General features: G+C 49.5%; 1 protein-coding gene across 1 annotated transcript; it reads right to left on the reverse strand.

Moving 5' to 3' along the window:
* Window positions 1–22117: 22117 nt before the first annotated feature.
* LOC143663430 (uncharacterized) lies at window positions 22118–51459 on the reverse strand. The gene is given in 12 exon segments (XM_077137097.1): window positions 22118–22531; window positions 23899–24010; window positions 26262–26355; window positions 28412–28556; window positions 32320–32610; window positions 35646–35799; window positions 35907–35970; window positions 36658–36839; window positions 38069–38127; window positions 42258–42318; window positions 42526–42589; window positions 51427–51459. Coding segments are annotated over 12 exon segments (1404 nt in total). The 3' UTR covers window positions 22118–22386.
* Window positions 51460–72089: the final 20630 nt, after the last annotated feature.

Raw genomic sequence — 72089 nt, forward strand, 5'->3', positions numbered from 1 at the left:
TCCCAACTCTTATGAAAGACCTAAAATTACAGATCCAAGAAGTGCAGCGCACCCCAAAGAGATTAGACCCAAATAGGCATTCTCCAAGACACTTACTAGTTAGAATGTCAGAGGTCAAAGAGAAAGAGAGGATCTTGAAAGCAGCAAGAGAAAAACAATCCATCACATACAAGGGAAACCCAATAAGACTATGTGTAGATTTCTCAGGAGAAACCATGGAAGCTAGAAGACAGTGGGATGATATATTTAAATTACTAAAAGTGAAAAACTGCCAACCAAGACTCCTATATCCAGCAAAATTGTCCTTCAAAAATGAGGGAGAAATTAAAACATTCTCAGAAAAAATTCACTGAGAGTATTTGTGACCAAGAGACCAGCTCTGCAAGAAATACTAAAGGGAGCACTAGTGTCAGATACGAAAAGACAGAAGAGAGAGGTATGGAGAAGAGTGTAGAAAGAAGGAAAGTCAGATATGATATATATAATACAAAAGGCAAAATGGTAGAGGAAAATATTATCCAAACAGTAATAACACTAAATGTTAATGGACTGAATTCCCCAATCAAAAGACATAGACTGGCAGAATGGATTGAAAAACAAGATCCTTCTATATGCTGTCTACAGGAAACACATCTTAGACCCAAAGATAAACATAGGTTGAAAGTGAAAGGTTGGGAAAAGATATTTCATGCAAATAACAACCAGAAAAGAGCAGGAGTGGCTATACTAATATCCAACAAATTAGACTTCAAATGTAAAACAGTTAAAAGAGACAAAGAAGGACACTATATACTAATAAAAGGAACAATTAAACAAGAAGACATAACAATCATAAATATTTACGCACCGAACCAGAATGCCCCAAAATACGTGAGGAATACACTGCAAACACTGAAAAGGGAAATAGACACATATACCATAATAGTTGGAGACTTCAAATCACCACTCTCATCAATGGACAGAACATCTAGACAGAGGATCAATAAAGAAATAGAGAATCTGAATATTATTATAAATGAGCTAGACTTAACAGACATTTATAGAACATTACATCCCAGAACAGCAGGATACACCTTTTTCTCAAGTGCTCATGGATCATTCTCAAAGATAGACCATATGCTGGGTCACAAAGAAAGTCTTAACAAATTTAAAAAGATTGAAATCATACACAACACTTTCTCGGATCATAAAGGAATGAAGTTGGAAATCAATAATAGGCGGAGTGCCAGAAAATTCACAAATACGTGGAGGCTCAACAACACACTCTTAAACAACAAGTGGGTCAAAGAAGAAATTGCAAGAGAAATTAGTAAAAACCTCGAGGTGAATGAAAATGAAAACACAACATATCAAAACTTATGGGACACAGCAAAGGCAGTGCTAGAGGGAAATTTATTGCCCTAAATGCCTATATCAGAAAAGAAGAAAAGGCAAAAATGCAGGAATTAACTGTCCCCTTGGAAGAACTGGAGAAAGAACAGCAAACTAATCCCAAAGCAAGAAAAGGAAAGAAATAACAAAGATTAGAGCAGAAATAAATGAAATTGAAAACATGAAAACAATAGAGAAAATCAATAAGACCAGAAGTTGGTTCTATGAGAAAATCAATAAGATTGATGGGCCCTTAGCAAGATTGACAAAAAGAAGAAGAGAGAGGATGCAAATAAATAAGCTCAGAAATGGAAGAGGAGACATAACTACTGACCTCACAGAAATAAAGGAGGTAATAACAGGATACTATGAACAACTTTACGCTAATAAATACAACAATTTAGATGAAATGGACGGGTTCCTGGAAAGACATGAACAACCAACTTTGACTCAAGAAGAAATAGATGACCTCGACAAACCAATCACAAGTAAAGAAATTGAATTAGTCATTCAAAAGCTTCCTAAAAAGAAAAGTCCAGGACCAGACGGCTTCACATGTGAATTCTATCAAACATTCCAGAAAGAATTAGTACCAACTCTGCTCAAACTCTTCAAAAAAATCGAAGTGGAGGGAAAACTACCTAATTCATTCTATGAAGCCAACATCACCCTCATACCAAAACCAGGCAAAGATATTACAAAAAAAGAAAACTACAGACCAATCTCTCTAATGACTATAGATGCAAAATTCCTCAATAAAATTCTAGCAAATCATATCCAACAACACATTAAAAGAATTATACATCATGAACAGGTAGGATTCATCCCAGGTATGCAAGGATGGTTCAACATAAGAAAATCAATTAATGCAATACACCATATCAACAAATCAAAGCAGAAAAATCACATGATCATCTCAATTGATGCAGAGAAGGCATTTGACAAGATTCAACATCCTTTCCTGTTGAAAACACTTCAAAAGATAGGAATACAAGGGAACTTCCTTAAAATGATAGAGGGAATATATGAAAAACCCACAGCTAATATCATCCTCAATGGGGAAAAATTGAAAACTTTCCCCCTAAGATCAGGAACAAGAAAAGGATGTCCACTATCACCACTATTATTCAACATTGTTTTGGAGGCTCTAGCCAGAGCAAATAGACAAGAAAAAGAAATACAAAGCATCAAAATTGGAAAGGAAGAAGTAAAACTATCACTGTTTGCAGACGATATGATACTATACGTCGAAAACCCGGAAAAATCCACAACAAAACTACTAGAGCTAATAAATGAGTACAGCAAAGTAGCAGGTTACAAGATCAACATTCAAAAATCTGTAGCATTTCTATACACTAGTAATGAACAAGTTGAGGGGGAAATCAAGAAATGAATTCCATTTACAATTGCAACTAAAAGAATAAAATACCTAGGAATAAATTTAACTAAAGAGACAAAAAACCTATATAAAGCAAACTACAAAAAACTGTTAAAAGAAATCACAGAAGACCTAAATAGATGGAAGGGCATACCGTGTTCATGGATTGGAAGACTAAATATAGTTAAGATGTCAATCCTACCTAAATTGATTTACAGATTAAATGCAATACCAATCAAAATCCCAACAACTTATTTTTCAGAAATAGAAAAACCAATAAGCAAATTTATCTGGAAGGGCAGGGTGCCCCCAATTGCTAAAAACATCTTGAGGAAAAAAAAACGAAGCTGGAGGTCTCACGCTGCCTGACTTTAAGGCATATTATGAAGCCACAGTGGTCAAAACAGCATGGTATTGGCATAAAGATAGACATATCGACCAATGGAATCGAATAGAGTGCTCAGATATAGACCCTCTTATCTATGGACATTTGATCTTTGATAAGGCAGTAAAGCCAACTCACCTGGGACAGAACAGTCTCTTCAATAAATGGTGCCTAGAGAACTGGATATCCATATGTAAAAGAATGAAAGAAGACCCATATCTCACACCCTATACAAAAGTTAACTCAAAATGGATCAAAGATCTAAACATTAGGTCTAAGACCATAAAACAGTTAGAGGAAAATGTAAGGAGATATCTTATGAATCTTACAATTGGAGGCGGTTTTATGGACCTTAAACCTAAAGCAAGAGCACTGAAGAAGGAAATAAATAAATGGGAGCTCCTCAAAATTAAACACTTTTGTGCATCAAAGAACTTCATCAAGAAAGTAGAAAGACAGCCTACACAATGGGAATCAATATTTGGAAACGACATATCAGATAAAGGTCTAGTATCCAGAATTTATAATGAGATTGTTCAACTCAACAACAAAAAGACAGCCAACCAATTACAAAATGGGGAAAAGACTTGAACAGACACCTATCAGAAGAGGAAATACAAATGGCCAAAAGGCACATGAAGAGATGCTCAATGTCCCTGGCCATTAGAGAAATGCAAATCAAAACCACAATGAGATATCATCTCACACCCACCAGAATGGCCATTATCAACAAAACAGAAAATGACAAGTGCTGGAGAGGATGCAGAGAAACAGGCACACTTATCCACTGTTGGTGGGAATGTCAAATGGTGCAACCACTGTGGAAGGCAGTTTGGCAGTTCCTCAAAAAGCTGAATATAGAATTGCCATACGACCCAGCAATACCATTGCTGGGTATCTACTGAAAGGACTTAAGGGCAAAGACACAAATGGACATTTGCACACCAATGTTTATAGCAGCGTTATTTACAATTGCAAAGAGATGGAAACAGCCAAAATGTCCATCAACAGAAGAGTGGCTAAACAAACTGTCGTATATACATATGATGGAATATTATGCAGCTTTAAGACAGGATAAATTTATGAAGCATGTAATAACATGGATGAACCTAGAGAACATTATGCTGAGTGAGTCTAGCCAAAAACTAAAGGACAAATACTGTATGGTCCCACTGATGTGAACCGACATTCGAGAATAAACTTGGAATATGTCATTGGTTACAGAGTCCAGCAGGAGTTAGAAACAGGGTAAGATAATGGGTAATTGGAGCTGAAGGGATACAGACTGTGCAACAGGACTAGATACAAAATCTCAAAAATGGACAGCACAATAATACCTAATTGTAAAGTAATCATGTTAAAACACTGAATGAAGCTGCATCTGAGCTATAGGTTTTTTTTCTCTTTTTTTTGCTATTATTATTACTTTTATTTTTTCTCTATATTAACATTCTATATCTTTTTCTGTTGTGTTGCTAGTTCTTCTAAACTGATGCAAATGTACTAAGAAACGATGATCATGCATCTATGTGATGATGTTAAGAATTACTGATTGCATATGTAGAATGGTATGATTTCTAAATGTTGGGTTAATTTCTTTTTTTCCGTTAATTATAAAAAAATATTTTTATTGACAATCTTCACACACATATAGTCCATACATGGTGTACATCAGTGACTCACAATATCATCACATAGCTGTGTATTTATCAGCATGATCATTTTTAGAACACTTGCATCACACCAGAAAAAGATATAAAAAAGAAAAAACACATATATCCCATACTCCTAACCCTTTTCTCTTTATTTATCACTAGTATTTCAATTTACCCAATTTATTTTACCCCTTATCCCCACTCATTTATTTATTTTTATTCATGTTTTTTTACTCATCTGTCCAAACCCTGGATAGAAGGAGCATCAGGGAATAGTTTTTCACAATCACACAGTCATATTGTAAAAGCTCAATCATTATGGGTGGGCCACGGTGGCTCAGCCAGCAGAGTTCTCACCTGCCATGCTGGAGATGTGGGTTCAATTCCCGGTGCCTGCCCATGCAAAAAAAGAAAAAAAGTTTAAATCATTATGTAATCATGTTCAAGAATCAAGGCTCCTGGAACACAGCTCACTAGTTTCAGGTACTTCACTCTAGCCAGTACAATACACCATAAACTAAAATGGAATATCTGTATAGTGCAAAAGATTTACCTCCAAGATAACATCTTGCCTCTGTTTGAACTCTCTCCATCACTGAAGATTTATTTTGTCTCATTTCTCTCTTATTGCTTTTGATCAAGAAGGCTTTCTCAATCCTGTGATGAATCCAGAGAATACAGTAGTTCTGTCCCATGTTGCCAGGGATATTTACACCTCTGGGAGTCATGTCCCACTTAAGGTGGAAGGTAGTGAGTTCACATTTTGAGTTGGCTTAGAGAAAAAGGCCACATCTTAGCAACTAAAGAGGATCTCTGGGGTGCCTGGCATAATTTTAAGTAGGCTTAGCCTATTCTTTGCAGGAAAAATTTCATAGGGGTAAGCTGCAGGATTGAGGGCTCAGCCTACTGATTTGCTTGTCCCAATGCTTGTGAGAATATCAGAAATTTTCCAAATGTGGAGGTTGAGTATTTCCTCCTTTTTCCTCAGTCCCACAAGGGGACTTTGCAAATACTTCTTTATTCACTGCCCAAATTCTCTGAGATTTATGGGGGCATCACCCTAACATAGGCAAACCACCAAGCTCTCACACCCTATTTAAGTTTCCATGTACTTATGGTATTCAACTAAACTGACCATACAAGTTAAATTAGGAAATGCACTACTCAAAATATAAATTTTGCACCAAATAAATATCACTTTGGTCTTACAGAATTTGAAGTTTTAAAATATTGATGATATCATCCTTTTTCCTATATTCTGATTTACCCTAGTCGTATCCACATCAGCTTCATTCATGTCTCTGGTAAAAGTCTGATCCCCTTTTCAGCTTTTTAAGCAGTTCTTGTGTGGGGTAATGCTGACATTCATAGCTTCAGAGCTCTAACTCTTCTGGAAATGACCAGGTTATATAAAAACAGCTCAGTGTCTCAGAATCTAGAAATAATAGTCACAACTCCTGAATATATGTGACTGCTGTAAGAGCTTATAGTCTAGGGCCCTTTAGAGTAGACCCCAAACTGACAACCCATGTTCAGGAATTCAGTTCACCACGTTTTTATATTATAGTTAGTCCATGTGAGTGAGGCATGATAGTATTTGGCTTTTTGTTTCTGACATTTCATACAATTTACAGTCTTTAAGGTTCATTCACCTAGTTGCATGCCTCACAACTTCATTCCTTCTTGTGGCCACTCAGTATTCTGTTGTTTGTGTACAGCATAGTTCCACCTTCTGTTCCTCAGTCCTTATACCTTTAGGCCACCTCGATCCTTTATGAATCAGGAACACTGCTGCCATCAACACCAGTGTGCAAATGTCCATTCATGTCCCTGCATTCAGTTCCTCCAGGAATATACTGAGCACCAGGGTTGCAGGATCATATGGCAACTCTGCATCTAGTCTCCTGTGGAAACACTGCACTGCCCTCAAAAGGGCCTCACTTCTCAGTTTCTCTACCAACAGTGAATAGGTACATCTCTTTCTCTGCACTTGTTTCTCTCTGTTCATTTTTAAACAATCTTATTCGCACAACGTATAGTCCAACCTAAGTAAACAGACATGCATTGGCCACCATAATCTAAATGAAGACATTTCATTTTCTTCAGCATAGAATCCATACTCCTGACATTTAGTTTTGGTATAATTCTTTTGTTACATTCAATGGAAGCATATTACAATGTTATTGTTGACTATAGACTCTAGTTTGCATTGATTGTACTTTTTCTGTATAGCATTCATTTTCAACACCTTGCAACATTAACGTTCATTTATTCTTCCTCATGCAAAAATGTTTTTTTATTTGTACATTTAATCACCAGTATTGTTCACTCTCAGTATTCCTGAGTTACTCTGTCTCAGTCCTTATCCTCTTTATTTTTCCTTCTGGTTTTATTTGTGTCCCCAGCACTTCTCCCTCAATCATAGTCACTTTTAGCCTCATTCAATGTAGTATATTAGTGTGCTACAATCAGAAAGTATTGTGTTATACATTTTTGAACATTTTGAATCAGTCCTATTACACAATCAGTATTCTTTCAGCACCAAATGCCTAATCTCTACCATATTTCTATCTTCTGATAATCTGTGTTCTTAATGTCAACATTCAAAGTTAACTCCTTAATATTAGATCATATTAATGAGACCATACAGTATTTGTCCTTTTGTTTCTGACTATTTCAGCACAATGTCCTCAAGCTTTATCCATGTTGTTATATGCTTCATAACTTTATTCTGTCTTACAGCTCTGTAATATCCCATTGAGTGTATATATTACAGCTTATTTAGCCACTTCTCTGTTGATGAACATTTGGGCTGTTTCCATCTCTTGGCAGCCATATATAATGCTGCAACAAATGTCAGTGTGTAAATGGCCATTTGTGTCCTTGTCTTCAGTTCCTCTGAATATGTACACCTAGTAATGGTTATATATACCCATTTTATACCAGCTGGATCATATGCCAATTCTATATTTAGCTTCCTGAGGAACCACCAAACTCCCTTCCAGAACAGTGTACCATTTTACTTTTTCACCAACAGCGGATAAGTATTCTAGTTTTCTAGCTACTGGAATGCAATATACCAGAAATGGGATGGCTTTTACGAAGGGGAATTTATTAAGTTGAAAATTTACAGTTCCAAGGCCATGAAAATGTCCCAATTAAAGCAAGCTTATAAAATGTCAAAATTAAGGCACCAACAAGAGGTTACCTTCACTCAAGAAAGGTCAATGAAGTTCAGAGTTTCTCTCTCAACTAGAAAGGTACATGGTAAAATGGTGACATCTCCTAGCTTTCTCTCCAGGCTTCTTGTTTCATGACGGTCCTCCAAGGATGTTTTCCTTCTTCATCTTCAAAGGTCTCTGGATGTGTGGGCCCTTGTGGTTCTTCTGGCTCTCTCATGGCTTTGTCATTCTCTCCAAAATGTTCCCTCTTTTAAAGGATTCTAGTAAACCAATAAAGACCCACCTGGAATGGGTAGAGTCATGTCTCCCTTTAATCTAAGGTTAATACCCAAAGTTGGGTGAGTCACGGCTCCATGGAGATAATTGAATCAAAAGATTCCAACCTACATTATTAAATATAGATTGAAAGAAATGTTTGCTTCCACAAGGTTGGATCAGGATCAAAACATGGATGTTCTAGGGCACATAATCCCTTCAAACAGCTCAATAAGTGTGTCCTTTCTCCACATCTTCTCCAGTATTTTTCTTCTTGATGATTCATTCAGTCTCTTTATATATATTTGGTTTGTGGATGTCATCTATTCCTCTTGAGTCTGTTGATTGTTCATGCCTCTCTGGGAGGTGTTTCATTTCATTTATGATGTCTAGTTTATTAACATATAGTAGCTCGTAGTGTGCTCTTATTACCTCCTTTATTTCTGTGGGGTCAGTGGTTATGTCTCCTCTTCCATTTCTGATTTTATTTATTTGCATCTTCTCCCTCTTTTTTTAGTCAAACTAGCTAAGGGTCTATCGATTTTATTGAATTTCTCAAAGAACCAACTTCTGGTTTTGTTGATTTTCTTGATTTTTCTATGCTCAGTTTCATTTTTCTGTTTGCTTTGGGGTTAGTTTGCTGTTCTTTCTCTAGTAATTCTAAGTGAACAGTTAATTCCATTATTTTTCCTCTTTCTTCTTTAATAAAGTCATTTAGGCAGTAAATTTCCCTCTCAGCCCTCCCTTTGCTACATCCCATTAATTCTAATATGTTCTGTCTTCATTTTCACTTGCTTTGAGATATTTACTGATTTCTTTTGTAATTTCTTCCTTGACTCATTGGTTGTTTAAGAGTGTGTTGTTTCACCTCCATATATTTGTGAATTTTCTGTCCCTCTGCCTGTTATTGATTTCCAACTTCATTGCATTATGATCTGAGAAAGTATTTTGTATAATTTCAATCTTTTTAAATTTATTGAGACTTGACTGTGACACGACAAGTATGATCCATGAGCACTTGAGAAAAATGCTGTTGTGAGGTGTAATGTTCTGTAGATATCTGTTAAGCTTAGTTCATTTATTGTAATATTCAAAATCTCTATTTCTGTATTGATCCTCTGCCTAATTATTCTATCCACTGATGAGAGCAGGAAATTGAAGTCTCCAACTATTATGGTAGAGGTGTCTTCTACTCCCTTCAGTGTTGTGTTTGCCTCATATATTTTGGAGCACTCTGGCTTGGTGGATAAATATTTATGATTGTTATGTCTTCTTGTTGAATTATTCCTTTTATTAATATGTAGTATCCTTCTTTGTCTCTTAAATTGTTTTACATTTGAAGTCCTATTCTTTTCTGATTCTTGTTTGCATGGAATATCTTTTCCCAACTTTTCACTTGCAACCTATGTTGTTGTTGTGTCTAAAATGAGTCTCTTTAGGGTGCATATAGATGGGTCCTGGTTTTTAATTCATTCTGTCAATGTGTATCTTTCAATTGAGGAGTTTAATCCATTAACACATAATGTTATTACTTTAAAGTCAGTACTTTCTTCCACCATTTTCTCTTTTTGATTTTATATGTCATTTCTAATTTTTTTAACTTTTTACCTTTACTGATAGTCTTCAGTTCTACACTTTTCCAGACTTCTCTCCTGCCTTTTCCTATGTGCTTGTAGTGTTCCCTTTACTATTTATTGTAGAGCTGGTCTCTTAGTAACAAATTCTCTCAGTGATGTTTGTCTGAAAATATCTTAATTTCCCCCTCATTTCTTTTTTTTTGGGGGGGTGGAAGGGGTACCCTCTGGGAACAAACTCAGGTCTCCCACATGGAAGGCAAGCATTCTACCACTGACCCACCTATGCACCCACTCCCTCATTTTTGAGGGACAGTTTTGTTGGGAATAGAATTATTGCTTGACAGTTTTTCTCTTTTAGAATTTTAAATATTTCGTACCACTGCCCTCTTGCTTCCATGGTTTCTGCTGAGAAATCCACACATAGTCTTATTTTGCTGTCCTTGTGAGTTATGGATTGCTTTTCTCTTGCTGCTTTCAGAATTCCCTCTTTGTCTTTGACATTTGGCAATCTTATTAGTAAATTCTTGGAGTATGTCTCTTTTGATCTATTCTGTTTGGGGTATTGAGATGATCATGAGTTAGCCTGCTATATATATTTTATAATAATTTTGTTTGAAGGGGTTTCTGAGAAGTAGCATTATGCAAAACCAAGCTTATATCTCTATTAAATACTATTTGTAATTTTAACTTAATTATGGGAATGGATTGAAAAATGTTAACTTCAGTAATTTTGAAAATACATATGATTTCCTATCATTGCTATTGCTAACCCATAGTTTTAGTGCCTGAATTTGGCTTGTATCATTCTATTTTGTTTGGATTGGTCAACTTAGTGAAAACTTTTCTTTATCATACAACTAAGAAAGTCTCTTTTATACAGATTCATTGGTATGGAAAGTAGCAAAAGTATATTAAATTCAAAGAATATCACAAGTAAGAAAATGATTTGGATTTATGAACCCCTCAATTTTCTTCCCCTACCAAGGGTCTCTAAATTTTATCCATACTTTCAATTTCTCTTCATATAATTATGAAGATTACATATCCCCATGCTTATTATCCTATCCCATCTGCTTTGTCACACCTTTTATTATTTTTCCTTTATATGCTTATTTTCTTCCTTTTATTGCTTTTTTCAGTTATGCTCATAGAGGGGCTTTTTACAATTAATAACTTTGAAACTTTGCTTTTTAAAATTTTCACTTGACGTAGTTTTAAAGATGTCTTAATGTAGAGTTTAAATGCATTTTTGCTTCAAGAAGAATATGGGGCTACTGAATTTCAATAATAGTAAATCTGTTTCTTTATTTCTACAGATGTGACTCGGAAAATTGCTATGTTGGTAATTCACTTAGAGGACTATGTTATTGTAAGTATTTGAATATTTTTCATAGAAGTCATTTCTATGATTAGTTTCAGATGATTGCTGTAGATATAGTAAAATTCACATTGAATAACTGATATTGCCTTTAATGCTACAATTTCCATTTTTTAAATCTTATAGTAGAATTCTGTCTATATAGCTACCTAAGGCATTGTCGTTTTTTAGTTATATTTGCTTACTTGTACTTGGTGATTTTCTATTTGAAAAGTAAAATTGTGATATAGCTTATTTTGACATGGAGACATATAGAACTTGAGTAAATTCAGCTGTATTTAAATGTACTCTTTTTCATTATGATCAATTGTTAAACAAATGCAATTTTGTAAATTATAGATTTGTTGCAGACACAATTTTGACCACTGGTAAAAAGTTGCTTTGATTTTTATAGATGAGTGCTTTCATTGGGTAGTAACCACAGGTTAGGTATATTTAACTTCTTAAGAAACAGCTAAACTGTTGGTACAATTTTACATTCCCACAAGAAGTGTATGAGAGTTTCAGTTCCTCCACATCTTCTCAATTCTTCATTTGATTAGTTCTTTTTATTTTAGCATTCTGATAGGTGCATAATGATATCTCATTGTCATTTCAATTTACATTTCTCTAGTGTCTAATAGTGTTGGACATCTTTTTATATAATTATTTGCCAACTGTATATCTTATTTTTTGACGTTTCTGTTGAAGTCCATTGTTCATTTCTTTTATTGGATTGTTTGTTTTCTTATTATTGAGTTTTTAGGGTATTTTATATATTTAGAATACAAATCCTTTATAATACGCATGACATACCAATATTTTCTTCTAGTGTGTGGCCTTGTCTTTTCATTCTATTAACAAGTTTTTTCTAAAGAGCAGAATTTTTACGTTATGATGAAGTTCTTTTATGGATCATGATTTTAGTATCATATATTAAAAATCTTAGCCAGACCCAATGGTCATGAAGATTTTAACCTTTATTTTATTTATAAGATTTTATTTTATAATTTTAGGTCTCACATTTAAGTATATGGTACATTTTTGGATTAGTATTTGAATGTGCTGTGAAGTATGGAGCAAAGTTATTTTTATGCATATGGGTATCCAAATGGTCTTGCAAAATTAGTTAAAAGACTGTCCTTCACCAATGAATTGTATTTGTATCTTTGTGAAAATTCAGTGGTCTATATATGTCTGGGCTTATTTCTGCACTCTCCATTTGGTTCCATTAATCTGTTTGTTTATTTTTATGTCAATAAAGCATTGCCACAATTACTGTAGCTCTATGATAAATCTCAAAACTACATATTATTTTTCCTCCACTTTTTTCTTTTTCAAAATTATTTTGGCTATTATAATTTCTTTACATTTCCATATAAATTTTAAAATCTGTTTATTGGTTTTCACAAAAACTCCTGCAAATATGTGGATGGGGATTGAATTTGTAGATTTGGGGGGAAATGACCTCTTAACTATAGCAAGACTCATGAACACTGCATATCTTTTCATTTTTTTCTTACATTTGCTTTAATTTTTCTCAGCAATATATTACTCGTTTTCATTGTTTAAGACTTTCACAATATTTGTCAAATTAATTCCTACATATTTTATATTTTTGGTGCTTTTTAAAAAGAAATCTTTTATGTTTCATTTCTGATTGCTCCTAGTATATTCAGCTACAGTTTTATTTTATTATTATTATTTTTTACATTGGCAGGCACCGGAAATCAAACCCAGGTCTCAGGCATGGCAGGCAAGAACTCTGCCTGCTGAGCCACCATGGCCCATCCTGCAGTTGGTTTTTATATTGATTTTGGATTCTGCATCCTTGTTAATCTTACTTATTCTTTCTAATCCTTTTTAGTTAATTCTTTCACAATTTCTACATAGAGAATAATGTAATTTACAAATAATCTCAGTTTGATTTCTTTATTTCCTTTCTGTATATTTTTTCTTTCTTTTTGTATTGACTAGTATCTACAATGCCATGTTGAATAGACATGGTGCATATGTACATTCTTGTCTTTTTCCTTAGCTTAGAGGGAAAGCATTCAATCTTTCACCATTATGTATTGTGTGGGGTTTTTCCTACCTACATTTAGCATGTTGGGAAAATTTCCTATTATTATTACTTTGCAGAAACTTTTCTTCATCTGGAATGGGTACTTATTTGTGTCAAGTACTTTTGCATAAATTGAGATGATCAGAAGATATTTATATTTTATTTTGTTAATATAATGACTTACAATAATTGATTTTTGACTGTTAAACCAATTTTGCATTCCTCCAATAAATTCCATTTGGTAATAGTTCACTATTCCTTTTATATATTGTTGGATTAGATTTGCTAAAATTTTGTTTAGAATCTTTCATCTATTTCCATGATATATAATGGTCTTTAATTTTCTTCTTTTTGTTGTACTGTAATGTTTTTGTCTGGTTCTGATTTCATGATAATGCCGGCCTCATAGAATGAGTTTGAAAGTATTCAGGGCTTATCTGGACCAGGGACCCATCTGGAGGTTGTAGGTTTCTGGAAAGTTACTCTAGTGCATGGAACTCTTGTGGAATCTTTTTTTATTAAAAAAAAATTTTTTTTACTGTGTAACATATATGCAAAGGAAAGAAATAAAACAGCAATAGTTTTCAAAGCATTCTTCAAAAAGTGGTTACAGGATAGATCCCAGAGTTTGCCATGGGCTACCATATGAGCCTCTCATATTTTTCCTTCTAACTGCTCCAGAATATAGGAGGTTAAAGGGCTTAAATACTTTTTTATCATCACATTATTTTTCCTTCTTTTGTTGTGAACAATAACAAATATATACAAAAAAAGCTAAAAATTTCAAAGCACAGCACTGCAATTAGTTGTAGAACATATTTCAGAGTTTGACATGGGTTACAATTTCACAATTTTGAGTTTTTACTTCTGGCTGCTCTAAAATACTAGAGACTAAAAGAGATATCAATTTAATGATTCAGCATTCATATTCATTTTTAAAATTCTATCTTCTATGTATAATTCCACCATCACCTTTAATCTTTCCATTCCTCTCTTTGAGGTTATTTGGGCTACAGCAATTCTAAGTTTTTGATATTGGAAGGTTCTGTCACTAATATGAGGTAGGGAAATGGAATTATCTGATGTTCTGGAGAGGCTGGGCTAGGTTTCAGAACTTATTTGGATCAGGGACCCATCTGGAGGTTGGAGGTATCTGGCACGTTACTCTAGTGCCTGGAACCCTTGTGGACTCTTATATATTGCCTAGGTATTCATTAAGATTGACTGGAATGGTCCTGGTTGGGGGTTGGCAGGTTATGATAGGTACCAAGGTCTATCTGAAGTGGGCATAAGAGCAACCTCCAGAGTAGCCTCTTGACTCTATTTGAACTCTCTCTGCCACTGGTACTTTATGAATTACACTTCTTTTTCCTCTTTTAGTCAGGATGTAATTGTTGATTCAACAGTGCCAAGTCTGGATTCATCCCTGGGAGTCCTCTCTCACATTGGCAGGGAGACTTTCACCCCTGGATGTCATGTCCCACATAGAGGGGAGGGCAATGATTTCATGTTAGGCTTAGAGAGACTGAGGCCACATCTGAGCAACAACAGAGGTCCTCTAGAAGTAACTCTTAGGCATATCTATAGGTAGTCTAAGCTTCTCCACTACCTACCTAAGCTTCACAAGAGTAAGCCTCAGGATGCAGGGCATAGCCTATTGATTTGTGTGTTCCTAAAGTTTGACACAGTATCAGGGGATTCCCTGATGGTAACATTTAATAGTTCCATGTTCTTTCTCCCCTTCCTCAGGGGACTTTGCCAATACTTTTTGATTATCTTAATATACTCTAGGATGTTTCCAGGCATTATAATAATCTATACAGGATTAAAGGACCTCTTTCTTATTCTGTGCTTCCTGTGTTTCAATTGTTCAAATGAGCTATACAGATACATTGAATTAGATTATGCACTACAGAAAATTTCAGTTCCAGATCAAATAAACCATTCTTCCATTGGTCTCAAAGAGTATGTGTGTTCTAAAATATAGGCACTGTCTTCCTTACCCACCCCTATGTTCTGAATTACTTTAACCCCAACCTGTTCGGCTTCATTCTTCTCTCTAAAATCAGGTTATATATGTAAAACAGCCTCTCAAAATCCAGAAATAATAATCACCAATCCAGACTTAATATGTCTGCTATAAAATATTACATTCTAGGCCCCTGTTTTCTTATAATCATTTTCTAAATGTGACCATACCATTGTTGTTTTTTTGAGGGTCCTTGTACACAGTAGGATGGTGCTCCCAGGGGTTGCTATGCTTGGGATTATAGGAGGTCGGTTAAGAAATGCAGATGCTGGCTTCTGCCCCGAGTCATTTGGGCTTCATCTGCCAGGGGTGCAGCTGAACGTCAGCATTTCACAAAGTTCTGGGGGTTTCTGAAATGGGAACCACTGCAAACGGGGCTCCAGAAAGGTCTGGAAAGGCCTGGAAGGGCTCAAGCCAGCTTTGCCTTGCATGTCCAGCAGGGGGCAGTGTCACCTTGTCTGTGACTCCCATCCTGGGGAAGGGAGGCCACCACGGACAGAGTGGACACTGGGGCTCTGGGCACCAACCCTAGGGGGCAAGTGCCGTCTCTAGATGTCTTCAGAGGTCTGGCCAGGGGCTTCGGGGCAGTCCTGTGGAGGGGCTGGGTTCTGCTTCAGCCTCATCCCTGGTCAGAGCAGGACTCCTCCCTCGGAGGGGCTGGGGGGTCTGTGTGTGGCAGGGGGCTAACTAGGGTACTCGGCCCCTCCCACTTCCCTCTGCCTTCTCTCAGACCATCTCTGTAGGGCGTGACGCCACTTGAGCACAGGTGGAAAACGGCCTGTGCAGTCCAACTGTGAGGTCACTGGACGTGAGGGCTCCTCTCTGGGGACAGGAAGAAAGGTCCATGGGCCGAAGGCTGGCCTCTTACATCTGGCTCCACGCTGGCCCAGTGGGAGTGAGGCTGGGACCCCTGGGCTACCCTGGGGGTCTGTACGCCTCAACAATGACCCTGCAACCCCCCCACCCCAGGTTGCTCAGGCTTTCCCCACTCGGAGGACTCCCAAGAGACCAAGTGGACCTCACCCCACCCCCTCATTCTCTCTATTCTCTCAGAGAATAGAAAACGCACAGTTTCCCATGCGTGTTTTTCCCGTTGCTGGAGCCCCAGCACCCTTCATGGAGGCTGGGGTGCAGCAGCTGCTCACATCCCATCCAAACAAAAGCCCCCTTCTCCCTGCCGAGTCCTGAGCACTGCCCACACCCTCTCCTCTCCAGGTCCAAGCCTGTGGCCGGTGATAAACTATATCTTCTGGTGATAAACTCGTCAGACCCAGCATCTCTCTCCAAAGGGATGGCCTGGGGCAGGGGTCGCTATAACAACCAGAGGCAGCAGAAAGGCCTGAGGCCAGATTGCCAGGCAGTGCCCAGGAGCAGCCTGGGTGTTCTGCTGGGCTGTGGGGTAGGTGGGGGGACTCAGGGGACACCAAATGGGCTCACAGCAGCAAGTCCCCACCCTGCCTGGATTCAGCTGACCTCTCAGCTCCACCTTCCCCGAGGACGCCCTGACATTTCCTCCAAGCATCCTACCCCAAACAGCTCCCCAGAGGATGGACCGAGAACACCCAAGAATGCTTGGTGCCCTCAGGGCTAGGGAGGGAGAGGCCCACACTGGGACCTCAGTTGCCTGCCTGCTCTGGGCCAGGCCACCCCTGACCTGTCAGAAGAGGGACAGCCCACCCAACCCCAGCTTCTGGCCCTCCACACTGCTCCAGTTGGGATGAAGAGCCCATGCCCTGCACCGGGGGCGCGGGGGGCTGTGGAAGGTCCTCTCTGGCCTGGCCTGCCCTGAGAGGCCCCTGCCCCTGAGTCCCCACTTTCAGTGGGGACCCCACCTTGGTGCCCACTGAAGTGCACACCCATCACTTCTTCCCTTGCATTCCCCACCAGGCCTCTGGTGCAGAGTGTGTCCACTCACAGGCAGAGATGACCATGGATGCCACACCCAGTGCTGGGGATGGCCCTGGATGAGCAGGACAGCCCACCTGCAGGGGGAAGGGGTGGGAGGCAGGATGGCTTTTGAGTCAAGGATGCCTGCCCTCGGCACAGAATGCGTGTGGCTAGAGCCTGTGGGAGGATGGCAGCTCGATGTGTGCCCCTCGGTCCCTGCCACACCCACCGCTTGGTCTTCATGGCACCCAGCCCGAGCTCCCAGCAGTGTCCGCCACACCTGTGCGCGGACAGCAGGTGAGGAAGATCAGGGCCGAGGGTTCCGAGGCCGCACTGCCAGGGGCTCAGGGAAGGCCCCCTCCTCAGGGAGCAGCACCCTTCAACCTCTAGGCCCTGGGGCTGTCCCCCTTCCATAACAAGAAGGGGCCATGCAACACGGAGCAGGATTTTATTACAGACTAGAATAAGCTGATCCAGCGAGGTCAGGTGGCAGTAGTGGGCTGACAGCTACAGAGATGCAGTGATCTCACCTCCCTGTCGCCCCGGAGACCCCCGAGCCTTATGCTTCCTGTGGGCTTGGGGACAGAGCGCAGGCTGGGTCCTGGTGGAGGACACCTACCCAGGGAGGACAGGCCCCTCGGGGGTCAGCAATGGGGGCTGCCAGCAGCTTTTAAACAGGGAAATTATCTCTGCTTCTGCGGTATCCTCTGCACCCACTACATTCAGTCGAGGTTGGAGGTCTTGGGTTTCAGGGGTCCCCACGGCACCCCTGGGGTGATGGGAGAACGCCGGTGTGGGTGTCCTGCCTCCAGGGGTTGGCCTTTCTTCCCTACCACTCATCTGTCCATCTCTCCCTGGTGGTGCAGGCGTGAGGGGTAACTTCAGAAAAGGCCTTGGGATGATTCGCCCTGAAAGGGTCACACCCTGGGGTCACTGTCTCCCACTGCAGAAGCGTCCAGAGCCGCACTCACTCTCCGCAGCAATGCCTCTGCCCACCCGTGAGGCAGGACGCTCAAGGCCATGCTACTAACTTCAGGGTGCACTGGTGCCCCTGGTGAGAGTGGCTAGTAATGCAGAAGTGCACGAAGCATTCAGGGGACCATGAGTGCAGCTCAGCATCCAGACAGCATGGAAGTGCCAGGCAAGGCCAGCCAGCAATAGGGCAGATGGTGGCAGGAAGTGGCCACCAGCAACCACAGACCCCACTTACCTGGCCACCCCGGCTGCAGGTCTCCCCCTCCCAGACCCACATGGGCATGGGGCCCCGCAGGCAGCAACACGCAGCAAGTGCCCGCTCCCCTGATGACCCGTACACCTTAAGAGGGGCCCACACCCTCAGGCCACCCAGGGAGCAGGGAAGAGACAGAGGGTGGGCGGGGAGTTCAGGAAGCCTGAAGCCTGGGGTCTCCACAGACCAGTTGGGTGGCACCTGAGACCTTCTCTGGGCAGGTCCCTACCTGGGGCCTGGGTGGCCGGGCTGACCAGCAGGCGGCCCTCCCGCTGCACGCAGGGGCGGCTCCCACAAGCCCCCACACTCGCCGACTCCCAAACCGGAACAGGAAGACCCTGACATGGAACGAATGAGAATTGAATGGTAATACATGTTTAAATGCTCATATTTTGTTTGTTTCTCCTCTCACAGTTTTCTTAGTTGTTGTTTTTTTTTCCTGCACAATTCTAATACCATTGTTCCTCAAACCCTGGCAGCTGTGGCTGCAACTTTTTTTTCCTTTTGGAGAACAATCACGTAGGGAAGTAATTTCACAGTCAGCGCTGCTGGAAGGCCGGCTAGCAGCAAGGACAGAACAGAGCAAGGCTGTAAAAATTACTCGAAAGGGAAGAACACCCTTGAAAGTTTCAGGCCCACCCTCCTGCCCCAAAGGTGAAAATATGTGTATCTGAAGCCTTTTGGTAAAAAGCCTTTATGCTGTGTCACAGGCGCCCCTTCCTCTGCTCTCCGTGTTGGACCGTCTTTCTGACAAAGCTTTCGCCTCACTCTCTAGAAGCAGGAACAAAAGAAGTCCCCCACCCCCACCCACCACATCATCCAAGTATATGAGGGATAAAATTACATCTGTACAAAAATATATTTTTTACCTTTCCCGATGCTTTATACATTTTTTTCCCTTATCTGTACTCTGTTTGTCACCCTCTCTAAAGTGTAAATTGTTAGTGATTCATCCCATCTAAGGCTTTGCTAAAAATTGGGAACTGCAAAAACTGTTTGCTCCAAAGTGTCTTAAAATAGATGCATCTCCTTGCCTTGAGATATTCAATCAAACCCAGATTTCACCAAAGGAGGGGTCCTTAGGGACTTGCTTACATGAAGCAAATGCATAGGAGAAAGAAAGAGAAGTCTCGGTTAAAAATAAACAGGAGAGGTGGGTGGCTGCTATAGGATGCTGTGCATTGATGGCAGGTGGCTCCTATGTACAGTCTGTGCACAACACACCTGGATGGGCACCTGGCCTTGCACCCCGACTCCACGATGGGGACATCAGCTGGTTCCCCACAGGCTGGTACCCTGGAGGTCCTGGCCTCCTTTGGGAATGCCACGACGTGCCAACAACCAGCGTGTGGCAGTGTCCACCCCCGCCCCCCAGAGGCTGCATGCATCTGGGTCATTCTGGCAGCGCCACGGAAAACACCGGACGTGGGGCGGCCAGGGCCTGGGTCTGCCATTTGTACACACCCAGGCACAGGTGTGTTCGCTGCTCCGTGCATTGGCACTGTGGGGGGTGGTGCCGTGGAACATTCCAGAGGCTCAGCGGGCAGACTTCCAGGCTTTCTGTCGCACAGCCAGGCCCAGAGGGCTGACAAGCTGATGTTGGTGCTATCTTCAGAAAATTAAAGATTCTCCCACCAAAATGACAACATAATAATTACCAAAAAAATCACCTAATTGAACCATATTTGTAAGAATCCTAAAGGTCTGGTTAAACAAAAGTCCTACTCCTACCGAGCGAGCTTCCCCTTTCCCATGCTTCCCTTCCAGAGTCTTGCATTTACGATGACCAGACCAGAGGTGGAGAGGAGGCCATGAAGGTGGAACAGGCCTGCAGTGCTCGAGGGTGGCGGTTAAGTCTCAGTCGGCACTGGCCAGCCTGATGGGTGAGGGCAGGGATCCCCAAGGTGCAGAGCTTTTGGCCTGTCCCTGGGTTTCTGCCACAGGTGGGTTTGGCTGCAGAAGGCACCAAGGGCCCTTGGGTGGGTGTGGAGGCTTTCTAACTTTCCCCCAAGTGGGCAGAAGTCCCCAAGAGTGCCCTGTCACTCCCCAAGGGGGCCAGTCACACCGTGCCCCCCAAGGCTGCCAGCACTTTCTGGTGGTGTCTGGGGGCAGAGACAGGTGGGAGACTGTCTCCCGGGCCAGGCCAGCAAGGAGCCCGTGGCAGGGACGCCTATCCCAGGTGCCTGCTCTCTCACCCGGCCCTGCACCCTCCATGTTAAAGGGCAGCTCCCAGGCAGGGCCCAGAGAGGAAGATGTTTTTGGAATATTTTATGGACTTCCATCCAAGCCCAGGCTCTACTGTAGCCTCCACCCAGGTACCTCACACTTGGCTCTGGCCAGGACTCCTGGACGGCAAAGAATGGACAGTTTCTTCTCCCACGGAGCCCTGGAAGCCGGTCCCTTCCCCTGCCCAGCCCCTTGGAACCCCAGGGCCACTCTCTGGACCAGATGGGGCGCAGACTTGGAGGAGAGCAGCTCTAGCCCCGTTTCAGGGAGCACGGCAGGGTAAGGAAGTGTGGGGTCCCGGCTACGCTCCCCCAACTACTGCAGAACTTCCCCCGGCGAGCTGAGAAGTCTCCAGCCACCAATCACACCACCCTACTCTGATGCCCACTGGTGGTACATGCTAGGGACACAGGATCCAAAACATGAATGTGGGGGTGACAGTGCCAAAGAGGTCAGCTCAACCTAAGAGCCCCCCAGGAGGCAGAGCACCCCACCTGGGCTGGGCTTGAGATGTCAGAGGGATTCAGGGCTGGCAGGAAGCTCGGCCCATGGTAACTGGGCAGAGGGTAGCCCGAGCTAAGTCCTCAACTGGAACAGAGACCCAGGGGCACCCAGGCACAGCTCAGAGTGGATAAAACTGCCCACAACAAAACAATGGCTTGGGGACTGCTGGCCTGTGATGTAAAGGTGCTGGGATGCAGACAGGGAAGGGGGCCTGAGAGGAGTGCCCCAGTGGAGCCCCGTGGCTGCAGTGACCAAGCAGTGCTCAAGGACATGGCCTGCTGAGCTCTTCCTTGGAAGGTGGTGAGCAGGGGTGCAGTGCCCCCACCCCCTGGGACCTGTGCTCCCACAAGCCTCTGGTACCTGCCGCCTTCCCTTCCCCCAAACGTTCTTGTTGCTTGAAGACCCCTGGGGGAAACCCACCAGCAATCCTGCTCCTTCCCATCCTGTGAGCCCTAGGGATGCCAAAAAGGAGACCAGTGTGTGCTGTGGGCATTCAGACATCAGCGATCTGCCTCAAGACGGTCCATGCCCGACCAGGAAGGCCACTGGAGAGTGACACCTGGCCCTGCCTGAGACTGGGATGGCCCTCAAGGAAACAGGGGCTCACCTGGGCCCACCTAGCAGACTCAAAGAGGATTCAGGGGTGGCTAGATGGCAGGAGGTTGCAGTTGAATGTGACCATGGGTGGAAGCTAAAACCATGACTGTGCAGAGGAGGGGTGGGTGGGCACGCCTCAGCAGCCCCCCACCCCAAGGTCAGCTTGTGTTCTCACGGGCTCGGGGCTAGACTGCCAGTTATCTTTGGAAGAAAGACCACGCAGTCATCTCTCTGGACCAAGGGAAGCATGCTAGTCCCATACTTCCCTCTGGTTTTCCCAGGGGCTGGGGGTCTTCTGCAGTGAAGCACCAGCCTGCCCATGACCTGCTGCTCCCTGGTGGGCCAGCAGGCCCCATACTGAGGAGGTGGAGGTGGCCGCTCCCCATGGGAGGTCCACACAGGGATATTTCCAAAACCAGCAATAGCAAAGAGCAACCCAAACGAGCCCGCCCTGCCACCACCTGGGGCTCCAGGGCCCAGGATGCCCAGACACTCATGACCCAGCTAGGTTTGACCCCAGTTCTCACAGCTCTCACTGTTGCCTGGGAAACCCACTGCCCTTGCCCAAAACCAAATGACAAGCGCCACTCAGACAGAGCAGCGCCAGACTGAGCCTCAAGGTCTGAAGAGGCCAGGCAGAGGAGGGACGGGGAGGGTGGGCCGAGGGGTGGCAGCGGGCACAGGGCAAGCCTAAGTCATTTGGTGCAGGGCCTCCAGCATCTCCACGAGGAAGGTGTCGATGGGCATGTCCCCTATGAGCTTGAAGAAGAGGTGCTCCAGGCACTTGAGGCTGATGGAGCACAGGGCTGGCAGGCACAGAAGCAGCTTGGCGAACCTGTGGGAAGGCATGGTGGTTGAGCTGCAGGGGCCACCACCTCCAGCCCACTGCAGGAAGTGCTGCAGCAGCTCACAGATGCGGACAGCGTCGGGGCCAGGCTGTCTTTTGAGAAGAGGAGGGGGCACCGTGAGCACAGGAAACACAGGAGGCTGGGGCTGAGAGGCAGGAGACTTCCGGGTTGCTCTGGTACAGACCTGCTACCCATCTGCAGTGGGGGCCCAGGTCTCCAGCACCCCCAGAACCCTGCCATCCACCAGGTTCAGCACCCAGACCCAAAAAGCAGCAGAGATGGGGAAAGAGCCAGTGGCTGGGGTGGGCTGTGTACGACTCTGGGGAAGGTTAAAAGACAAGGCTTTCACCAAGGGCAGTGGGGAGCCACAGAAGGATTTTAAGTGGTGGAGAGAGCATGTGAATGGATGTACAAGTTATCAGCAATGACCCTGACTGCCATGGGGAGATTAAAGGCTGTGGAGCTGTCCTAGAAAGAGGCAGTGGGGCCAGTGCTGGCATAGGGGGTGGGGATAGAGATGAGAGGGCAGCATCACAGGTGACATGCTGGACCTGGTGGTGGCAGGGAGTCGTGGGGGTGCTGGGCCTCCACTGTGGATGGGTAGCAGGTCTCTGCTGCAGCAAGCCCCTCCCACAGCTCTGTGGGTATAGCCGGGATGCTCAGGAGAGGCTCTCCCCTTGGTCCTCTGCCTGGGGCCCCTTCCCCAAAAAGGGCTCTGCTGAGCTGGGGCCAGAGGTGCGGGCAGGGAGGCTGGCAGATGCCTGGGGGTGGGAGGGTGAGTGGGCCTGGCCCCGCCCCTGGAGAGTTTCCTGAGGAGGGGACTGGGCAGGAGTCATAGTTGGGGAGGGGGAAGGGGGCATGTGTCTTGGAGGACAATTGTCAAAGTCAGCCACTCCAGGCTCAGGGTGACAGAGGCTGAGGATGGTTCCAGGCCGCACCGGCGCTCCACGCGGCCCCGTTAATCTCCAACAATGCCTCGTTTCAGGGGAAAAGCCCGTGGCTGGCTGTGGGACAACCTGCACTTGAAGGCTAGAAGGCAGCCTCACAGCTGGAGCCGGGCCAGGGAGCTCGTGGTGGTTTTTGCTGAGCTGGTGAGATAAGCCGAGGGCCAGGAAAAACAGGCCAACCAAATGAGGGCTGAGAAGGGAGCGGGCCCAGTTAACCCTGTGGGTGCCAGTCTGCAGGGCGGGCCCAGGGAGCCCCGGGGGTGTAGAGGGGTGCCCCATCTGGTCCACTCCCCTCTGCCTGGGCCAGGAGGTACCCTCTTGAGGAGGGAGTGGAATTAAGACAACTGACAGTATTTGCCACTAATCCTCTGCGTTCCCCACCCTTCTCCTGCGTGCCGACTGGGAACCCAGGACTCCCAGACTGCTCTGGGTACTTGTGTTTGCAGTAGGCCTCCAGGGACATGTAGACCTTCTCCCGCAGTGCCTCCACCTCTGCCGGGTTGGACAGCCCCTTGGAGTCTGCGAGAGAGAAGACAGTCAGAACCCCTTGCCCCAGAACTGGGACATGCCAGACACATCATCCCACCCACTCCCAGAGGCAGCATGTCTGGGGAACAAGGGGGTGCCCACAGTGAACTTCTCTGGGCCCTGGCCCTGACCCTCAAGACTCAGTTTCCCCATAGGTTGAGTGTCATGAACCTGGTTTCTCTCCTGCCCTGGTTGCCATGGCAACTGAAAGAGACTCCTGCTGACGGTGGCCTTTGCTGAAGACACCTGTAAGCTCCCTCCCTAGAAACACCCCGATCTGTGCAGTGGGCTACAAGACCCTGGAAACACACTGGCTGAGCCCATGACCCTGGAGGGTCTGGAGGGGCAGCCTGCAGGCACACAGCCTGAGGCCACCAAAGCCACCAGGGCCCGAGAAGGACCAAGGAGCAAGGGACCATTTCTGGTGCCATTGTGGTTGAAGTCACAGGGCTTTCTGAAGTGGCCAGAGCCCCTCACACCAGTTGATGCTGAGCCCCTGGCCCACGACGCCACTCCCTGCACCTGCCAAGTTGCCCTCCTGACCTGTGCCCAGAGCTCTTGAGCCGGCTCTTCATCTGCAGCCTCCATCCTGGGGGTCTGCATTGTAGAAGTTCCTCTTGGGCTCCCCAGCTCCTGCCCTAGGCCCACCCAGCACTGGGTCTGGCCCCGGCCAAATGTAGTCCATCCCAGAGCTGGGGCAGGGGCTGGAGCCCACCCTCTCCTCTTGCCACTTGCAGAAGATGCTGCAGCTCTTGGGCCTCTGAAGGGGACAGGCTTGCTACTTGCTCCCTCTGAGGCCCAGGATGGGGCTCCCATGGCCCATCTCAGTGGGCTGGCTTCCCAACAGGAGCACCAAGGCCCAGAGTGAATGTCACAGAGGCCTGGAGTCTGCACTTGGGAAGGCACCAGGCTCCCCAATGGGCTCTGCCCCCTCTCCAAACCCCTGAGGGCTCTGCCACCCCCACTAGGCTCCTCCACAGTCTTTCCACCACCCAGGCATCTCCCAACAGTCTCTGCACTGCCAGGCCCTCTGTGGGGGACAGAGCCCACAGGGCTTCGCCCACAACACAGCCCCACCATGGGTCCTGCCTGCTCCAGACTTGGGCCACCCTTGGCTTGGGCTAGGTTCCCCCTCCGTCCCACAGCACCCCACATTAGCGAGCCAGCATGGGCAGGCAGTCCACTGGGGCACTTGAGTGGGGATCCCACCAGAGCTGGTTGAGAGTGTGACAGCCTCCCTCGCTGGCTCAGTCATGGATGTGCACACAACTGTGTGCTGGCACATGCTTAGAAATGGGCTCTCCCCACCGCCACTCAGCCAGGTCCTAGAGTGGGAGGTGACAGGAGGGCAGGGGTCCCAGTGCCTCAAGCCCTGACAGTGCCCAGTCCTTGCCAAGCCCAGTTTCCTGCAGTAACCCGGATGTTCACAGCAGCCCCTGTTCTGTGTCTCCTCCAGCTGTGGTGAGTCTTCAGTCACAAAAACATGGTTGACTCTCTCCCCACCAAAATCTTGAGGGGCTCCCCAAACCCTCAAGATGAAGCCCAAACTTAGCAAGGCTTTCAAAAGCCGGAATGGGCTGCCCCACCAACCCACCTCCACCTCCCCAGTACCCATTCCACCAGGCCCCTTCTCAAATTTCCTGGAGGAAGCATCCCACATGGCCCTGGCCAGGCCAGAAGTCGATGGCACACAGGTGGCAGCTTTCAGGTGCATTTCCCATTAAGCTGCAAGGTCAGGACCAGCAGACGTTCCAGTAGGGGACCTCTACAGATCTGGCCTTCCCTCCCAGGACCATGCCCAGGCCCCACATCCCAGCAACATCCAGGATACCAGGGCCCTAAGAAGGATATGCTCTGCCAAAGCCTGGCATGAGACAGGTGACCACCGTTCAGGGAAGGCTACTGGGTCCAAGAATGTTCTGGAATAAATCCTGCTCTCCTGAGCTGAGAATTCTGGTGCAAAGGGTAGGAGCTTGAGGCTACTGAGGACTGCTGGTCACTACACCTGCTGCATGCAGAGACTGGCCTGACATTGGCACAAACAACCTCATCCGCTCTTCATGAAGGCACATGCAGAAGGCGTGACTGCCCTTCCTGGTTTCAAGGGGGGCACTGAGGCTCAGAACGGGAAGATAGTCAGTGGTGGGGCTGGCAGGAGAATCCAGGGTCTCTTGAGCCCCCAGAGCCCCAGGTTTGTGGTGACTGAATCTCGGGGGCCCCGGAGGCTGAAGGGGTGGCATACTAGGGTTGAAGAGCATGATGGCACTCAGGCAGCCCAGCTCTGTCTTGTCCATCTGCATGTCCTACATCTTGGACACAAGCTCCATCAGTACCCTGTGGGGGAGAAGGCCAGCACCTGTCAGCTCATGCCTTGGGGGCCCCAGGACTCAGGGGGCTTGGGCAGCCAGATCTGGCCCAGGGGGCTGCAGAGAAGGGCAAAGAAGAAACCTTGGAGCACACACCCCTCCACCCTGGTCTGGCTCTAGGCATGGCCCACCTCCTTCCTCCCTGCAGGTCTCTATGAGCAGGAGCCTTGGCACTGGGCAGGGCCTCATGAGAGCAGAGCAGAGGGGCAGGTGTGGGGCAGCATCCTTGTGCCCTCTCCCGTTCAGCTGCAGGCTGGGCCTCTCAGCCTGTGGGGACTCTCAGCCCGGGCCACACCTGCCCAGTCACGGCCTCCCTAGAGCATGAGCCGGAAGACATGGGATATCTCCATTTCTGTTCCAAGCCACAGATTTCCAGGGTGGCCTAACCCTACCTAGCCTCATCGGAGAGGTGGGGACTCCTCTCTAGGGTGCCTGAGAGGTGGCAGCTGAGTACTGAATCTTACTGGCCCCTCTGGAAGCTTCTGAGGCTAGGCCCCTCTCCAATCCAAGCAATCTGCCACCAGACCCCAGAAAATACTTCAGGTGGAAGGCCAAGAGGGACCTGGGAGGTGAGCCACAGTACCTCAGGGTGGAGGACTATGGGTTGGGCAGGGATATGGTCTATCTGGAAAACACGGAAGAGTAGACCTGTGAGGGCAGGAGCTCAGATGCCCACGTTCTCCAGGGAAGAAATCAGACCTCAGGTGTCTGAAATTTAGGCATGTGACAGATGGGCAGGGAGAGCCCAAGTCCCAAGGCCAAGGCCTCAGTCCCTTCAGGAGAAGGGCAGAGAATATTAGACCTGGTGCCCCTGTCATCCTCTCCTCTCTATGAGCTGGGTGAGGATGCATCAGCTGAGTACATGGCTGAAGCTGTATTCCCCAAAGTGGGATCAGCGAGGATATGTGCCCCATAAGAGGAGATCCCCATGGCAGAAAGCACTGTCACCAGCAGCCTCCTTTGGGGCTCGCTCTATACAATACCCTGTTAAAGGCTCTGTGAAGTCCTGCAGCACAGATACTGCCTCGTGTAAACCAGCACTTTTCCACCACGTGACCACAAGATACTTTTCGCACTTGGCACAGGCTGATGTCCCCAGAGATCAAGTTCCAGGACTACATCCAGGAGCTCCCAGGGGCCTGCCAGTCAGCCCCACCTGAACCGTCCTGTGGGGCAGCAATCTTTCCCCTGTGGTGAAGTGAAGGTGGGTGGTCTTTACTCACCATCAGCCACCACCTGAAGCTTCCAAGCTCTCCCACTGGGAGGCTGGCCTGGGAGTCCTCCTGTCTCCCCATCCCTCTTCCTGCCCTTTTCCATTTATAGCCCCCAATGCTGCAGACCCCTCTCCCAGGCTCTCCATCCAGCTGGAGCTGACATCCAGGTCTCCAAAAAGCCCGGGCCTGGACAGGGATGGGGTTGGGGCAGCTGTTTCCTCCTCACCCTGCAGCACCGTGAATGGGATTGGTGTTTGAGAGCAACTCAAATGGAGGCAGAGAGGTGGCCGGCTCTAGGACATATGTCTACCCTCTACCCCATGTTGCCCCTTCCATATGAATGCTGACACAGCGGAGGTGGGGGATGAGGAGTCCAAGGCCCACCTGAAGACATCAGCACAGGGCTCTCAACATGCCCATGCGCTGGGTCTCGGGGGTCAGTTTAAGTAGGCAGCTTGTTCCACCATGCCCCGGCTCGATGCGTGCCAGGCACAGCTTGGAAGCATCTATGGTGAGTCTACATGTTCTTACAAAACAGTATCTGCAGAGTAAGTTACCTGTTTCTAGGGAAAAGTCTACACTTCCAGGGTTAATAAACAGACTGAAAGCCAGTAAACCCTGACAGCAATTGCGGTAACCACTGGGCCCTGGTGTGGGCTTAGAAGGGGCGCTAGCTGTCTTCCTGGCCTTTTTCTGAGTGTCCCACATTCTCCAGGAGGAAGATTATGACCTTCACATGCAGAAAGCAGTGAGCCTGGCACGAAGGGGCTGGGGGTGGCCTGACATGGACCGGTGGGGGGAACCAAGAGCATCTGCTCGCACCTGTCAAAGATGGCACCCACCCCTGCGCTGTGGGCGCTGTTCCAGTGGACGTGCAGGCTGGTGGCTCGCAGGATACCGTCCTTCATGGCTATAGACCAGTGGGAGAAGGAGGCGATGAGCAGCTGATTCCAGCCCAGGGAGAGAAAGGCACAAGGTCACTCCCCTGTCCTCAAGCACTGCCTTATCCCCAACCCCTCCTCAATCCCCCAAAGGCAGCACATGTTGTCCAGGAGCCACCTCTGCCAATGCAGGGCTGGCATCTTAGAATGACAACATGCACTTTGATGGTGCACAATGGTGGGCAGAGGGCCAGGCTTTGTAGAAAGGGGTTGGGGAGTGCCAGGTGCTGGCTGTTCTCTGCATCTTCGATCAGTCATCCTTCAGAATGTTCCACATCCCTGGGAACACAACTTTGCCTTCATGCCATTCACACTGTGATCTCAGTGGGCCCAGAAGATGCATGGGGACGTCCTCACCAGCAGGGCTCCGTGGAACCCGAGCCCCATGGCGTGCTTCACTGGAAAACAGGTTCCCCAGCACCTGAGTTTGGGAAATGCCTTCCTGCCTTCTCCTTTCACTATTCTCAGGAGCACAGCAAAGGTCATGAGAAGTCCCGCAATGAGCTCCCACTATAAGTGTTTGCTTAGCCCAGAAGATTCCAGATGCATGTGCTCACAGAAGTTCCTTTTCCATGTGCATGGAAAGCTCATGCCACAGAGCATGTGTGTGGCAGTTTGCATGGATTCTCTCTCAGACAGCCCTGGAACAGCTGCATGCAGGCTAGTTCTGACAGCTAACTCTTGGACACCAATGTGTGATAAGCGGAAGGTAAGTTATTAAACCCAGACAAGGCATGTCAGAGCCACATGGCCAACGAGACACTGTATTATAAGAAGTTCTAATACACACAGACCAAACGGATGTCAGAAGGCTATGAAAAGCATATGGAAACATAACTGTGAGAAACCTCGGTCCACGAGGATGTCCACAGCTCCCAGAAACTGGCGAGATGACTCGTCCTGGAGAATAGCAACTGCAGGAACCACCTGTGCCCATGCTCTCAGCACCTTGGCTACACTGTCAGATGGCAACCTCATTCACCCCTCACAGGTGTGCTGACCCCTGCCCCCCAGGTATGTGACTCCCTGGCCTGCAGGCTTGCAGCATGTTGGCTCAGGTGTGCTGGTGAGGAAGGCTCCATACAGCTTCTGGGCCCACTGAGATCACAGCGTGAATGGCATGAAGGCAAAGCCATGCTCCCAGGGATGTGGAACATTCTAAGGGATGACTGATGGAGGACGCAGAGAACAGCCAGCACCTGGCACTCCCCAACCCCTTTCTACAGAGCCTGGCCTCCTGCCCACCATTCTGTACCATCAAAATGCATGTTGTCATTCCAAGAGCTCTGACAAGTCCCACAGAGAAAACATCTTTCTTTGTCCAACCAAGCATTGCCCAAGTCTTTTCGACCTAGGATCCTGCTATCAGAACCAAAAAAGGTCTGGAGTGTCACATTTTGGGTAACACTGATCTAGATGACCCCCACCTCCACTTGACATATGAAGAAACTGAGTCCCAGGGAAGGAAACGGATTTGTCTAATATCACACAGTGAGCTAGGACTAGAACCTAGGGCTCTATCCCCACCCCCCACCCCTGGTCCCTCCCTATAACCCCATATGGGGACTATTTCATGTGGTCCTGGGACGTTGGCTTTTCTGTCCTAATTAATGAATGCTCTCCTATGGAGGGCCCCTCCTCCCTCCCTTCTCCCGACTAGGTCCGGGGGATGAACATACTGCTGCCCAAGGGCAGGAACCAAGCAGCCCAGGAGGCTGGGGACAGGGCTTTGCAAGGGGCAGAACTGGTCCCACATGTTCTCACCCTGCCACTGGAACCTGCTGCAGCATCTCCCACCCCCAGACCAGCCTCTCTGGACCTGGCCTGGCTGCTGGCAGCAGCTATTCTTCTGTGTGGCCACCTCTCCCACTGCCTTGAGATACTTTGGGATGGTATCTGGCACAGGCCAGGAGCATGGCAGGGCAGGAGGTGGCTGCTGAGTGCAGAGCCTTCCTCGGCCAAGGCCCAGGACACACAGACCAGGAGGGTGCTGGGACACAGGCAGGACAAGCACACTGCTGCACCCAGCTGGTGCATCCCTCTGACCCCCAGGCCTACATGCCAGCTCCTTCCTTACCTCGTGCTGATATCTTGCAAGATAAGCCAAATCCTCCTCAGGAATGAGGTAGAGGAAAACAAAAAAGAGGAGCCCCTTTTGCAGCAAACTTAGAGGCAATTTATTTCTAAATGCCTGTTGGACAAGTGGGTGAACCCATGCCCAAGAAGGGCACCTGGCCCTACAACAGCTGACACAAGGGAATTGGACACCAGGCTGAAAACCACAACTTGTCTGGGGGCTGCTGTATTAGGGCCACTGGCCCCTGACACAGAGGATCAGAAAACAGGAGGGTGCTTAAGGGTGAGCAGAGCCCCTAGGGCTGGGCATCAGCAGAGCCGGGGCCTCGAGGCTGGGCACCAAGCCACTCTGCCAGTATAGGCCCTCCCAGTCCCCAGGCTAGGAAGGACACCTGCTCTGTGGGCAGGATGCATGTACGCTCCACGAGAGAGGGAGCAAGTGCCGCACAGCAGGCTGGAATTGGCTGACATCATGTCTGGAGCAGCCCTAGGCACACTGGCCATGGAGGTGGCTGGTGTCTCTCAGCATCCTCCCCTCCCACTGGCACCTTTGTGGGTCAGCATCTGAGCTGGAAGCCAGGTCCTAATGCCCCAGCCATGGGCAAGATGTCACATCAGAAGCGGCGGGCATAGCCACCAGGACCACTCAGCCCCAGGCCTCTGGTCTGCCCAGGCGTCCTGCCTGCCAGTCACAGGTGGGGAGTCACAGTGGAAGATGCTGGATGAGTGACTAGTATTCCCAGTAGGCTCTGTCTGGTGCAAGGAAGAGCCCCCTCCTCTCCCAGGAGGTGCCCCTACCTTGCTGCAGGGGCCTTCCCAAGGCCAGGGTTGCACAGGTCCTGAGGGGTGGCAAGGGCAGGGGGGCGGGTGCACCTGTACCTCTGGGCAGATACCTCTGGGCCAGTTCTATAAGAAGTCAGTGCCCAAAGGGCATAGGGGTCACATGTTGGATTCCCAGAGAAGGGGGAACAGACACCCACTCCGGTGCCTGGCAGGCACGGGAAGGCCCATTCCCACGAGGCCAATTCTCCTGTATCTGGTTAAGATTGCTCAGGCCAGTGTTGAACCTGTGGAGTGGCAGCAGAGACCCTATGAGGTCTGCTGCTCAGGGCAAGCATGGAGAAGCCAGCCTGCTGGGCAGGAGACTCCATTCCCTGGGACTGTGGTGGGACTCCAGCAGCCCTCACCAGATGGGAACCTGCGCTAAGGCCCCAGACCCACGGCCCACCTGTTTGCTCAGCAGAGAATGGGTGAGAACAGGGATCTGGACTCCACAGTGGGAGAGACTGGCTCCCCATGGCCCTGGCCGGCGTCTCCATCACTGCACTCTGCACACATTCTGTACACCCACTACCCACGCCGTGAGCCCTGCCTAGAAGAGGAGCTGAAACCCTCACTGGGTGCAAGGTTGGGCTCTGGGCTGGCTGAGTAGCTTCAGCCAATGCAACCCCTCCCTGAGGGCCCCTCACATCCACAGACCCTGGTGTCTGGCCAAACCCTGACCTCTCCGGAAGTCAGTCCTGAAGCCACCTCCTCATGAGGGAGGAGAGGGAAGCCGAGGCCCAGAGATACAGGCTGTCCCTGACAGCCCCAGGGAGCACAAGGAAGGGGCACTCCAGCATCACTCCATCCATGTAGGGCACCCCCAGTCCCTCTCCTTCCCAGAGCCCCTACCCCAGCCCCCTGGGCATGTCCACTCACCTGCCCACAACAGGATGACCTGGTCATTCAGGGGCAGCTCAGAGAAGTGTGGGATCTGCTTGGCCCACTCCACCAGCGTGAAGAGCTGCTTGTCCGCCACTTGGCAAATGTTGGTGACTGGGTCGTTGGGCTGTGGTGGGGAGAGAGGCTGGGTATCAGGGCCCTGCCAACAGGCTTGCAGGGAGCACAGCCCGGATGTATATACCCCGTCATGGCCTAGGTCCCAACCCTGGAGCCTGGCCGTTCCTCCACTCCACAAAAGGGCCTTGGCAGATGCGACCAAGGGAAGGACCCTGAGACGAGGCTACTCTGGATCACTGGGGGGGGCCCACTGTCACCCCAAGGGTCTTTGTTAGAGGGAGGCAACAGGTGAGAGTCACAGAGGGACGTGAGGAGTAGGCAGACAGTGAGGAGAGAGCACTGGGCTGCAGGTTGCAGAGGGAGGAGGGGCCATGGGCCAAGGGATGTGGCCAGAGCTGCCTGAGGCTGGAAGTGGGCAGCTGGGGCTCCAGGGGCACCCAGCCCTGCAGACAGCTGAACCCAGAGAGACCCACTTCAGGCTTCTTACCTCCAGAATGGTAAGGAGAAACTCCACAGGGCTGTCACCCAGTTTGCAGCCACCTATTACAGGAGCAAGGAGACTCAAACACAGCCCCAGCGCTCTCAGAGAAGGGAGCCACGACACCGGGGGGACAGAGGGTCATGCGGCATGCAGGAGTGGGGGCCGTGTGGACTGCTGGGCCCACGAATGTTCTTTGTTTTTAACAGACATGGAGGGGAAAGCGCAGGCTGGGAGCAGATTGAAACACCAGAAACGCTGTCTCAGGACTTCTAGAATGTTCTAGCCAGAAGAGCCTACCCACAGACAAAAAGCTTCAGTGACCCCAGGGGCAGGGCAGGGCAGGGCCCACGACCACAACCCTGGGGTCTTGAGCGAGAAGGGACTGAGATGGTCACAGAGAACCGGACACGAGAGTCCCTCCCATCAGAGACCATGGCGGTGTCACACAGGAAGACATGTCTCCCTTGAAAAGCTTCCATAAGCAGAGCTTAGTCTAAACACTGCCGGGCCTGCAGGAAGGACCTGCTATGAGCCTAAGCGGGAAGGTGATAATGGCAAACTAGGTACTGGGCTGTAGGGGACAGAATGGGGCTGAGGCGTATGGAAAGGGGAGCTGAGGCCGCAGGGAGAGGTGGTCAGGACAGGCCTGGGACATGTGGGCAGAGCAGTACCTGGGCCCCAAGTACAAAGGGTGGACAGAATGTCACCTCTGTCAGGAAGCCCTCTTGGAATGTCCTCCACACTGAAATGCCCACTATGCATTTGCACACTCACTCTTAACCAAACTTCTGAGGCATCCACTAGAACCCTGAGTAATCATAGGAGCCAAGTTTGTGCCGAGTTCCTGGGGCATCTCAGTGTTCACCCCATGTGACCAACGAGGCAGCCTGGTTCAGAAACTGACCTGCACAAGGTCCCCACTGGGCAGCTGTGTGGCCTGAGGTCCAGGGCTTTCCCTGCACAGCCCAGAGTTCACCCCATGCTGGTACTCCACGGCAGGTGACACCAGTTGGGGTTCCAGATGGCTGGGTCCCACCTCCCAGATCTCAGATGGGGCTATAATTAGAGACCTCCCTCATTTCTGGTCTAATGGGCAGGGTACCCTGAAAGGTGAGGGCCACGTGAGAGGCTGCATGAGGCAGCTGGGTGTCTACCACCCTGCCATGCCCAGGGTCATCCAGCCTGGAGGTCACCAAGTCTGGACTAGGCCTCCCCCCACCGGTCCTGGAACCCAGGCTGCCGACATTGTCCATCCCGATGTCCCAGCCCTGAGGCCCTATAGGGACAGCCTCCCTCTCCTCATTTGAGGTCTCTACCCACAATATGGGGGACAGTTCCCATGGCACCATCTGAGGCCACCACATGTTTCTCTGAGGAAAGGTGGGCCCTGTGTGGCAGGGCCATGTCCACCCTTCTTTCCTGCTGGTTTCTGGGCCCCAAAATTCCTGAATAAACAAAGGTAGGTGAAGGAGGTAATGATGTCCCCCACAGGAGAGCCCTCCACCAGTGTTGTGGAAAGCTCAGGCTGAGTGTCTGCTCATGGGGCACCGAGTGAGGCCCTGGGGGATGGTCACCCCATCACCAAGTGGACAGCGGCCAGCCCCAGGCATAGACGCTCTCTGCTCCACCACAGACTCACAGACACCAAGGCCCCCTGCCTTTTCTCTGGGCCTTCATTTCTCTACCTGAAACGGGATAGCTGGGTCAGACCTGCTGATATCACCAGCCCCCAAATCTCTGTGATGCAAACACTTGGGAGAGAGACGTAAGAACCAACCGGATGGGGGGGGAAGAGGGATGGAGGTTCCCCAGGGCTGAGGTGGGGGCCAAACCGGAGACACAGACCAGGGATAGCACAGCCACTGAAGGTCAGAGCTAAAGGCCTCCACCTGGCCTGAGGAAGAGGCAGCCCTGGAGAAGCCAGGCAAGGTCCCACTGCCCACAAGGAGGGGGCTGGGGGCAGGAGTCTTGCTCACCTGAGACTAGAGCCTCAAAGCTCAAAGAAGTCACAGCATAGGTGGCTCTGCTGGGAAGCCCTGGTCACTGCCCAGTTGTATCCCTGGGGACTCGGGGGGGGGTGCCCAGGTGGCTCTGCCGGGGCTCTGGGAAGCAGCATGTGGGTCCAATGTCCCCTGTGAATCTAGGGTGGACAAAACACAGGGTATAGGTACTCAGGACTGAGGCCCAGGGAAAGGAGAGGTGGGGTCCACATGAACAGAGGTGCTGGATTATGGTTCTGTGCCACAGGGAGTGAGGCCTGGGGGACCCTTCCCAAGGGTGGGGGGACAAGGAGGCTTCCAGTGCCACCTGTTGCATGCCATCCTGCAACGTGGCCTCAGGAAAGGACTTAACTTCTCTGATCTTACGATTCTCACCTAGAGACAAAATGGGCTCCCCTCAATAGGAGGTCTTGTGAGCTCCCACCCTGCACCCAGAAAAACTGCCAGGGAGTGGGAGCCCTGTCCCCCATTCAGAGGTCAAAGCAAGAGCCTCCCAGTGTCACAGAGCAGCACGGGGGTCTCCTGGGGGGTGGCTCCCTCTCTGCTAAAAAGCCCTAGGGCTCATCCCTTTTCAGGCTGCCTTCTGGACCCCTAAACGTTGAGCCAGACAAAGGAACAGGAGAGAGGGGACTGAGCGCTGCCACTACTCTTCCCGGCGAGCTCCTGCCACTTCTCACCGCAATCACTCCTTCATCTCCAGACAGGCTCATCCTCCAGAAGGGGCAACTGAATCCCAGAAACACCCACAGCCTGTGCCCAGGCTCACCCACAGCCAGTCGGCTGCACCAGCAGGAGGTTCTCAGGATGGGGTGCTGTGATGTGAGGCTTCCAGGGTGAGGTTGGCAGGAAGCAGAAGTGCCTGGCTCTGCAGGTATTTCCCAGGACGCCGAACTCCACGACCACAAGCACCACCAGCAGTGCTGAGCCAGTGGGGAAAGACAGCAAGATGTGGAGGGGCCAGCGGTGAAAGTGAAAGGGCTTTGGGAACGCAGCCCATTTCACCGGGGCCTGCTGGGTGGGGTGTCACTGCCTGCTCCCACAGCTGCCCGCAGGGGCTGTCCCGTGGAAGAGAGCCCCTCGCTGGACGAGAACTGGGTAGGAGGAGCAAGGTAAGCATTCCGGAGTCTTCCCTGACACTCCTCCAGGGGAGGTCGCCAGCTGTGCCCTCTCCAGGACTCTGTACGAGGCCAGGCCACTCCTCAGGTGCCACCGGGGCCTCAGAGCCAGTGCACTCAGCTAAAGCTGCTCCGGACATGGCACCTGCCCTTGCCCAAAATGACAGAAAGCAGGGAGCCGAGAGAGCTGCACTGCCTCGCGGGCTCTGGTCACACAACCTGAGGACCCCCGCTGGCCCACCAGGCCCAGAAGACCCCCACTGGCCTCCTCCTTCCCCTCACTCCTCATGGCCAGAGTCCCCAGGACCCTCACACTGGCCCCCGTCCTCCCCCACTACTGGCTCCTGGGCTTCAGCACTGCTGTGCAGCAGAAAGTCACCCCTCTGTAGCCAACTCAGCCTCCGCACTCGACCCTTTGAGATGCCTGGCCCGGCCAGCCAGAGGGTCCCTCCACGTACCCGTGGGTGCACTGTCTCAGCCGTGGCCCTGGCTGTTGAAGGTGTGCCCTGCACTTGTCCACAGCCTTGCTGTCGTCCCACCTGCACAGCCTCCCCTGAGCCATACCTGCCTCAGCTCCAGGACATGACGGCCTGAGAGGGCTGGCCGGACACTCCTCACCCAGCCCTGTGCCCTGACTGCCTCTGGATGCGGCCCCATCCTCACCTCCAGGCACCCCAGTTCTGCCGATGCCATGGTGGCCCCCACCGCACCCTCACACCGCCTCTCCTCCACCTGCGTCCTCTTCACCAGATGCCCATGCCCTGAATTCCCTATGGTGCTTCCACCCACATGCCAAGGCGGGGCCCACACCCATGGGGTGCGACCCCATGGTGGCCTCTGGGGCCCTGGAGAGTAAGGAGGGGAGAGGAAGCAGGCCTCCAGGGAGCCCATCCACCTGCTGCCCAGGAACAGAGACCTCGCCTCTTAGAAGAAATGTGGGGAAAATCTTTATGACCCTGCATTAGGCAGTGGTCTCTTGACACCTAAAGGATGAGCAAGCAAAGAAAAAGTAGATAATGGGGTTTCATCAAAATTAAAATCTTTCGTGCTTCAAAGGATACAATAAAGAAAATGAAAGAGAGAATGGAAGACTGTATTTGTAAATCCTATATCAGTTAAAGTCCTAGTATCAAGAATATATATAGAACTCAACAATAAAACACAATTAAGCAACTAAAACATGGGCAAAGGGGGTGGGCGACGGTGGCTCAGTGAAAGAGTTCTCTCCTGCCAAGCTGGAGACCTGGGTTCGGTTCCTGGTGCCTGCCTACGTGATAAAAATATATAACAAAAATGGGCAAAGGACTTGAATAGACATTTCTCTAAAGAAGATAGATAAACATGCAAGACACCCATGAAAAGATTGGCACACCATGGTCATCGAGGGAACGCAAGCCAAACTCAGAAGAGGATGCCACCTCACACCCAATACGACAACGAAGATGGAAAAGAAGGGCAGGAGCATGTGATGGAGAGGGTGTGAGGAAGCCGGGACCCCCAGGCTTTGCTACGGGGAGTGTAAACCCACACAGCCACTGGAGGACAGCGTGATTGTTCTTCAAAAAGTGAACAGAGTTACCACATGACCCGGCACTCCCAGTCCTGCTAAAAACCTACATCCACACAAAGCGTTTGCAGCACAAATCTTTGTAGCAGTATTACTCAGACAGCCAAATGTCCTGCAGACAAACGGATAAACAAATTACATGTCTCATGGAATATTACTCAGCCCAAACTAGAAACGACACTCTGAGGCATGCTACAGCCTGGATAGACCCTGAAGCTGTTAGGCTGTGTGAAAGGAACCAGGAGCAAGGCCACCAACTGGATGTCCACAGAGATGGAAGGCATGTGAAAGGGTGCCGGGGGCTGGGGCTCAGGCTGGGGTGGGTGAGGAGAGGGGCAGTTACTGCTATTGGGTCTGGGATGCTAAAAATGTCTGGAACCAAAACTAGGCCTTGTGAACATCCTGAAAATCAGTGAAGTGTGCACTGAAATGGGTGAATGCCACGGCCTCCGAACTCTGTCCCATTTAAATTAGCAATGGCACTTCATCCCAAGTGAAATGGCTGACCCCCAATGGACTGCGGCACATGTGCCAGCTGGGTACAGGTGAGCTGGTGGAAAAAGGGCCTGTGGGAGGACGCAGGTGAGAGGCCACACACTGCCCACAGCAGGGGTGCTTGCACCCAGATGCATACTCAGAGCCTTCCATGGGAGGCTTCATGCATTGTGCCATCCCCCAGGACCCATGAGATGGACACTGGGGGGCTCAAGGGCACGGGTCCCATGGCAGCTCAAAGCTCAGGGGGAGGAAGGGGGCTTGCTAGGAAGTATGAGGGCCAAATACTTGGGTGGCTCTGGGGTCTGGCAGGGTGGGGCAGAGTGGGACAGAGAGAGCCTAGGGAGCAGCTGGAAAAGAGCCAGGAGCCCAGCTGTGCCCAGCAGACGCCCAAAAGTCCTAGGAGCAACATGAGCCTACTCACAGGGGAAATAAAGGCCTCCTCTGCATGTTTCAGTCCCACCCTGATGAAGCAGCCCAGGCAGAGAAGACTGGGAGGCTTTGGGGACAGCAGGCACACAGAGTCCCTGAGACTGAATTCACCCACCTCATCTTTCCTTTGCTACAGTCCTTTCTCATGTCCTTTCCCCACTCTCCCCGCACTGGGCGGCTGCCATACTGTCCACTGCTGAGGAGCTGACACCAGAGCTGGGAGCTGATAGCAAAGGGAGAGGCCCCACAGATGTTCCCTCCTCACAGAGTGTCCCAGCCAAACACCAGCTCCTATGCCAGGACTGTGTCGGGGCACATGCATCAAGAACCAAGTCTCGGGGACCCTAGGAGACCACTAGGGATGACAGGCAGGGGACACGACAGGGAAGTGAGAGCCTCAGCCAGCCTCATGGGGCGGCAACAGGAGCGACAACGGGGGCAATGTCACGGGGTGTCCACGTGCCCGAGAACACCCTCAGGGGCTGCATGGGGCATGCGCAAGCTCTGCTGAGGCCTCTGGCCCCACAGCCATCACCGGGCTACAGGGACAGTGCAGGGAGGGCTCACGGAGGCCCCTTTCCTGGGACATCAGCAGAGCCTCCTGCCTGCTGCAGAAACGCATCCAACACGGCCCCGCCTCTTGGCCACAGCATCTCGCAGAAGCCACCACGTTGGCTCTATGTTTGTTTAAGTGCTGGCAACAGCAGAGCTCACGGCTGTGGTGAGGAAATGGCACTTTTGCCGGTACCAACTGATAACTGAGAGAGGAGACAAGATCCCCAGACAGGAAGCTGCCTGCACAGGGACACAACAGGGCTGTGCTGGACATCAAGGGACATGACGGGGCCGAGGCAAGTGCGGTGGGGATACACTGGGGCTGTGCCAGACACCGAGGGAGACGATGGGGCAGTGTTGAACACCAAAGAACCATAACAGGGCCGTGCTGGACAGCAAATGGACATGACGGGACTGCGCTGGATGCCAAGGGATGGTGGGGCCAGGCCAGACACAGACAGAGATGAGGGATGGATGCCAAGGGACCTGGGAGATGGACACTAAGGGACATGGGGCCGTGTTGGATGCTGAGGCAATAAACACATGGCAGGGAGCATGATACAGCATCTAGGAACTGAAGTTTCCCCATGAAAGCATCAGGCTGCTGGCAGGAGGTGCTTATTCTCTTAAACACGCTTGAAACTGCTCTCTGTAGCACAGGTTGTGGAGTAAAGTGTAGTAAAGCCTCCTGTGATATATTCAGAGCAGCTGAGGAATTCACCCGAAGAAACCCATCCCTGGAAAAGGGTGAGATGGAGGCAGGAAAGAGGGAGGAGAGAAAGGAATTTGAAAAAATGTGATAGAAAGTATCAAAAAACAAAACCAGGATTTCCAGAAAGATAAACGAACAGGGTAGCTCGAGTTCACTCCTGCTCCATGGACAAGTTAGAGAAGGGACAGGAGGGCGGCTGAGGTGGCGATTCAAGAGTACAACTGAAAATATATGGAATACAAATAAATAATATGGGGAACAAATGTTAAAGTAAATTTAGATTGAAATGCAAATGATCAGTGAAAGGGAGCACATAAGGTGTATGATATGTATGAACTTTTTTCTGTTGCCTTTTTATTTCTTTTTCTGAATTGATGCAAATGTTCTAAGAAATGATCATGATGATGAGTATGCAATTATGTGATGAAACTGGGAATTATTGATTATATATGCAGAATGGAATGATCATTAAAAACAAAAAAGAGTGCAACTGACATGGGAGAGCCTTTTGCACCACATTCAGAGGGCCCTGGCTGCAGAGGCCGAGGAGCTGAGCAGCAGAAAGCTGGAGCATGGCACAGTGGCATGGAGCCCACAGGAGTGCATGGATGGGAGCCAGGGAGAAGGAAGTAAGCTGGGGGTTTTGCTTGAATGCGTTACCCTCACCAGAACAGCCTGTGACCCCATGACTCACGCCATGCCCCATGCATGAGAATCCCCTCGCCATCTCCCATTGCCGACACTCCAAGCAACCCCTCCCCAACAAGCCCCAGTGCCTTCATACCAGGGCAACACCTGCCTCCCTGCCCATTGTGTTGCAGAGCCTCACCCCACGGCCCCTGAGATCTGAGCATCAGTTAATGGCTCTCCTATACCTGTGCAAGCACACAGCCCTCTGTCATGCTCCACAGCTCTGTGAAAGCACAGATAGCACAGCCTGGTCGCACCTACCCCCAGCCCACAAAAGCATAATGCAGACTTGCTGCCACAGCTCTACATATGCACATAAATGGCCCCACATCCTCAACCACTACACACCAGGGTACTGTCCCCCAGATCTGTGTACCCACACAGCTGCATCTGCCCTGGATGCTGGGCACCCACGTTCACAGGCATGAGCTTAATATCCACAAACTATACCAATACATGTCCTGAAACAAATCACCACACTGACTGCTTCACCCCATACCCTGCTCCCTGCTCTACAACCATCCCACAAACACAGACTAGTGAAAAAAATCAAGTCCCAAAGTAAATCAAGGTATTTACATGTAACAAAAAACAGCAGAAGATCACTAAGAATAACTGACGACCAGATTAAAACACAGGAGGAGGCACAGACATTCAAGTAACTAATCAAAGATGTTTGTATGAATCTACTTAATAAGTGTGACAGTGAATGACATAAAGGAGAGCAAGAAGACAGTAGAAGACCATAGAGAGGAATCTGAAAGACACATAGAGAAATAGCAGATAACACAGAGATTAAAGGCTCTGTTGACCAAATAAAAAGCATAATAGAGACACACAGCATCAGATTTGAAGAGACAGAAGAAAAAATAAGTGATCTAGAGGACAGGATAACTGATTGCAAACAGTCAAAACAGCAAATGGCAAAATGATGGAAAAATTTGAATTGGATCACAGGAAAATGATGGACAAAACAAAGCCTTCAAATATAAGAATCATTGCTTTTGAGAAGGAGAAGAGAGGGGATAAAGGGCTAGGAAGAGTGGCTGAGAATAAAATGGGGGGAAAATCTCCAAAACCTTATAAAGGACATAAATATATAAGTCGAAGAAGCACAATGAACTCCAAACAGAATAAATCCAAATAAGCCTTCCCCAAGATGTATACTAATCAGTCTGCCAAATGGGGAAGAGAAGCAGAAAATTCTGAAAGTCGCAAGAAATAAACAATCCAAGACATACAATGGAAACCACATACATAATGAGTTCAGACTACTCAGCTAGCACCATGGAGGCAGAAAGGCAGTGGCATGATATACTTAAGATCCTGAAAGAGATCATTCAGGGGGCTGTGTCTTGCCTGGTGTGGGTAGGGGGCTGTGTCCTGCCTGACATGGGCAGGGGACTGTGTCCTGCCAGGTGTGGGCAGGGGTCTATGTCCTGCTGGGTGTGGGCAGGCAGCTATGTCTTACCGGGTGTGGGTAGGGGGCTGTGTCTGGGGTTCCTGCACCTCTGCCCTGCCAGGAAAGCCAGCATCAGTGTGTAAGTTACAGGAGGAGGGCAGGGATGGTCTGCCATACCGTCCTGGGTGGCAGGACCAATGTCCACACCCAGCTGCCCACGCCCACCTGACCAGGATGGAGCCCACATGCCTAGAACTGTGTCTACATGTCTGCACCCACATGCCCTGGATAGCGTCCCTGCCAGCTGTGCCGGCTTGCACCAGTCCACATCGTGAAAAGGTCAAATTCCTGCACTGGGGTCACTGCAAACAATCCACACCCAACACAGGGCCCATCAGGTCCCCACCTACCAGACATCAATGCCATTCAGGGAAGCACAAGGCCACACGGCCAGCACGTGGAAGGCCACCCCTGCACTGGTCACCGCAGCAGGTCAGCCAGAGCTGGAGCCCAAAGATCTAGAACCATCAACAGTTTACTGACAGAAACAAGAGAACCAGTTTGCAGATACATAAATACAACAGTAAAAATGAGCTTTCATCACTGTTACATTTCTGGTGAGAAAAAACTAGCTGAACACCAGTGGTTCAGAGCAGCTGCAGGGCTGGGGAAGCCGACTTTGGGTGCGTCCCCCGCACTCGTCCTTTTCTAGCTGCTGCTTTTTAGCCATGAACACTGAGCACTGCAGGGGAACCGCATGGCGGGTGATGCTGGGGGCTCCGACTCTCTCCAGTTGAAATTGGCCCTAGCTAGTGCTGAAGAAGAGGAGGCATGACTTCGCAGGCAGCTGAAGGAGCAAAACCTATGCTGCCAGCACCTGGCTCGTAGGGGAGAGGCGTCCCTGGCCACCGGGACCACTGGGGAAAGTGTATCAGGGGACATTAATCAGGCTCTGCAAGGGGATACGAAGAAGCTGCAGCACTGCTTTGCAGAAATTTTGCAAGATAAACTAGATTTGAAGGATCGGATGGAAGAGCTGGAGCATCGCTGCCTGCAGCTATCTGGAGAGATGCAATTGGTGAGTGCACTGCCCTCTACCAAAATCAGAGGGCAGTAATGAAGGAGCATTACCATGTAAAAGAGGACATTAGTTGCTTAACAAATGACAAGGAAGACATGAAGGTGAAATTGCTCTAGATGCAGGAGCTCAAAAAAAACACTTGTTGGGGAGTGCAAAGGACAGCAAGGCATGTTTCTGGCAGCTGCCCAGAGCCCTGCTGGTCAGGACACAACAGCGTCCCCAGCCCCCCAGGAGCTTGGACAATGGACAGGACCTTCCCAAGGGGAACCTAGCAAATGGTGTGGGATCTGCTAAGGGAGAGGCCCTCCAAGGCAAAACTCTTCCCGAGACTCCCCCTGTCCATCAGAAAATGCAACTGCTATGTGAGACTCAATACCCCCAGGATCACCATGGCCTGGGAGATAATCCCTGCATCCCCTTCTTCTACCAGGCTGGGAAGTATGAAGAAGCAAAAGTTCTGGTCGTCTGAGCCTGTCTCTGGCCCCCACTTTATCCCTACCACTCTTTCCACACCCCCTTTCCTGACCCCCTTTCCTACCACCCTTTATCTCTAGAGTAGAAAAGTAGGGCCCCTGAGGAGCTCCCTTCAGCCTCTTAGACCCCTTGCTACCTTGGCCAGGATAGGACTAGGTTTTACTTTCAGAGCTATGCATATTTAGTTCTAATACAATTAAAAGGAAAAAAAAGACAAAAAAATTGAAAACAAAAAGTTTTAAAAATTGGGAAAAAAAGCCCCCAAAAATGTATATACAAAGAAGGCAGGACATTTTCTTGTAGAAACCTGCTTGATGACGTCAGGCCTTGGAATCTCCAGGTAGAAGAATTATTGATATGCAACTCAAGAATTAATGGGGATGAGCTGTAGGCTTCCTTCCACTGCAGAATGAGCATAATTTGCCTTTTTGGAATAAATGGAAGTCTTCAGCGCATACACTCTCACGCCCAGAACAACCAATCTGTCACCTTAGAACAAGGGACTCATCCACCTCCAACTTAGGGGGGTGAATACATTCTTTATCTTCAAAGGCTCAGATGCCCCCTATTAGAGGCACTTGTGGGCATACTGGTGCCGTTTTCTTCAGCTTCCCTTTTGGGCAGTATTTACACATTCATTTAGGCAAGGGCATGGGCTGGTGGCAAGATTGATGTCCCCTCAGAGTGTGAAGACTGTAACTCTGTGACACTTTCTATATCCTGAATGCAGGACAGTGCCCTATTTAATACAGAGGCTGGGGCTGGCTAATGGAGTGTGGGGCTTTATTGATGTATGGGAAAACTTCTTAACTGATATAAGGAAACTTCTTTATTGACATGTGGAAAAGCACAGAGGAAGGAGGTGGGAACAGGGTCTGCACCCAAGTGAGAATAGCAACTCTATTTATTGATACCTGGAACAGTACAGAAGAAAGAAGGGGGATAGGGTGTTTTACCCTAGTGATACTGATTATTTTTATTTCACTTTTACTTCTCAATAAGTAGGTTGTGCCCACAAAGAAATGTGAAGTGAACATGTAATGGATTTATTAACTTAATTTTAAAAAAAAGTTTGCCAATATGCTCCCTTCCCCATCTCACCATCACACCCACCCCCAGTAGTCTGGAATCTGTTATCTGTGTGAATTTACCATTTCTAGTAAACACTTATAAGTATCATTACATTTTTGTCCTTGTGTGTCTTCCTTGTCACACTGAACATGATATTTCAAGATTTTTCCATGTCATAGCACATCCCATAACTTCAGCTTTTCTCATGCCCAATGACATTCTGTTGTGTGCATGTACTCATTTGGTTGATCCATTCACTTGTGGATGGACATTTGTGCTCTATTTTTGTGGCTACTGTGCCATAAACACTGGTGTTCAAGTGAAAAAAATATTAAAAGGAACAAATCCTTTGCAGCAGTTTTAAACAAAAGATAGCCTTTAGGGTTTGATTTGCAGAGGGCAAAAAATGTCAAAAGACGTCAGGTTTGAACACTATGTTAATAGGTTATTGTGACACAATAGTGGGTTCCTTGTTTAACGGAAGTGACCACATAAAGTCTTTCAAATTAATGGATGATAAGGTCAACCTAAACCTCAACGAGGAATTTTATTCTCATATGGCATAGATTCTTTGTCTTCTAGGCAGAGTACTCAGAGCACTTTCCTTCTAGTCAAGAAAAGCTTATTATAGCCTTCCAATAAGATCAGACCAATCATCTGCATTATCTTAACAGGGAAAACTAAACTCCAGTTCTTTATGGATATGCCGTTGACGCAAAAATCTCTTGCAAAATATTGCAAACAAGCCTATCAGTTTTGGGGGTAGCATTGAGTACATCCAACAATTCCCTTTCACAACATTCTCCAACTTTCCTTATCGAGTCAGCTCTCGTCTAACACACTGAAACCAGGCATTTACGAAACCACACTCCCTTAGACAAGCTCATCAACTTCTAGTCAGCATAGGCCACCACAAACAAAATTCACATCAACACACTCCCTCAACTTTCCACGTTCACCCATGGTTTGCCCTCCACATTCTCCAGTCAAAGCCACACCCCTTTCTTTAACAAAGAGATAATGCAGGGGGTTGTGTCCTGCCTGGTGTGGGCAGGGGACTGTGTCCTGCCAGGTGTGGGCAGGTGGCCATGTCCTGCTGGGTGTGGGTAGGGGGCTGTGTCTGGGGTTTCTGTACCTCCACCCTTCCAGGAAAGCCAGCATCAGTGTGTAAGTCACAGCAGGAGAGCAGGGACAGTCCGCCATACCATCCTGGGTGGCAGGACGAATATCCACACCCAGCTGCCCATGCCCACCTGACCAGGATGAAGCCCACGTGCCTAGGACTGTGTCTACTTGTCTGCACCCACATGCTCTGGATAGCGTTCCCACCAGCTGTGCCGACCTGCTCCAGTCCACATCATGGAAAGCTCAAATTCCTGTGCCTAGGTCACTGCAAAAAATCCACACCCAACACAGGGCCCACCAAGTCCCCACCTCCCATAACTCAACTCCATTCAGGGAAGCCCAAGGCCACATGGCCGGCACGTAGAAAACCACCCCTTCACTGGTCACCGCGGCACATCAGCCAGAGCTGGAGCCCCAAGATCTAGAACTAGCAAAAGTTTACTAACAGAAACAAGAGAACCATTTTTCAGATACATACAACATTAAAAATGGGCTTTCATAACTGTTACATTTGTGCTGAGAAAAAAATACCTGACATCCAGTGGGTACAGAGCAGACACAGGGCTGAGGAAGCTGTCCTTGGGTGCGTTCCCCATGCTCGTCCTTTTCCAGCTTTTCAACCATGACCCTGCACTGCTGGACACTGAGCACTGTGGGGGAACTGCATGGCAGAGGATGCCAGGGGCTCCGACTCCCTCCAGTTCCAACAATCACCCCTTTGTGGCAGTGAAAAATGTTCATTTATTAGCAGTTTCTGCCCTAAGAAACAAACCAGCACAAATGCCATGGTGACTCAGTGGCAGAGTCCTCACCAGCCATGCCAGACACCTGGGTTGGATTCCCAGTGCCTGCCCATGAAAAAAGTAAAAACAACAACAAAAAAACATATGATAATGTGGATGAAACTTGAGGACATAAGGTTGAGGGAAAGATCTCAGAGACAAAAGGACAGATACCATAGGATTTTCTCATTATGGGTCTGATAAAGCCACCAGTGTTTTGGAGCAGCTATAAGAAAAAATCCGAGATGAGGACATGGTAGCCCATGACAAACTCTGGGACCTGTCCTGTAGCTGCTTGTTGAAGTGTGGCTTGAAATTATTGGTTTTTGTTTCTTTGCTTTGTATATATATGCTATATTTTACAAAAGAAGATAAAAAATTGATATAGGCAGCTATAGTACCATTAGATAAAACAAATTCCTGAAATAAAAAATTTGAAAATGTTTGTAACAAAGTCACTAGTATAGTCAAGTTCATATCTGTAATTACTTTCTACTTGATATTTTGAGAATGTACAGTTTTCATTGCTAATCAAATCATCTTTAAGATAATGTATAATATTTAGAATCTAAAAAACTTTGGTATCTATATCTATAGATTTTTTCCTTCCTTTCTTTAATTTTAAATTAGTTCATGAAACTTACAGTGCAAACACAATATTTACAGTCATTATTTGGATACTTTTATTAAATATGCCTAAGGTTAGGCTAATTAAGATATTCATTTGTGGTGGTTCTAAGTGCATTGCTTGTTTCTTAAATTTTTTAAAAAATGTCTATATCAGAGCAGGCCATGGTGGCTCAGCAGGCAAGAATGCTTGCCTGCCATGCCAGGGGACCCGGGTTCAATTCCTGGTGCCTGCCCATGAAAAAAAAAGTCTATATCACTTTCATTCTTAAGGACACTTTTGTTGGATACAGAATTCTATATAGACTGCTTCCTGCTTGGACAATGAAGAGTCCACTGTCCTTTGGCTTTTGATGTTTTCTGCTGAAGTTAGCTGCCAGTTTACTTGTTCATGTTGTACTATACTTCTTCCCCTGGAAGCTTCTCAGATTTCCTCTGTCTAAGGTTCTCTGCAGCTTTACTATATATCTAGGACTGGATTGTTTTTTTTTTAATTTTGTAAATAAAATCTTTATTATGAATGGGCAATTTTAAAAATGTGCAACATGGAAACCGTTGTTTGGGAAGTCATTTACATTCTCTAGCTACAAAGGTGCAACATGTAGTTCCTTGCTAAATGGGAGTGCAGATTAACTTCTTGGGCCATATGATTTGATGTTTGCTCTATTTACCAGAGCCATAATAGTGAAATCATACTATATCTATCCTTTTGTGTCCGGCTTCTTTCACTCAACTTTCCATCCTCTAGGTTCAGCCATGTTGTCATATGCTCTGGGACCACAATAATAGACCCTCATATGTATATTACACATGTTATTTATCCACTGTTCTGTTGATGGGCACTTAGGTGTTTCTATCTTTTGGCAATTATGAATAGTGCTACTAGGAACATCAGTGGACAATTTATCTGCTGGGGTTTGTTGGGATTCTTGAATTTGTGCATTGAGGTCCTTCTTCAGCTTGGAAATTTGTCACTTATTTAATCCACAAAAATGACTTTCATTCCACTCTCTGTGCTATCCTTTCCAGACTCCAATTACACATATATTAGACCACATACCTTTTATATCTCTTACTTATCTCCTTCCCTACTCATAGTTGTTTGGGGCTATACATGCCAGAGAAACATGGTTTTGAATTGATTCCATTTCTTATAAATAGGATGAGGTCACTTCAGATAAGTGTGGCCCAGGATAGGTCTTAATCCTATTACCAAGGGCCACATAGGGAAGGTCACAGGAAGAGTAAGCCCTAGGGAACAGCCAGAAGCTGGAACTCAAAAGAACTCAGAAGAGAAAAGAAAAACCACCACATGCATTACCAGGTGTAATGACAGGTTCTCGTGTCAACTTGGCCAGGTGATGACACCCAGGTAGCAGGTCAGGCAAGCACTGGCCTAACTGTTACTGCAAGGTCATTTCATGGCTGGCTGATAAATGAGAATGCTGGTTTATTAAGGCATCAGTCAGTTGACTGTAGCTGTGGCTGATTACACATATGATCAACTAAGAGCATGTCTCCCACAAAGGAGAAAATTCAATCAGTTAGATATGATCCAATCAGTTGAGGACCATTAAGGAGTAGAAAGGATTTTCACTTCTTTAGCCAGCAAGTCCTTACTGTGCACTTCATCAAGACTCTTCCTCAGAGCTGGAGTCTGCAGTCTGCCCTACGGTTTTAGGGCTCTAGCATTCCCACAGGTGTGTGAGATACTTCTATAAATCTTAAATTTGTAGCTATCTCCTGTTGGTTTTGCTTCTCTAGAGGACCCTGACTACTACACCAGGTGACCAAGGAGCCCAGGATCCTGTACCACCAGCAGCCAGCCCTGAGCACCACAGTCTTCTGTGAGAAAACATCACTTTAGTATTGCTTTCATTTGGACTTCTCCTGGCCTCAAAACTACAAGCCAATAAACATTTGTTTCAACCAGCTCATCGCATGGTCTGTGCGTTAGCAATGAGGACATGAAAACACCACTCCTTTTGTCTCTCCATGCTTCATTTTAAATATTTTTTTCTGGCATAGCTGTAGTTCATTAAGTCTACCTTTAGCTCCACCAGTTTCTAGCTAGTGCCTTGGGCAAGCACACAATGTCAGAAAAGCCTCATTTACAAAATGGAGTCTTTATCTCTAATTCTCCCTCCAGGAAGGTCTAAATGCAATAATAAATACAAAATGTAATGTTAAATAAGATCTGCTCAATAAAATACAGTCCTACACCATTCCTCATATTTGGTTAGTTCCAAATCTCAACTTCTAGCAGAAACCTGTCTTCTAAGCTTTAAAACCCACAAATTTACTGACTACCCAATCAAAGTCATCCCTAAATCAACACATCCAAAACCGAACATTCCCTCCAATACTTCCACCCTGGTTCACACCTACTTCCTTACTCTGGTCCCTTTCCCAGCACGGTCAAGGCAAAGTGGTGATGAAGGCAGGTTCTGGGGTGAGGGCACCAAGTTCAAGTCCCTCACGTGCCTCCTCCTGGCTAGAAGACTTTGTTTCTGTTTGCCAATGCTGTCAGAATGCAACATGGCAGAAATGACTTTTATAAATCGGATTTATTAAGTCACGAGTTTACAGTTCTAAGGCCATAAAAACTTTCAAACTAAGGCACTCAGAGAATTATACCTTGACCCAAAATGGCTGCATCCTCTCTTGGCTTCTGGTTTCAAATGGTGCTCTCAGCCCCTGGGAATCCTTCTGGTTCTGGCCTGCTCAGCATCTCATGGGAAGGCATGTGGTGACATCGGCTGGGCTCTGCATCTCCAAATGTCTGTGTCCATGTTGGCTCTCCAAATATCTGCATCTGCTTCCTACAGAATGTTTCTCCCTAAAGGACTCCAGGTAAACTAGTCAAGACCCACCTTGAATGGGTAGGGTCATATCTCCAAAGAAGACCACACCCACAATTGGGCATGTCACATCTTCATGGAAACAACCTAATCAGAAGATCCCACCCTACAATACTGAATCAGGACTAAAGAACATGGCTGCCCCCATAAGACTGGATCAAACTTTAAGAGAACATGGCTATATAGGGGTAAATAACAATTTTAAAATGAACACAGACCTCAGCCAAGTTATGTAACCTCTGTACATCTCAGTTTTGCCATCTGTCAAATCAGCAAAACAACAATACCATCTACTCCACCGAATGTTTTTGAGTTCTAAGTGGGAAATAGGTAAAGCAGGTAGGAGAGTACCTTAAGAGTCATATAAAGAGTATTCCAATTAGACGAGGCTATGAATTATTTCCTCTCAGAGCTGGGACTCCTTTTGCTGGAAAAAGAACAGAATGTGGCTGCAAGTGTGTTCTTGACTGATGTTAAAATTGAAACAGGCACAGCTGGGAGGGGTGTGCCAGTCAAATATGATTTTCTACTTCCAATGTGCCATGGAGGCAGAAGCTGCCCTGAAATCACTCCCCAGGTGTTCTACTTCCAGTCTGCCATGGAGGAAGAAGCTGCCCTGAAATCACTTCCCAGGTGGGTCTCCATAGCCCCTCAGGGCCAGGGCCAGGGCCAGGGCCAGGGCCAGGTCCCTCCAGTCCCAACAGAAAACAGAGGCCCATCACAGAGGTGGCCCCTGCACCTCTTGTCTTGGGGACAGCCAGCCACTTCAGGCTTATTGTCTGAAAGACCTTTTCTGCCCTTCCTCTGAGGCCAAATCACAAACAGCCCTTATAGGAGAAGATTTCCAAAGAAAGACATATCCCATTCACTGCCTTGTTATAAAGTAGACCTTACTGACAAAGGTCAGGGAGAAATGGCATTCATCCAGCCAACCTCTATGTTGGCTTAGTTCCTCCCCCCCCCCAGGCACTGCTTACCACATGACTAGCTATTATTTCCTGGTAAAAAAGTCACTGCCAAGAAGTCAGCATTTCCAGAAGACCAAGCAGTAGCAAAGAATCACATAGGTGGGGGTTAGGGTTACAAAACAGGCTGGAGAAGGAGACAGGAAGAGACAGGTTCAATGAGAAAGCAAGTAGGGTAGAAGTGCTTTCAGAGCAAGGCTGAGAACATGTGTGGATGCCCCCTGGAAGGGGGCCTGGTCCTCGGGGGTGGGGGTGGGCATGTCATCTCATGCAAAGTTGGCCACACAGGAAGGGAAAATGTTTCTAGAAAGGGGAGATAGGATCACAAATACATTCACATGACAGAAAGCAACACGTTTAACTAAAACTACTAAATGACATCAAAACCAAAACCCCTATGTGTTACTCCAGTCACACAGTTATAAAATTCAATTCCAGAACCACATTTCATTTTTACTACTATAAATAGCAAATGATTAGGTGACCATTTTGTTCTGTTTTTACAGAACATAGCAGTGTTGCTATGTGGACTTCGCTCTCTGCACCATGGGGAGACCCTTGACCCTCAGTCGCCTTCACACTGCTCTGCAGACCTGGGGGAAGGTGCGGAAAGCACTCAGCGCCATTCTCGCTGTTCTCTTATAGAAGCACCAGACTAAACAGGGGAGAATCCCTATGGCTGCTCCCAGATAAAAATCACCATGTGTCACAATGTGCAGAACCCCAGTCCTGCCCTAAAAAAGGGGCTTGTAGGTACGTGCCAAGGGGAACACAGGACCGCCCCCAAGATGAGACGGTTCACAGGAGTTTTCCACTCTTATGAAGGCATCACTTCATGAGAGGCCTTGATAAAAACTGAGCAGACTCGTCATGAATAAAGCAGAGGTGGAGAGTTGGGGTCAAGGGCACAAAGGACACAAGGCCGGCCGGGCCTGCAGGTCCTGTCTTTCCCCGCCAAGGGACCTCTGAAGGAGAAGTGGCTTTTGTAAGAAGCATGGTGCCACCTCTTCAGCTTGCTGGAAAGACCTTGGCTAACCATCCTCAGTGGGCCAGCCCTGTGTGGTTCAAAAGGGGGGCTTTCACTTGTCCAGCAACCCCAGAGGGCACCCACACACCCCCTGGAAACTTTGCTTCCTGCATTGCAGCTCCCAATGTCTTGACGCCTGGGTGGTGAGGAGCAAGGGGGCCCCAAGTATCTGAGGACAGGTCGCCCCCGCTGGGTCCTGGGTAGCACATCTGGGCACGCCCCTGCATCGCCCGGAAGGAGGCCCCGCCCCACACTGGCATCCTCCTCTCACCCGGATTGGCCCTGCCCATTTTAACCTCCACAATTTCTCCCAGGATGGCAGGGACGCCTCACTAGAACAGACCCATGAGAAGGCAGCAGATGGGAGGCGGCTGGCTCTCCACTATGTTCATGGAATTTTGAGTGATCTTTCTTGAGACTTTTGACTGTTTGAGGCCTAAACAAAGACACAGGGGCGCTCATGGTAGACCCTGAGTGTGAAGGACAAAAAGATCACACAAGCCCAGGCCGGGGACACCGACAGGTGAGCAAACCTGCTTGGCTGGACAAATAGATGTTCCAACCAGACAGCGGGCCATGAGAAGTGAATGAGACTTTCAGACCCCAGGCCTGTGCCCTCTGACATCTGTCCTGCCATACTGACCATTCCTCACTGAGCCGGAGGGCAGGCATGCCACCCAGTGTGCACCCAGGCAGGGGCAGGACCCCCAGCAGTCAGCGGCACAGGGATGGTGGGTAGGCACCCTGCAGCCACCACTTGGCTGGGCTATGGTTTGCATCTCTGGCTGTGCCCACCCCTATGGCAGGGCTGACATTTGCTGTGGGGACCTTTGCCCAGAAGCACAGTCCTTCCATCTCCTAGGATGGTTTCTCTGCAGCTTCTAGAAGAAGCACCCAGAGTGCTTGGCTTCTAGGACCATCGGACGTCACCCAGGGCCTAAGTGAGCTTCTCCTCCCTGCTTGGGGAGTCTAGCACTCAGACACAACACAGCTCTGTGGGGAATGCGTGCCTTGTGTAAGAGGCATGTCAAGGTAAAGGCACAGAGACAGAGTGTTTACTGATAAGAATGATGAAACCAGGAAGGCAGCCTGCAGCGTGGGGAGGGTGTGTGCCTCTGCAAAGTTTTCTCCTTTCATCTGCTAAAGGTCTACGTGGTAAATGAAAACTCTGCTGCACTCTCCACTGAAAAAGCCTCGGTCCACAGCCACCAGTATCTTTCAAAGCTACATGTCTGCTCACCTCTGGCAGCACCTACTTGGAACAGGAGCCCTGGAGGTGCCCAGGGAGGTCTTCACTGCAGGCAGGGTGTCAGAGCCCTGGGACAGCCATTCCTAGCTGAGCAGCCACTAGCTCTGCCCTCCTGGACTTGGCTGAACAGAGCACCCCTGGAGTATGGTAAAGGGTGCCCCGGCGGGGGTGTGGGGTGCTGGATGGGGCAAGGACGGGTCTGGTGGGGTGGGACAGAGCCTGTGGACAGCCATGCCTACATCCTGCACACTGTGGCACATTGTGGTGCCACGGGCAGGGTTAAGTTGATGCCATGGATGCGATGGGAAGCCCACCCAGACTTGTACAGGGTCATGGACCTGGAGGGGTCCAGGAGGGTGAAAGGGGAGGTGAGGGGATCAGCCCCGGACGTCACAAGACAGGGTCACTCAGCAACTGCAGCATCTTGTGATGCGCCCACAGGATGCCAGGGACCCCAGGTCCAGGGGTCCTGCTTGCTCATGGCCCCCAATGAGCAGGCCCAGTCCTGGCCCTGCCTCTGCACACCCGTATCCAGGAGCAGCAACAACAAGGAAGCACATACCCTGGCTGTGGGGACCAGGGCCCAAGCACCCTGAGACCTCTGTTGGGCTCCCCAGATGCCTCATCATTTGTGCAGCAATGGCGGGTTTGGGAGCAGGGAGTCCGTTGTCTCAGGGCCTCACAAAGGGGAAGAGGAGTTCACACACACTTTTGGATGAGCAGGTCAGAACAGTCAACCGACGGCCCAAGCTTCTGACATCCACAGAGCTTTCCAGACAAACAAACCTGGGGCTGAGAATGACTATCTCTTCAAGAGCAGGGACTTCTCACCACCCGCCTCCCTCCAATTTGGGGAGCAAAAGCACAAGTTTTAGCAGTTAAACGAAATCAAAATGAAAGACAAAACCCATGTGGCCCCCACTGTACACACCGTGTGAACAGCCATCAAGGGAAACACGCGAGCGCATTCTTATGGAACTGCTAAGAGAAGTGACTCTTTTAAAACTCGAGACATTTTAAAAGCAAGCAACCCCATGCACCCATCTCCCTTGACACAGGATCTCCCAATTGAGGGCAGGTCATGGCCCAGCAAGCAGAGCCCACAGGCAGGTGCCGCGGGGCCTCAGGACACAGGATGCACATTCCCTGGCAGGCGCCCCTCCCCATACTGGACACGGCCATTGCTCCAAACAGCAGAAGGCTGCCCCCACTGGCTTGCATAAGTTGAAAGTCAAAGAATCTTCAAATGAAAAACACAAGTAGTGCCTGGCCTTGGGGTCACAGAGGTCTGGGGTCCTTGGTCGGTAAGACTGAATGGAGCCCCAGAGTTGACCACAAGGGCAGGAGGGCAGCGTGGGCAGCTGTGCCCAGGACCTGGACCCATCGGCTGCTGCTATAAGGTGCCACATGGCTGGGACAGCTTCCTGGGCTCCTGCTCACAATTCAGAAGCATCTATTTTAGGTCATCCACATGCTAGAAAATGGGAGAGGTGGCAGCTCTGACATGAGGCCAGTGGCCATGGCTCGGCCTGGACATTCCTGGGACTCGAATGCAGTCAGAGCCCGCGGCCCAGCCCTGGGGGGAAGGCAGCCATGCACACCCCATGCCCAGACCAGGGAGAGGCCTGGTGCACAGATTTCGCAGGCAGAACTGTCACCTCTAGGGCCACCACAGACACAGCATCAATTAAACAACTGAGTTTCAACATGCAGAATTTTCCTTCTCAGATTGACAAAGAGGAATAGGTAGCATTATAAGGAAAGTGCTTAGTTCTTAAGCAAACTTCTATCAGGAACTGGGAGCATCCGACTGACAAACCGAAGGGATAAGTGAAGGTGGCCAAAGTGCAGGCATGGCACCCTGTGGTGCGGTGCCAGTCCCAGCTGTGGCATGAGCCTCACTGCCATGTGCAGACCCGACCCCAGGGATGGAGGGCTGGTGGGTGGCCCCACAGGCGCATTCACCAATTTTTCATGCCTGTCCCTCTAAATGTGACCCTGCTCTGAGCTTCCATCCACAGATAACTTCACAATGCAGAACAAGGAGGCCCCCAATAGTGAGAAATCGCAAAGCCTGAGGGGATGGACAGAGGGCAGTGGGGCCCAGGCCTGGCCACAACATACGGGGGCCGAGAGCAGATGTGCGTGGGACCCAATTCCTGAACTCAAAGGAATAGCCTGTAAAAGAGATGGGCCTGAAAACTGCCATCCACAGTGGTTCAGAATGAAAGTACCTGGAGGCGGCAGGCCTGTCAGGGATAAATCTCAGCAGAGGATCCACGTGGCACTGGGACGTCCCAGCACCCTCCTGTCCATGTGCCCCCATGCACAGCTCGAACCTGACTCAGAAGCTGAGGATCTCGCAGTTGCTTACAAAATGGCTCTGTCCATCAGCCTGAGTCCAGCATGGCTGCTGGCTTTGCTCATTTATAGAAACCTGTGCCACTATCAGCAAGGTCTCCTGAAAAGGAGGGAATAAAACTAGAACAAATCCATGCCTGGAAACTGCCAGGAAGCCTGCAAGGGGTGTGGGGGGCTCTCACCACGCACGTGGTAGACTGAAGGGAGAGGATTCACCCAGGGTCTCCCCAGAGGGTAACAGGTATAGGCCTCTGACAGCCAGAGCCACTGGGACGAAGGCTGTCCAAGGCCTCCAGTGCGAGCACACAGGATTGGCCCCTGCACCCTGCCTGTGCCCCCAGCTTCCAGACAGTTCCTGGCTGCTTGCAGAGCAGGGTGGGTGACTGGGAGGCCCACATCAGCCATTTCCCCCCCTCCTGAAAGCTGCCCGGTCCCTCCACGCAAATGACTTGCAGTGCAGGTTTCAGTGGGTCATCTTCCCACAGCCACAGCCCGGGGCCTCGCACCTGTCTTCTCCTAGCCTGGCTGGCATTCACCGTGCTCTGTTCTGGCCTGTGTGAGCTGGCTTCCCCTTAAGCACACGTGCTCTTGCTGTCACTCAGTCTTGAAACTGGGGCTGTTCATGGGGCTAAAAGGCCTTAGTTTAATTACATCAGCTAGTGGATTAAAATGAGCATCCAAGAACCCAGTCACCGACGCTCATTCTGGGTATAGTGCCTCTGGGAGCAGATGCGGAGTCCTGCCACTGTGCTGGGACAGGGACTGCATGGAGGTGGGCAGCACTGTGTTGGCCCAACAGAGACTGCATGGACAGCACCACATCCTCCCAATGGGGACTTCACAGAGGTGGACACTGCTGCATTCCTGACTTAGATCTGAAATCCTGAGGTTTCCTGGTTCTGCTCTCCTCCCCAAGACACTGCCATGATAGCAAAGAAACCTGATGTTCATGCAGTAAATGCTGGGACCTGAGCTTCAGAAAATGCAAGATGGCTTTTCTGAAACACTGACCAGAGGCCCACTAGATAGAAAACTCACCTCTGCTGATCTTCTTAGTATACTATAATGTTTGATTAAACTCTAGCCATAAAAGTGTCTAAAAATACATAGGTGTACAAGTGAAAGCTCCACACAACATTTCTCATGCAGCAGTGATTAAAGAGATGATTGGAAAGGATTTTGAAAAGATGCTTTATAAAGAAAGGACTAATTTCTGAATTGATGCAAATGTTCTGGGAAATGATCATGATGATGAATATGCAACTATGTGATGATATTGTGAATTGCTGAGTGTATGTGTTAGAAATGTTTGTTTCTTTCTTGCAATTTTTTTTAATTAATAATTTTTTTTAAAAGCAGCTGAAAAAAAAAAAAAAAAAAAAGAAAGGCCTGAGTCCTTTACAAGAGTTTTCCTTAAAAGAAGCTATTGGAAAACTACCTTTTAAATTAAATTTTTTCAAAGGATTCTAGAAAACAGAATAGACTCTAGAGAACAAAGTGCTGTGAATACTTTTCCAATAAAGTTGACTATGTATATAAATCTGTGTTCCATATAGTATACTATCAAGCCAACATAATGATCTTACTGTAGAAGTATTAGCTGAAACGGCTGTGACTGTCTTGAATTTGTTCAGTTATGCTGGACTCACAGGTTGTGCTGCCCAGAACTGCCTCCAGGAACTAAGAAGCATGCCCCAGGAATGCCGAATCCCACTGATCCATCAGAGAACACAGTGGTGTGCTGAGATGCTGCCACTGTGGAGCACGAAAAATCCAAACAACAAACTCCACCCCATGGACCTCCAGCCCACAGACTTTATCTGAGTTTTGGGAGCACAGGCCCCGAGTGGGCATCGTCCCTGGTAACCACCATCCACAGATGTCCCTGCAGACACATCCATGCAGCAGACTGGAGGTGCCAATGGCAGGCCCCTATTCCAGCAGCTCTGAAACAGGGCCCCGGTGGTAGGTTTGCAGGACAGCTCCTGGGAGATGGTGCCCCAGTGGACCCTCCATCAGCCCCAGTGCAGGGGTGGGCACCAGGTGGATGTGCTCTTCATGAGATGTTCGTGGCAGTGGTGGCTGCTGGCACCATGATTCTTGTCCCACAGGTGTGGGAGAAGACATGGACACCCAAGGAGATGACTGCAGAGACAGCAGAGCTGAGGACGGCCAGCGCAGTCCATCCCTGCCATCTGCCATGCTGTTTTGGATGGAACTGGCATGGTGACATGGAATGGCTAGGGTCTCTGTGCTCTCATGGCCTGGCCTTCAGCATCCTTCCCCATCACACGCAAGTGCCCATGCAGGCGCTGTATCAGGCAAGTTCACTCTGAGGCCCCAGGCCACCCCCAGCTGGAGCAAGTGGGGGGGATGGGAGAAGGGGGTGTGGCACTGGCAAGAGGAAAGCCAGGATGGAGGTTGGTTTTCATAGACCAGCTGGGGTCACGACCCAGCAATGTGCGTTCTCACAGCTCTGCAAAGCTGACACTGCAGCTGACACCTAGCTGGTGACTCCCAGACCCAATGGTCAGCACACCTTCTGCAGCATCAGCTCAAGGGAGGGTGCCTCATTGGTGCTGGAAGTGACAGCAGAAGCCACACAGGGTTTTCCCAAAGTGACACAGTGAGCCTGGTCCCAGCTGCACATGCAAGCACCAAAGCAGAGTCAGATCCAACACCTTTACCCAACCAGGATCGTTCCAAAGATGCAAACCCACCATGAAGATTTCTGTGGGTTTCAGGGTAGGAGGATGGACAGATGTAGGAAAGGAGGGTCATTAACAGACACTAACCAAAAGAACCAAGAGATGGGATGGGGCCCTTTCTGAGTTTCCACTGAATATCACCCAAGGTTTGCAGGAGGGAGGCTGGAATGAACTGTCCTTCAGTCTAGTCGTCCACCTGCTGCTCCTCTCATGGACTCAGACCTGCTCTCCCTCAGAGCCCTTTCTGGTGTGCCTCAGGCCCAGAGGGAGGGAAACCTATTTGTAGCTGCCAAGAAGGGTCCCAGCTCTGGGTCTGAAACAGCCTGCGTCAGCACAAGTGGGCCTGGGGGACAAAGGTCAGCTGTCCCTGAGCCTGAGGGGTGAGGATGCATAGTCTATGGAAAGCACCGTTATGGGGGGCTGGTTATGTTCAGAACCCAGGAGGCCTGCCCCCTCCTTGTCTCACATTGTCAACTGCTCATCTAGAAAAACAACAGGCAAGAAAGGTCCTTCCATCTCATGCTGAGGCTGTTCTGTGCTCCAGCACTGAAAAGATGGACATGGGGATAACAGAGCAGTGAGGGCATGCAGGCGCCATGTGCCTGGGGCACCCAAGGCAAGCCTGGCATGTCACACCAGGGAGGACTACACGGATTGTTGTAAAAGAGAGCCCTGGCTCCTCCTCGGAGCATGCTGTCCAGGCATCTCACTGCATCCTGCGCCGTCCGCGCTTTTCCTTTGGCCTGGGTCCCCTCGATGGCCTTCACGAGGACACCGCTCAGTCCCCCCAGCCAGCGTGCCTAGTCCCAGGCCAGTGGGAGGAACAGGCCCTCCCAGCACGTGCGGCTTCCAAGGCACAGCCTCAGGTTCTGAAGCTCAGCGTGGGCAAAGCCCGGTGCCCCTGGGACGGCTGCTCAATACAGCCCCAGGATCTGCTCCATGCCCACCACCCACAGGCTTAAGCGACCCTAAGGCACAGAGGGAGCAATTCAAAATCAAGGATGAACTGCTAAAAGATACAGAAAAAGGCATTAAGATTAGTGAACATCAAGCAGATGCTCAATGAGGAGGAGATCAAAACCTCCAGTTCCTGGAACAAGTCCCAAGACAGATGAGGAAAAAAAATCCAGAAACTTTTAGTATTCTTTTTTGATAAAATGGAATCATCATTTTTATACAAAGCCAGCAGCTGGAAACACTGGCTAATGTTTATAAAGTGACCTGAACTGCCTGGAAGAAAAATCCCTTAAATCTACAACTCAAAATTGTCATTATAATTAAATATATAATACTATGATACATTTGTGTTCAGTGTCACAGGCCTACTGAGAAATAAATCAATTAGAGCAGTGTGTAAATAAAACAGGTAATTAAAAAATAAAAGGCAAGCTAAAAACTCTGTTGCTTTCTAACCCAAGATTCTTAAAAACCAAGCAAACAAGGATATTGTGTGGCAAACACGTCCCAAGGACTGACACTCCAGCACCCCTGAACTGCAGGCTCCAGGACAAAACAGTCTGGGGCAGGAGCTCAGACAGGAGAGGTGGCTCTGCCCACTGCAGAGAGGCTGTAGTTGGGGAGGAGGCTGCCCCAGCAAGTGCAGCCTGGCTGAGGTCCGGACAGGAGGCCGCCCACCAGACCCCAATTTAAAATGAAACCCTCAGGACCTGGGCAATCTCCCTCCCTCCCTGCTGCCCCTCCTCTATGCTTGCTGGTCCTCTCCCCCGGGACTACCACCATCCTCCCCTACCCCTGCTGACACCCTCCCCCAGGGCAACACTACCTCCTGTCCCTGTTGACCCCTTCCCCTAGGGCACCACCCTCCCCTGTCCCTGCTGACCTCCCATCCTGGGGTGCCGCCCTCCCTGCCACATCCCAGCTGCCCACTTCTTCCTGGGATCCAGCTCTGACTTTTGGGGCCTGTCTCCTGACAGGCATGGCCTGCACTTAGAACGTACATGTCAGCAACTGGCAACTGGTTTGAAAAGACAGCCACCAGCTCCCCAAATCGCATTCAGAATGGAAACTGCCAGGCAGGACCGGGCAGCAGGTGAGCAGAGGATGGGCCAGGGGAAGACAGCGAGCCTGACACCACCATCACTCCCTGTCACCCGAGCACAGCTGAGCACCCCAGCTGCCAGTTGCCAGCACTCAAGGCATAAAGGACATCCATGGGAGTGCAGCAGCAGGAGGCACCCAGAGCCCAGGTGCACACCCATCTAGGGGTGCTGCGTCCTCTCAGGCAGAGCAGGAGCATCGTGTTTAATTTCTGTACATTTTAATTACAGCCCACTCGGTGCCAAATCTGACCTGTGCACTGCCATCACAGGGCCGCATGGAAGGAGGCATGCCTGTCCGTGTGCATCTTAAGTGTGATCTGTGCTGATTCTGTGGGGAAGGGCCTCCTGGGGAGCACGGGGCAACTTTCACTGGCTACAACCATGCACCCAAGGCTTCCCGAGGCATCCGGTTTCCAGGGGGTGCTGGTCTGTGATCTCCAGGACACTACTGGGTGCCTGGCATTGGACAGAGCACCCAGGGCATGGGACATGGGGTGCCATGAAGACCCAAACCTCAGTGCCCTGCCAGGCATGGCCCCCAGGACCGCAGCCCCTGGAGCATACCATGGGATCCCCATTACCCTGTGAGGACGGGCAAGGCCAGTGACCCCACAGCAAGGTGGCAGGAAAGATCTGCTGGACAAACGATGAATAAACATCAGAACTTAGGAACAGCAAGTTTTGTTGGTGTAAGCAGACCTGGAAATGCGAAGCCCTCTGCACGCCTCCTTGTAAAGATTGACGCTGCTGGCTCACATCTGCTGAGCAGGCACCAGCAACCTGTGGGCACTGTTCCGCTCTACATGTCAAGATTTTTCTAAACACACCTAGCTCTGAACAATTTTTAATCACAAAAAACAAAGAGGCTGACATACAAAATATACTAAATAGAAGGAACCCATAAATGTTCATTAACTGCTCTTAATCTAACTAAGGGGAGGTAGGTGGCCTGGGAGGACTGACCCCACAGCGGCTGGAGTCCATACCTGTCCAAGGGATGGAGGCAGTTGGAGGGTCAGAACTCTGGCTCGAATTCCATCAGAGTGCCTGGAGGACCTACTCCAGCTTATGAGTCCACAGGAACAGGTGAGGCCCTGGAATCCATAGGCCCAGCAAGGTCCCAAGTGCTGCTGGTCTGGGCAGCCACTGCTCCTGAGTAACTGCGTCTGAGGACCTGCCCCCAAGGATCCATCCTTGCACGACCCACCCTGAGGACCTGGACCTGAGAACCCACTCCCTGGGGGCCCACCCTCAAGGAACTGCCCCCGAGGACCCACCCCCTGAGGGCCCACTCCCTGGGGACCCACCCACCTGGGCCCACCCACCGGACCCACCCCGGTGACTCTGCCACCTGGAAGTCTTCTTGGCCCCTATGTGACCCACCCCTGCCACTTCACATCCTCCCCAGAAACCACCGACCTGCTTTCTGTTGCTAGGGAGCAGACTGCCTTTTCGCGACTATGACATGGAGTCCAAAGGACACATTGTTTTCCCCTGGCTGCTTCCATGCAGCACATCACGCTGAAATCCATCCATGCCCAGGTACTATGGGTACTCTTTCCTGTGTATTGTTGAGCATGTCCCACTGCACAGATGTACCACAGCGTTTATCCACTTGCTGCTGCGTATGATCTGAGTAGTTTGTCATGTTTACCGATTATGAATGAAGCCAAACCATGAACGATGAACAGTTTCATGCGTATGGGCTTCCATGTCTCTTAGGGAAATACCTGGGAGTGGAATGGCTGGGTCATGGGAGAGGCGTATTTTAATGTTCCAAGAGGCTGCTGGATGTTTCTCTGGGTGGGGTTCCACTGTCCATTTCTACCCGTAGCCTGTGAGAGTGCCAGTTCCCTTGTATTTTTGCCCACACTTGGCATGATCAGTCTTTTTAATTTTAGCAAATATTGGGAACTCAGTGGTGTTTAGGGGGAAATTGCAGTCTTGACTGCACTTCAAGCATCTCGAACACATGGTTTGCCCCTCTGAATCCTGGGTGAGAGGTCTGTGGGAGGTAGATTCAGTTGTCAACTTGGCCAGGTGAAGATCCCTAGTTATACTGCTGTGGGCATGAGCTGACAGCATGTGAACCTCATCTGTTACTGATTATATCTGCAGTTGTCCAGGAGGCATGCCTGCTGCAATCGATGTCTGATTCAATTGGCTGGTGCTTAAATGAGAGAACTCAACATAGCATAGCCCAAGGACCTCAGCATACCTCACCTCAGCACTTGCAGCTCAGCCCACACCTTTGGAGATGCAGAAAGTAAATACCTGAGGACAGTCGTTGGAACCCAGAGGCCTGAAGAGAAGGCCAGCAGAGATCGCCCTGTGTCTTCCCATGTAAGAAAGAACCTCATTGGAAAGTTAGCTGCCTTTCCTCTGAAGAACTAACAAAATAAATCCCCTTTTATTAAAAGCCAATCTATCTCTGGTGTTTTGCATTCAGCAGGTGGCAAACTAGAACAGGGTTCATTCAGACTTTGAACTATCTTTAACTGGGTGTTTGTCTTACTGGGTTCTGGTAGTTCATTACTTATACAGTGTTTAGGTACAAGTCTGTTCTTCAACATGTTTGCAAATTTTTCTTCCTAGGTGGTGAATTGCTTATTTTTACAAATGTCTCTTGAAGAGCAAATGGGCTTCATTTTGATGAACTCTAATTGAATTTGATCTTGAATTTTACACTACTTGGTGCTTCAAGTGTAACATATAAGGAATCATTCTAAAACCCATGTTTTTAGGATGTAATGATGTAATGAGATGTACTGTTTTCTTGAAGTTTTCCAGTTTTAGCTTACATTTAGGCCTATGGTCAACCTGAGTTCATTTTTTTAACATGTTTTGCTGTCAGGGCTGGCCGAGGTTCTGTTTCTGCCTATGGCCATGGAGCTGCTACAGCAGCATTTGTTGAGAACTTTGTCCCCTCCCCAGTGAACCTGTTCTAGTGAGTTTCTCAAAAGTCTGTCTGTTTACAGGTTTGCTCCCGGCTCTTGGCACTGTTCTCTGGTTGCTCACCTGGCCTGCACTGGCCAGGCACTGTCTCACTCAGCTGAGCTCTGTGGCACGTCATAGTTGGGTAATAGAGGCCTCCAGTTTTGTACTTTCACAAAGTTGTTCAGGCTATTCTAGGGTGTTGAAATTTCCTTATAAATTTCAGAACCAGTTTCTCAGTTTCCACAAATTTTCACAAGGAACCCAGTCAGACTTTGAACAGTTTTTCCCTGAATCTCTAGATCCACATGGGGAGAGCCCATCCAAGGTGTGGACATGGCAGTGTGGGAGCTCACAGCCAGGAGCATGCAGACCCCACTCCTCCACTTGGCATCCTACCCACCCCCTTGGGAAGCCCACCGTCAGTCTGTGGCAGACAGCTGGAGAGCTCTCTTGCAGGAGCTCACACCTCTGCTTGAGAACTTGTGTAGGGGCGTGTGCCGGTTTGAAAGGGATTACATCCTCTAGAAAAACCATGTTTCAATCCTAATCAATCTTGTGGAAGCAACCATTTCTTCTAATTGCTATCCAGTACTATCATTTGGAAATTTGATTAAGTTATATCCAGATTTATAACTCATTCCATTCTGGGTTTTAAATTTTATTAGATGCAGATGCGTCTCCACCTATTCTATGTGGGACTTGATTAATCTATAAAGAAGAGACATTTTGGAGAGAGTTCCTTTTGAGAATGAGGAGAGAGCCAAAGAACCACAACAGAAGGATGAGAGAACCACAGAGTCCACCAGCTGGTGCTTTGTTGGTGAAGAAGGAAAACATCTCCTGGGAAGCTTCAATAAGCAAGAGGCCTGGAGAGAAAACCAGCAGATGCTGCCATGTTGGCCATGTGCCTTTCCAGCTGAGGGAGAAACCCTGAATGTTACTGGCTGTGGTAGTTAGGTCCAGGTGTCAACTTGGCCAGGTGATGATGCCTAGCTTTGTTGCTGTGGACATGAGCCAATGGCATGTGAAGCTCATCTGTTTCTCGTCACATCTGCAGTCTGTGAGGAGGCTTGTCTGCTGCAATGAATGATGTTTCATTTAATTGGCTGGAAGCTTAAATGAGAGCACTCAATCCAAGCAGCTCAGCACACCTCATCGCAGCACTCACAGCTCAGTCCAGGACTTTGGAGATAGAGAAAGGAATCACCCCAGAGAAAGCTGCTGGAACCCAGAGGCCTGGAAGGAAGGCCAGTGGAGATACTCCCCACTCCATGCCCTCCCCATGGCTATCCATGTAAGAAAAAATCTCAGTTGAAAGTTAGCTGCCTTTCCTCTGAAGAACTGTACCCTGCACTCCTTCCCTCTGTCCCAGCACCTGCACCCTAGGCTCCTTCCCTCTGTCCTGGCACCTGCACCTTAGGCTCCTTCCCTCTGTCCCAGCACCTGCACCCTGCGTTCCTTCCCTCTGTCCTCAGTACCTCCACTCTCCCAGTCCAGGCTGAGTGGAGCTGCATGGTGCACTGGGGGTTCAGCCCCAAACTCAGGGCACCTTAGTAATCAAATGCATCTCAAGACAAGCAAGACTAACTGGCATTCATTCCATCATGCTGCTACAGGGTCCTGAACAACCACAAGCACCCACAACTCAGGTCTGCCAGGCTGCCCAGGAGGCTCTGGCACAGGAGCAGATTTACAGGGTCCACAGTTCCTTCCCAGCTGTCTGCAGGGAGGGGGAAAGTCTTCTGGGCTCAGCCTGCCCTCAAAAGACATCAGGCCCTCCAGGGAAGGAGGCTTCTTGGCTGTGCCAATGGCATCAGGAAAGGACAGGCCCACCAGCTGGTTAGCAGGGCACTGGCTGTCCCAGGCCAAGCCATCAGCAACACCCCTGGAGGAAGCCACAGTAGGGATGGCGCAGCCTGGACAATGGAAGCAGCTGCCACCCTACAGGTTTGAGGCTGCCTCGACTCAGCACAAACCCCCTGGGCTCTGTGCCTCAGTTCAGCACAAACCCTACTTCCAGCTATGGGATTTGAGTGTCTCTCTGCAGCTGTTGGGCCCTGCCCGGAGCAAGGCCTGGAAGAGAGGCCCAATGGACAGCCTGGCTTCAGGGTCACGACTGACCAATGTCGACACTGGCAATGGCCCCATGGCCCCTTTCTCCCATTCTCTTGACATTCCTAGGTCAGACAATCAGAAGAGAAAACTTATGACACTTCCTGGGGTGATGTCATGCTGTTGCAGCCGGAGAAGTTGACAAGAAATCATACGAAAATAAGCTTGCCATTTCTACCTCATTCAGCCACTTGGAAGCCAGGGACCAGGGAAGTCACTGCCATGGCATCCTTCTATTGATGTCCTGGCTTCAGGAAGGAGGGATGAGCCTTCTATGCTCCTCTGTGGGCCGCATGGTTTTGTGTCTTGGAGGGGACCAGGCAATCCCCTTGGAAGGTCACAAATCCCACAAAGCACTCGCTCAGCGCCAGAGGCCAGGGAAGGACTCAACTGAATCATATACATGGAGGCACACCCATCCCAAGGGCAACAGCAGGAAAGGTCCTCCAGGGGAGGTGTATGCTGACACCAGGGGTGTGGTGACCCTCAGAAAGCCTGACCCCTGCTGGAGCTGCACTGATGCCAGACCCCAGTACTCCAGGCCAGGTAGGTGGCCATCTCTGTGGCAGGTGTGGACCCAGGTTTCAAGATTGGTATCTCTGGGGAGCATTCCTCCCTGACCACAGGGATTCCCAGGCTCAGCTCACCCCATGGAGAGTCCTCGAATGACCCACGAGATTGGTTAGGGCTTGGCGTGCGGCACGGCGGGTTCTCAGGAACCCTCCAGGACACAGCAATTTCCTCTCTTTGACTCTCTTCTGGAAACAAAGCTAATGTTCTATTCCCAATGGTCAGAGGACAGAATTGGAAACTCTTAAAAACTCGCTGGTGATTCAATATGGAATCCATACAGAGATGTTTTTCGGGTGCTGATTCACCAAAGTTTGCAGGAGACCCAACACGTTTAAGGTTGTAACACAGAAACCAAACGGTGCAGCTCCATGGCCCTGGGCCCACCCACTCAGAGGCCACGGCCTTCCTGACAGGTTGTGGTCTCTGGCTCTCCACCAGGACCCTGTGGGACAGAGTCATCCTCTCGGGCAGCCACAGGAAGGAATCAGGGCCTTGGGAGGCTGGCCGCCGGGCAGAGAGTAATCCCCAACCGGGACACACAGCCTGCCCTCCTCCTGCAAGTCCTTCTTAGCTCCACGAGCCTTCCAGGATGCCTCCCTCCCAGGACAGGCCAATACCAAGCTCGGCACCTGGGGAGCTCACCAGCCTGTGACTTGAGACAGCTATACCCCCAGGGCCCCCATCTAGCTCTTCGACCTGACTCACCTTTTAGCTCTACGCACGTGGACCCCTGCCTCCCAGCTGGAGGTAACAGGCACTCACATTTAATCCACAGATGGACTTCATGGGCCCTCCCACCCCCAGCACTGCTCAGCCCCTGGGGACTCAGCCATCAAACCAAAGCCATTCGCTGAGCACAACGCCCCAGAAGGATGGAGGGGCTACAAGGGCTGCTCCAGATCCTTCACCCAGCAGCCTCCCTGACCACAGGACACCATGGCAGAGGCCACGCAGAGGTGGGGGGGGTGTCCATGTACTTCCAGTGAGGAAGTGTCCCAGGGACAGCACAAGCATCAGCCCTGGGGTAGGAACATATAGGTTATTCCAAGAACTGCACAGCAGTCAGCAGTATGGCTGGGACCCAGGACCAAGGTGGGACCAGAGATGCTCTGGGGAGGGGACTCAGGCTGGAAAAACCCTGAAGGTGTTATGCTGTGGGCGTTTTCTCAGGGAAATCAGAGCCACAAGAGACTGAGCTGGGGAGCACAGGGCATGTTGGAGCTAACTGGTGCCAGGCGGGGAACAAGAAGACCAGCATGGGAGCAAAAGGCTGTGTGCAGTGCCATCTTTGTGACCCAACCACCCAGACCACAAGGGTGCTGGGGCATCTGCTCCAACTGCCCTTAAGCCTCAGCTGATCCTTGAAGCTCTATTTCAGACACAGACCCCGCTGCCCACCACTCCTCACTTTCACCATCGTCCTCCCCATGGGCCAACAGTGAAGCCCCCTGGAAGCACTAGCAGAAAGCAAGTAAAGTGACATAGATCTCCCTGTAGTGCTCCTTGTAACAGACGAACTGGATGGACTGACTCCTTGGGCTGCACAGGCCTGGGCTCAGCAAACACAGGCCGCCTAGAGGGGAAGGCAGGCAGCAACAGCAGCTAACATTCAGATGCTGTCCACAAGCAAGTACTGTCCGCATGCAGTGCTGTCCATACCCAGTGCTGTCCTGAGTAGCCACACAGTCCTGAGCACCCAGCACTATCCACACCCTGTGGTGTTCTGAGCACCCTGCACTGTCCATACCCCATGCTGTCCTGAGCACCCAATGCTGTCCACAAAGCACACTCTCCTGAGCACTCAGCACTGTTCTAGCACTTGATCCTGTCCACATCTGGTGCTGTTCACACCTGGCATTGCAAACACCTGGCACTGTCCCGGGCAGGCCCACCCCATGCACGGCCTCACCTAAGCCCACCCAAGCTGTGGCCGACAAAGCAGTCACAGCACTGAGCTCAGGGTCTCACCCTGTGGCCTGGCTGCCCTCCATGATCTGATGAGAAGCTGCACAAGGGAAGGTCCCAGTGAGTACCCGGAGGCTGGACTGGACCCAAGACCCATTCCAGAGGGGATGGAGGCCCCAGGAGGACATGCTCAGCTCCACAGACCCAGTCATGCAGGGCGCCCTGCCACACCCCACCTCCCCACCCCTTGGGCCCCTTCCCTCCTCAATACCCCCAGAAGATCTTCCATTCTCCTAAACTGGGCCTCCCAGCCTCATCTTCCTGAGGCTGAGCTGGCCATCCAGCATGAAGTCCTATAGGGGAAACCTCCCTCCACGCCAGCCCGTGAGTGCTGCCTCATTCCCCACCACAGGGTGGCTGCGGGTGCTCTCAGGGGCCAGGGCTGATGGGCCTGCTCCCCTCCCCATCAGGAACCCCTGGCACCTGCCCAGGGCCGTGACATCCTAGGCCCCCATCTGACCACATGGTCTCAACTAGGCCTTGGTGTACTGTCTGGACAGTTGCAGAAGCCCCCTGAACCCCCAAGTGCTGGGCTTCCCAGGGACATGCAGGCTGTGGGGGCTGGCAAGTTCGCAGGCCAGGGAGCTGAGTGGGGGCTCTGGGCAGGTACAGGTGAGGCAACAAGACTTGACCGGTCACTTAAGGTGAGATAACCGGGCCTCAGGGCCAGAGTACAGCTTTGGTGCAACCTCCTGGCTAAGTGGGGGCCAACAGCGTGCAGGACCTGGCCTTGGGGGGCTCAGGTGAGGAATAGCAACCCCAGGTGAGGGACCCCACCCCACGTGCTGCCTCAGGAGGGTCAACTTCATTCTGGGAACAGGCCAGGACTCTGACCCCATTCATATTTGTGACATATTGGTGAGGGCCCCTACCCCACGTGCTGCCTCAGGAGGGTCAACTTCATTCTGGGAACAGGCCAGGACTCTGACCCCATTCATATTTGTGACAGCATTTACATACAAGAAAAATGCATTTCAATTTCCTCTCTCAAATAATGACCTATTTTTTGAATCAGACTCAGCTAAAAAACATTGCTCCACCACTATTAGTCTTATAAAAATTCAATTTACCTCCTCTGATAGCCAGAGGCCAGGGGGTTGGGGTGGGGAGGATGACTACTAGGGCCAGTGCAGCCCAGCCCTCCCGGAGGCCTTGGAGTGCAGGATCCACTTCACCACGTCCAGCATGAGGGAGACAGTGCTGGGCTGGTGGGAGAGGGCTGCACAGAAGAGCAGGGAGCCGGCGGGCTGGGCTGGTGCCATCACCCCAGCAGGGAACAGGCGGAGGGGTGGACTCTTGGATGAGCTCCAGACGAAGAGGTGGAGCACCGCTGGGCACTGCCCTATCCATGCACCCTGACCCCTGTGTGCTGGCCGCACTCTGCCAGAGGACAGGGCACTGTGGGGGTGCCTGAACATCAGCAAGGATGAGGCCGGACGAGGCAGAGAGGCCGAGTGAGGCTGGGATTGGGGCCCAGGATGGGTGAGGACAGCTCCTTGCTATCGCCGGCACAGATGTCCCAATTTAACAACACTGTAAACCCTGGCCCACTCCCCGCTGCCCCTGTACCCAAGGTGGCACCTCTGTTGCTGTGCACCCTCCAATGGCACGCTTTTCCCCACACTGGCCTAGGCACTTGCACCCATCACTACATTCAGACCCAGGTGGGGCCATGCTCCTGCCAAGGCTAAGCCCTCTGCTTGGCTTGAGGAGGAACCGATGACACAGACCAGACCTCGTGGGGAAGACAGATCCCACATGGGTGCTGCACACACTGTGAGGGTGGGGAGGCAGGGAGGAGAGGTGAGAAAATGGTCCACTGTGAGGGAAGCTGGGGCTTCCCTACAGGTGGGGTGTTGAGACGATCATGCTTCCACCCAGCAACCAGTTTCCAAAATCCTGCTTGAGTGGTTCCTGCTCAGAAGTGCCTCCACCTATCCTGAGCAGAGGGTCTGGCCTGTCTGTAGCTGGCTCCCACCAGACTCTACCCATTGCAAGTGGCCCCACACAGCCTTGCAGAAGGTGCCACACTCCTCTGAAGTCCCAGAGCCACCTGTGTGCAGCACTCTGTCCCTCTGGGCTTTCCACCTTCCACCCCACATGGTAGGCTCTGCCCTACACAGCAGACTTGACCCAACATGACAGACTCCACCCACACAGCACAGCAGGCCCCACCACATATAACAGGCTCCTTCTACACAGCAGGCTTCACCCCATATGACAGACTCCACCCACACAGCAGGCTCCACCCCATATGATAGGCTCCTTCTACACAGCAGGCTCCATCCCATATGACAGACTCCACCCACACAGTAGGCCCCACCACATATGACAGGCTCCTTCTACAAAGCAGGCTCCACCCCATATGACAGACTCCACCCACACAGCAGGCTCCACCACATATGACAGGCTCCTTCTACACAGCAGGCTTCTCCCACTGCAAGCTCCACCCCACCATTTAAGGGCTGCAGAGATGCAGCTGGGTCTTCACCTAAAGCACCATCGCATTCTGAGAGGGACAGAGACCTTTCAGACCAAGGCGACGGACTTCACCAGGGAAAGCATGTGCTTCCAGCAACCCACGGCCTCACCCTGGGGTCCCAGGCCAACGAGGGCTTACCGTGCACTGCTCCTGGGACTCATAGTCCCATGCAGGTAGATGCAAGCCATGCTGAACTCCGTCATCACATCACTGGACAGGAGCTCTCTGGAAGAGAAAAGGTGACTCTTTAATGCAAACCCACCCAGGCACCTCCCTGTTCTGTGGGCACAAGGGTGCTGGCTCCAACACTTTCACACCTTGACAACCATGAGGCAGAGGAAGGGATGAGTGAAGGATGCTGACAGCTGGGACAGGAGCTGGCAAGCCTGTGTAGGTTTGGGTGCGGGGCACAGAGCCCCCCAGTCACCCCACAGTCCCCCAGATGGAGAACCCTGCCAGGGGTGCAGCTGGGGCATTTCCTTGGGCACCAGGCACAGGGACCCCGGTCACCTCACAGCCCCGAGATGGGGGAACATGCCAGGGCCTCAAGGTGCATGTCTGGGCTCCATGTGGACACCCAAGCTCCAGCAGCAGGAGTCACATTCACACATTCACACTCACAGTCCTGGGGCCCTGAGGGAGGGCAGCGAACAAGGTCTTCTCACCTCTGTGGTTTCTGCTGAGAAATCTACACATAGTCTCATTGGGCTTCCCTTGTATGTGATGGATTGCTTTTCTCTTGCTGCTTTCAAGATCCTCTCTTTCTCTTTGACCTCTGACATTCTAATTATTAAATGTCTTGGAGTATGTCTATTTGTATCTATTCTCTTTGGGGTACGCTGCATTTCTTGGATCTGTAATTTTAAGTCTTTCATAAGAGTTGGGAAATTTTCAGTGATAATTTCCTCCATTAGTTTTTCTCCTCCTTTTCCTTTCTCTTCTCCTTCTGGGACACCCACAACACATATATTCGTGTGCTTTATATTGTCATCCAATTCCTGAGTCTCTGGGAATTAAATTTGCCTTTTTTCCCTATATTTTCTTTTCTTGTTGGATTTCAGATGTTCCACCCTCCAGTTCACTAATCCTACGTTCTGCCTCTTGAAAGCTACCATTGTAGGTTTCCATTGTTCTTTTCATCTCTTCTACTGTGCCTTTCATTCCAATAAGTTCTGTGATATGTTTTTTCAGACTTTTGATTTCTTCTTTTTGTTCATTCCTTGCCTTATTTATATCCTCCCTCAATTCATTGATTTGGTTTTTGATGAAGTTTTCATTGTCTGTTTGTATGTTCTGAACTAATCATTTCAACTCCTGCATCTCATTTGAATTGTTGGTTTGTTCCTCTGACTGGGCCATATCTTCAATATTCCTGGTGTGATTTGTTATTTTTTGCTGGCATCTAAGCATTTACTTACCTTAAGCAGTTTATTCTGGAGATTGTTTTCACTTCTTTTACCTAGGGTCTTCTTGCTGGATGAATTTGTTTTCTATCTCTTCTTTAACCTTCAGTTCACCTTTTTCTGGACCTCCAGCTTAGGTTTTGTTTAACAGAGGAGAAATTTTCAGTTCTTGTTTTCTTGTTTCTTGCCCTGCCTGTATGGTGGCCCCCCTTATGACAGTCTACTTAGGTATTATAGACCCCAGGTGGATTTTCCCAGACCAAACTGGCCTCCTGTTAGGAGGAAAGAGTCACCTGCATTGGTTTTCCCTGAGGGTGAGACCCAGCAGGTTGAAAGACTTTCCTGTGATGTCTCTGGACACTGTTTTTCCTGTGCTGCC

Source organism: Tamandua tetradactyla, chromosome 19, assembly GCF_023851605.1.
Source record: "Tamandua tetradactyla isolate mTamTet1 chromosome 19, mTamTet1.pri, whole genome shotgun sequence".
NCBI lineage: Eukaryota > Metazoa > Chordata > Mammalia > Pilosa > Myrmecophagidae > Tamandua > Tamandua tetradactyla.